Genomic DNA, 72,089 nt, shown 5'->3' on the forward strand with positions numbered 1-72,089 from the left:
CAAATACACTTGGATTCTTCATCATTTCGACCATGGCCAATTAATTGTTGTTGCTGAAGTTTTTGTTCCCACAGCAAACATGTCCTTCATTTTCGAGCAAGTTACCATATTCATTTCTCTTACAAACTTCTTGACAAATTTCTACTGAAATATTCAAATAACATATTTGTACTACGTTTGTGCTACTACCTTTATTCTACACCGAGAGGAACTTTTAAATTTTCTATGCCAAAACCCAAAATAATTTTTATCATGTTATTTTACTACTTGTTTCGTTATCCTAGTGCCAAGTTGTGGTGATTGAAATAACATTTGTTGTAATTTTCAAATGTGTAAATTTTATGATGAAAGTAAGATAGTTGTCCTATTTGAAAGCTAACTAAAGTGACTCTTTAAGTACAAAAATTAATTATGCAATTTGAGAACGTTAGTGTTGAAGATAAATCATAATACTTCATCAATTTCACTTGTGGTAATAAATATGTCATGAAATACGTGTGGCTATGATAGCATGTTATTAAAGGTAAAATAAAAAGTTTAAAGTTAAATTATTTCTTATATAGGAATACGTCATTCTTTATGGAATAGAATAAAAATAAGTATCACATAAAGTAGAACAGAAGGAATACTAACAATGACGGTAGAAATATGTAGTATATAGTACTTACAAAGATAATAGCTTTGATGTTGTCGTTAGTGATTGGAAATTGAAGATCTCCTTCCTTCATAAGTCTTAGCAGTACATCAATTATACCTTCACCTCCTGATTCACAGTTGGTCTTTGCAACCTTCTTGTGCTCAGTGATGATATTATCAAGAATCTCATCTAGTTCATTGTGTGCATCCATCACTTTAGCCTTCATTCCAGTAAGTACATGAAGAAACTTCAATGAAGGGAATATATCAGCCACATCAAACCCTTCCATTAAGTTTGACACTTTTTTGACTAATCGTGCAAATTCATCTTGCTCCTTGTATTCTTGTCCAAAGGCTGATCTACATGTCATAGAGCTTGTGAATAGAGCAAACCTTTTTGTTACATTAACCGGCTTACCAGGAGATGATCGAAAAAATTCAATCATACGATGAACTTCATCTTGTCTAATTGAGTTGAATGACTTGACGTTTTTGGCACTGAGCAATTCCAAGAGACAAATTTTACGCATTTGTCTCCAGTAATTTCCATAGGGAGAAAAGGCAATGTCCGTCCCATTATAAAAAACAATCTTGGCAGCTACAAGTAAAGGCCTAGATGCAAAAGCGAGGTCATGAGTTTTTAGTACTTCATTTGCCATCTCAGGAGAAGTAATAACAACTAGAGAAACTTCGCCTAGTTGAAGGTGCATAATTGGTCCTTATTTTTTGGCTAAATCTCTAAGGACATGATGTGGCAGTCCACCTAGCAAATGAAGCATGCTTCCAATAATAGGTAATTTCCATGGACCTGGAGGCAATCTTTTGGTTTGGCTATTGGAATTCTTCAATTTCTTAAATAAAAAGAGGAATGACACAAAAAGGAAAAGGGAAAAGAAGTTGAAGAACTGCATTTTGGGAGGGAAAGGGGGGATTATTTGGCTTGATAGGTTCTGCAAACTGTTGTTGCAAATATATGCTCTTTTATAGGCATTTCGTTTAGGCAAGAAATGGGATTTCTCTAAAAAAAAAATATGAGATATGCATTTTTCAGCAACTTTTTTTTGTCAATGAAAAGTACGTCACTTGTCTCATTGAACACATTACAAACATGTGGAGCCAAATATGAAATTTATTTTTGGGAAAAAGGTAAACTTTGTTCTTAGTAATTTTTGTGAGTGAAGCTCTTAGTAAGCAATGAAGCATTACAAACAACATTGTCAATAGTTACAAAGGGTTTTCTTTTAGCAACTATTGACTTTTCTGCATATACAAAAATATCGCGCGGATAATTTTCTTTTCAAACGAATAAAAGGCAAAAATACGTAAATAAGCATATATAATTCCAAAGGTGAAGTGGTCCATCAGTATTTATTCAAGGTTCAAGCTCCATCGTGCCTTTGAAATTTGCTTTAATAGAAGAAAGAAATATACATTCAAATGCGGCTGCTGGAAAAATAAGGCTAATGATATGAAATTAGTACACTCAGAAAGTGAAAACATGGATATTGTGCCTTAACTCTCTATCTATACAAGATGTGAGTTAGGCATACCTAACTTGTTTCTCCTTATCAGCCTCCAAATTAAGTTTACAAGTCTTTCTATTGTTTTGCTTCAAGTGCCAAAGACTTTTCTCTATGCACTTATCTCTAGCTACATTTATTCCTAGTTTGTAAACGACTAGGTATACACAGTAAATGTTCCAAAAAAAAAAAAAAGATTAGAAGAATACACAGTAAATGTGCTTATTCTCACTTTTTACCGGTCTTTGGTTATATTTATGTCAACCAAAAGGTTATATTGCATTTGTGTAATGACCAAAAGGTCATCTTATAGTTTAGAACTTGATTCTAGGTTCCGAGGTCTTTAAAACCTCATTTTATTCCTCCTCGATTTGCGTGCACAGATCGGGCGAGTTTCCGAAAAACTTTTATGTTGAAAGTTGATGAAAATAATAATTTTTGCCTTTAAAAATTAATTTAGTTGACTTCGGTCAACATTTTGAGTAAACAGATCCGGACTCATGTTTTGACAGTCCCGGTGGGTTTGTATCGAAATATGGGACCTGAGCATATACCCAAAATCGAATTTTGAGGTCCCTAGTTCGAGATATGAATTTTTGATGAAAATTGAAAATCTAGAAAATAAATGGTTTTAAAAATTTGGTTAATGTTTGATCTCATTGATATCAGGTCTGTATTTTAGTTCTGGAACCCGGTACAGATTCATTATGATATTTAAGACTTGTCTGTGAAATTTAATGAGAAACGGAGTTGGTTTGACGTGATTCGGACGTCCGGTTGTGAAAATAGGAATTTTTAAGTGTTCTTAAGAATTTCATTTGATTTGGTGCTAAATTCATAGTTCTAGGTGTTATTTTGGTGATTTGATCACGCGAGCAAGTCCGTATGATATTATTAGACTTGTGTGCATGTTTGGTTTGGAGCCCCAATAGCTCGGGTGAGTTTCGGATCGGCAACGAGATGTTTTAGACTTAGAAATATGGTGTGTTTTACTGCAGCTGGTGTCCTGTTATTTTGTGCTTCACAATCGCGAAGTCATTCTCGGAATCGCGAAGGGGAATCTGGACTGGGGAGTATTTTACACTACGTGAATGCAAGACCCTGGTCGTGAACGCGGAGCATTGGAGGGAGTTGCTCTACGCGAACGCGACCCTTCGAACGCGAACGCGTAGCTCTATCTAGGCTGGGCAGGGGACCTGGGAAACTCTACGCGAATGCGAGCCTTGTCACGCGAACGCGAAGGTGAGGCGGGCTAAACCTTCGCGAACGCATAGTGCCTCCCACGATCGCGTAAGTCCTTTGGAGGCTGCCATTCGCGAATGCGACAATGTCCTCGCGAACGGGATGAACACTGTTGCCCAGCTATTAAAATGTCCCATTACGGGACTTAGGCCATTCTTTCAAATTTTCAAAAGCCAAACGACTTAGGGACAATTCTCTCAAACTAATTTCTTCTCCAAAGTGTTGGTAAGTGATTCCAAATCATTTTCTTTTAATTACCCATTGCATTCCATGAATTTACAACCTAAAATCTAGGATTTCCATGGTAGGAATTGTTGGGTAGAATTAGGAATTTTTGAGAAATTGGGATTTTGAACTCAATTTGGGATCGGATTTCAAAACTAATTACATATTCGGGCTCGGGGTGAATAGATAAATAGATTTTGGTTCGAACCTCGAATTTTGAGCAAGCGAGCCCGGGGTCGATTTTTGACTTTTTGGGGAAAGGCTTGGGAAATCTAAATTCATGCATTGTAGTTGATTCCTTTAGCAATTATCGATGTTATTGAGTTAATTGTGGCTAGATACGAGTGGTTTGGAGGTGGATACTAGAAAAAAAGCGGTAATTGAGTATTAAGTGGCCCGCGGAGCGAGATAAGTATCGTGGTTAACCTTGGTTTGAGGAATTAGGTCTTATTTGCCTATTTGCTATGTGTTTGAATGTTGAGTACAATGCATAGGTGAAGTGATGAGTACCTATATGTTGTTGTTGGGTCATAACATACTAGTGAGTCTTATTCATAAATTTGTAGTTTTCGTGATTATATTATCCATGTTTAGACTAGTTTATTGTTATGTTGATCATTCTTATCATATGTACGGATTTTGGTGTTGATTGGGTATTGAGTCAAAGTTGAGGTTGATATTGTGGAAGCAAATGTTGAAGTAAGACTTGTTGTTGTCACTTCTATCTCCCTATTATTATTGGTCCTTGTTTTAGTGAGGGAGAGTGTTAATGCACGAAGGGTGATGAATTTGATGAATTTGAAAACGTCAACCGCGGGCTTGCTTGATCAAAATTCGAGATTCTGACCAAAAATTCGATTATCCATTTACCTCTGAGCCCGGTTATGTAATTTATTTTGAAATCCACCCTCAGTTTGAGGTCTAAATCCCAATTTTATAAAATTTCCAATTTCTACCCAAATCCCTAATTTCTACCATGGAAATACAAGATTTGATGTTAAAAACACATGAAAAGTAGTAGGTAATTGAAGGAAAATAGATTATATTTTCTTACCAAGCCATCGTAAAAGCGAAGTCTGGGATGTCTGCAATTGAGGATTTTTTTTCGTAAATGCGAAGACTGCCCTGCCCAATCCCCCTTCGCAATTGCAAGCTCAAGCTCAACTTCGCAAAAGTGAAGTTCAAATTTGCGAACAGGTCATCGCAAAGCAATACCTGCAGCTCAGCACCAGAACTGAAGCACACCAGTAGTGTTCAACTATCCCAAACTCATCCGAAACGCGTTCGAAACTCACCCGAGCCCCTCGGGCTCCAAACCAAATATGTACACAAGTGTAATGTCATCATATAAACTAGCTTGCGTGATCAAAATATGAAAATAACATCTAAAACCACGAATCGAACATCAAAACACATGAAATTCAAAAGAAAACTCAAGAACCTCTATAATCACAACTACGTGTCCGAATCCTATCTAGCTAACTCCAAATTGCACCAAATTTTGCCGACAAGTTTCCAATAGAAAAATGAACTTATTCTAAGTACCAAAATCAAAATCCAAACCCGATAACCGTAAAGTCGACCTACTCTCAAACCTAGGAAATTTCCAACTTTCAATTTGTTAACTTTCGGCTAAACAAGTCAAATAAACATCTGATACAAAAATATAATAGTATCTAGCTTTAAACTCTGAGCCTAAAAGTCTATGAAGCCTCTAAAAAATTAGGGCAGTTTGTTTGGGACATAACTCACGTGCAAATTTTTAACTAGAAATAATAAAACAAAATAAAAGGGATGGAATCAAAGCAATAAACTCCATGATCTGAAATGGAGCTCACCAAAGTCTGCTACAGTGGGAGGTGGTCCTAACTCGTAGCCTGCTCGTCTGTAAAACCTATGCCTATATTGACATAAGTCAATGTAGGTTTCAAAGAAAACATTAAAATATCGGTAAACTACAACAATACTCATGTAAAATAATCCTCCCACTAAAGCTAGAATGTGACTCTAAAAGAAATATGCATGCATGATCATATACAGTTCTAACAAAAATTTCTTATGAATTAGTTGAAGCAAACAATTCGTATATCTTGTTTGAATTAAACCCTAAGGATACCTTATTTTCTGGAAGTGCTCAAGCCGTTGTGTCTATTGTTGAAGGTATGAGAGTTTCACATTTTACGAGGAGTTTTCTTCATTTCACAATCTTTTGGTTGAAAGAAGAGATAGGGTGCTTGAATATATTCAGGCATCTTTGACAGGCTGACAGCCTAACTGATATTGATTTTTTTTAGACCTAGAAATAAAGATGGTGTTGTAATAGAGAAGAAAGACATGGAAAGGAATATGACAACAGATAAAGATGAAGAAGCAGAAAAAACTATACTAGATGAGAAAAGAGGAGGAAAAAGGAGGAAGACGTTATTACTCTTTAAAGTTTAGACATGCTTTATTTTACTTGTAAATAATGTACTTCATCTTTAAGAACTAAGGGTAATATTTGAAATTGTTGTGCAAGATACATTTATATAATTTGGTGGGATTTGAATTGATTCAATTGTTGAAAGTTGGTTTCAATATATATCAATTCTATTTCAAATTGTGATGGTAGTCTTTGTGTAAGCTAGGAAGTATACCTAGCTAAATTTGGCAAGGAAAACTTATGAATCCAAATGAAAAAAAAAGGCAGAATACTTCCTATTGAAATATTCCTAGCTAATTACTTTTAGCAGGAATATTACAAGCTAATGTTCAATGAAGTCAACATTGTTAAAGTAGATTTTGATAGGATTTCAGCCAGTAATAATTGACCTAGCTAATATTCGATAGGGATACGTCGCCTAGCAGAATATCCTTCTATTTGGCTATGGATGACACAGTTTTCTCCTCAAATTTTGCTAATAGCGCATTAACTACTGAAATTAGCTAGGGTCATTTTATTAATAAAGTGATGTTAGCATTCTTGCAAGTAACCTAAGATTATTCACGTTTGTCCTGTAGATGTTTAATAAAAAAAAAAAATGCTACCAGATGCAAGGTCTAAATTATGATGTATTCAGAAAAAAGTGCATGAGGGGGCTATACCGTACCTCAAAATCAATACAACAGGATGATACCATCACCAATATAAATGGAAGGTAGGACTTAATAGACAAAAATGCTAAGGTCCTTCCAAAAAACACAAATATACATATAACTGATGAAGAAATTAGATTTCACTCCAAACTCAGCAGCCAGAGCTTATGTCATGTTGTTGCTATTACTGTTTAACCAAAAAATCTAAGTCCTTGGTCAAAGCTAAAAGAGAAATTCGGGTTACTGATAATCAGGAGACAAAAATAAAATACTTTTGAGAACAATGGTAGAAGGTAAATAGATAAGTATTTCAATGAATTCTCAATAGTATTCCGTGTCCTTACAAATGATGATCCTTCTTCCTTTTATAGATCATTCTAGGTAAAGGAATAAAGCCTCGGTTTTAATGATATAATCATGAGCAATAAATGACATTAAATAGGCCGTTATACAATCATTCCTATTAAATACCAACTTTATAACGTATCAGACATTTAATAATGAATTTGGGCTCCTTTCTGTCATTTGATCCTTGCTTTCAATGCCTTCTAATCCGTTGGCTGCAAATAATTTAAATTGGTACGAGACTCATATCTATACGTCGTCTCGTGCTTATTTAAATTCTTCTTCCCGTGGCTGTTTTCACCGTGCCTCTTAGTCAATTGCTGTTCTTTGACCATTCAACTAATTCACGTATCATGCCACATCATTTTTAATATAAATTCAGTTTTTTTTCCAATACAATTACTCTGTATGGGCACTGAGGAGGCCATGATTATGTCGCCGTTGTTGTCCCTCACAATGCCCCCTATACCAGCACTATCAGTTCCTTTGATAAAGCTACTGTCAGTGTTGACTTTGATTTTGCCCGTAGGAGGTGTTTGCCACATGACTTGATTCCAGCTTTATTGGGGAGTAGGAGCTAGTGTTGTTATTGTATTTTTTCTTGTTGCCATGCCCACAAGAGGACTATTATTTCCAGATTTCCCAGCAAATGATAGTGGATCCTTTGTCTTGTAGATTAATGTTGTTCAAACTAACTTGAAGCTTTTCGTTCTTTTCTAGTTCTCTGACTAACTCGACTTTCACTAAATTTTTACTTCAGCTTCAAGGTTAATTTGATTACTAGTAACAATGTTCCTCAAAAAATGACTTCTCTCATATTAAAGATAGCCGGTGGATATATAGTGTTACAGAACGAACCCAGACACTTTACACAATGAACATAAATTGTTTTTTAGTAGTATACATAACCTATATATAGATAGCAGATTTGTATGAATCTCTTTTATTTCTTTCCTTAGTTAGCACCTGATGTACATGTATATATATGTATCACTACATGAAATAATATACAAATTTGATTCTTCCCTACCTTGTTGATTACATGGTATCGAAGCCACATCTATGGATTCACCGAAGTTGAATTTGTCTCGCCGAAGTTGACCAAAACTTCCCGGTAGACACGTGAGGTGCGTGTGTGGTCCATTCTCTGTCCAGCTTTGTTCTCCGAGATCAGCTTGATTATTTTCGATCGATTTTTGGTTATCCTCTGATAACAGAACCTTATTTTTGTAAAGAACAAACTCGGACAAGGTTATATTACATCAATTTTGATCAGGTTTGAGTTCTTCTACTATTTGGTTTGTTTTTGCGATACTGAAGTAGTCGTAGAACAATATTTTTGCATCTGATTGCTTGTTTTGTGAATTGGTATTTGTTGGGTCTTCCTTGTAAGATGCTTTGTTACAATTTGAGACTTGATATTATCTGTTGGGAATTCCCTTATCAGAAACTTTGTTGGTCTATGATTTTATTTGATTTGGGGACAGATTTGTTTGGTTCTCTGATTTGGTTGAATGGATTATTGAAGTGAAGTTCTGTTAAATAGATTATTGACTTCGTGTTTACCAGAGAGGTGTTTTGGTATCTTTTTGCTTTGGGGACCTTTGTTAATTTAATCGGTTTGTTATTCAAAGGAAAACATGATGGTAAAGAATAATAATGCAATAACTCCTAGTCCAGCAATCTTGGTTTCGGATGAGTTTCTTAAGTTCCTTCAAAATCATAAATCAGTTAAGGAATCTTCTTTAGCTACTGCCTTTGCTAGGTCAGATAAAACATGTCTTATCACCTCTTCCAATAAATGGGTGATCGATTCAGGTGCCACAAATCACATGACAGGTAATCCAAATATTTTTTTCTAGCTTTCGCTCATATAAAGCACCCTCTCCAATTACTGTAGCTGATGGATCGACATGTAGCAGTGTTGGATCTGGGATTGTTAAACCAACTTTCTCTATTACCCTGTCATTTGTATTAAGTCTACCAAACTTGGTCTTTAACTTGATTTAATTTATGTTAGTAAAATTACTAAAGACCTTAATTGTTGTATTGCATTCTTTCCCGATCATTGTTTGTTTCTAGATATTACAACAAAACAGGTTATTAGTAAAGGATATTTATCCGGTGATCTCTACATCCTTGATGAATGGGAGCCACGATCTATTGCATGCTCTAGTGTCGTGTCTCCATTTGAAGCACATTGTCGATTGGGACACCCCTCTATGCCTTTGTTGAAGAAGCTTTGTCCTCAGTTTCAGAATATTTCTTCATTGGATTGTGAGTCATGTCGATTTGCAAAACATCATCGCATCTCGTTAAGTCCAAGGGTTAATAAACGATTTGAGTCAGCTTTTGAGTTAGTTCATTCTGATGTTTGATGACCATGTCCCGTTGTTTCCAAAACTAGGCATAAGTATTTTTTCAATTTTGTAGATGATTTTTCTCGAATGACTTGGATTTACTTTATGAAGAGCCACTCTGAAGTGTTTACTCATTTTTCTGCCTTCTGTGCTGAAGACAAATCTCAATTGAATGCTTCAATGCGTATTCTAAGGAGTGATAATGCTAAAGAATACATGTCATAGTTATTTCGGTCATACATGAGACAACATGGTATACTACATCAGTCTTCATGTGTTGATACACCCTCTCAAAATGGAGTTCCTGAAAGGAAGAATAGGCATCTACTTGAGACAGCTCGGGCTCTTTTGTTCCAAATGAAGGTTCCTAAATAGTTCTGGGCTGATGTGGTCTCTACGGCTTGTTTTCTGATTAATCGCATGCCGTCTACTGTGCTTGGTGGTAATGTGCCTTACAATGTCCTTTTTCCAAGCAAGCCATTATTTCCAGTGGAACCTAAGGTATTTGGAAGCACATGTTATGTTCGAGATGTTCGACCAACTATTATCAAGTTGGATCCCAAGGCATTGAATTGTATTTTCCTTGGCTATTCTCTCCTTCAGAAGGGGTATCGGTGTTATTCTACTGAACTTGGCAAGTATTTGGTGTCAACTGATGTGGTATTTTCAGATACTACACCATTCTTCTATGCACCTCCCATTTCTACAAGTTAGGGGGAGGAAGATGAGTGACTAGTATATCAGGTTACTCGTACTTTGATAGAACAACGAGATGATGTTCCTCCATCTCCTAGTTCTATTGAGCACCAATCCATTATTCTACCTTCATCACATGCTCCAACTGTGTTAGCAAGACTACAAATTGCTCAAGTTTACTCGCGGAGGCAACAGACGAATGATACATGTTCTGCACTAGTTCCTTCATCATCAGATTTGCCTCCATCTGATCCTCCAGAAGACCTTAACCTTCCAATTGCTCTTTGCAAAGGTATACGTACTTCCAAATCCACTTATTCTATTACTAATTTTGTTTCCTACGACCACTTGTCTCCTGCATCTATATCTTTGGTTGTGTCTCTAGACTCTATTTCTATACCCAAAATGGTGAAGGAGGCTTTGAATCATCCTGGATGGTCTGAAGCAATGCTTGAGGAAATACATGCCTTAAAGAAAAACCACACTTGGGATTTAGTGGATTTACCCGGTGGAAAGAAAGCAGTGGATGCAAGTGGGTGTTCACGGTTAAAGTTAATCCTGATGGCTCTCTGGCGAGACTTAAGGCCAGACTTGTGGCTAAGGGATATGCTCAGACTTATGGGGTGGATTATTCAGACACCTTCTCTCCGGTTGCCAAACTTACTTCTGTCCGCTTGTTCATTTCTCTAGCTGCTTCTGAGAATTGGCCTTTGCATCAATTGGATATTAAGAATGCTTTTCTTCATGGTGATCTCTATGAAGAGGTATATATGGAGCAACCACCTGGTTTTGTTGCTCAAGGGGAGTATGGAAAAGTCTGTCATTTGAAGAAATCCCTATATGGCTTGAAGCATAGTCCCTGGGCTTGGTTTGGTAAATTTAGTGAAGTAGTTCTAGAATTTGGGCTGAAAAAGAGCAAATGTGATCATTCTGCCTTTTACAAGCAATCAACAGCTGGATATATTCTCCTTGTTGTATATGTGGATGACATTGTTATCACAGGGAGTGATTATGTAAGAATCTCTTTTCTCAAGTTTTTCTTACATACTAAGTTTTATACAAAAGACTTGGGACAACTGAAATACTTCTTGGGAGTAGAAATAACTAGAAGCAAGAAGGGAATTTTTCTATCTCAGAGAAAGTATATTCTTGACTTAGTAGCAGAAACTAGTAGCTGGCTGCCAAGCCTTACAGTACTCCAATGGTTCCTAATTTGCATCTTATGAAAGATGATTACGATCTATTTAATGATCCAGATAGATACATGAGGTTAGTTGAGAGATTAAACTATATCAGTGTTACTCGTCCAGATATTGCTTTTGCAGTGAGTATGGTTAGCCAGTTCATGTCCGCGCCCATAGTTAAACATTGGGAGGCTTTGGAGCAGATCCTATGTTACTTAAAAGGATCTCCTGCACTCTGCATATTATACAGCAATCACGGTTATTCTCGCATTGATTGTTTTGCAAATGCAGATTGGGCTAGATCCAAGATTGATAGAAGATCTACTACTGGCTGTTGTGTATTTGTTGGTGAAAACTTGGTATCATGAAGAAGTAAGAAACAAAATGTTTTATCTAGGTCCAGTGCAGAATCCGAGTATAGAGCTATGTCACAATCAACATGTGAGATAATGTGGATACATCACCTTTTAAATGAAATTGGGTTGAAGCATCCTACTCCATCAAAACTCTGGTGTGATAATCAAGTTGCACTCCATATTGCCTCAAATCTAGTGTATCATGAAAAAACCAAACATATTGAAGTTGACTGTCATTTTATTCATGAGAAGATTCAAGAGAACTTGATTTCTACTGGCTACGTGAAGACAGGAGAGCAGCTAGTTGATTTGTTCATTAAAGCATTGAATGACACTCGAGTTGATTACCTCTGTAACAAGCTGGGCATCATCAATATATATGCTCCAGCTTGAGGGGGAATGTTACAGAATGAACCTAGACACTTTATACAATGAACATAGACTGTTTCTTAGTAGTATACATAACCCATATATAGATAGCAGATTTGTAATCTCTTTTATTTCTTTCCTTAGTTAGCACCTGATGTACATGTATATCTATGTATCCCTATATGGAATAATATACCAATTTGATTCTTCCATACCTTGTTAATTATATATAGTATAAAAACAATTTATATATAATATATCCATGACCGTGTATAATCTATGTATAGCGGTTATGAAAAGTAAATAATGAATCGAGTTAGCTATTTGTGTAAAAATCTCATTAATTAACTCATATTTTAAACTCAGTTGGGTTTATGTCGATAAGTAACTGACAAGAACATTTCGTTTGTTATTCATCAAAACTCACATAGCTCAAGATCAACAATTCACAAAACAGAATATGATGATGCCATCATATTACTCTTCTTTATACTAGAGGGATGTAAGTATGTATATTGTGTCCTCATGGACTCGCACCTCACTCATTGGCGGATTCAGGATTTTGGGTTCGTGGGTGCTTAAATTTTTTTGACGTAAAATTACTACTAATATATCGTATAAGTATACAACTATTTAAATATGGAGATAAAAAAATTAATGAGAAAACTATAGTACCAATATGAACGACGCCGTAAAAATGTGATACAACAACAACAACGCAGCCTTTCGGAAACAACCTCTCTATTCCTTCGGGGAAGGGGTAAGGTATGCGTCTGTTTCCAATACACCCTCGGCATCCTTCCCTCCAAGAACTTCCCACCTTGCTCTTGGGTAGACTCGAACTCACAACCTCTTGGTTGGAAGTGGAGGTTGCTTCCCATCAGAGTAACACAATTTACGGTTCTGGAGGAATCCTTGGTTTTTAAAAGCACATATTCTTTTCTTTCTTTGCTATGGTGAATTAGATAAAGTAACAAAAGAAATGTAAAAAAAAATAAAGGTTAAACAAAGTTAGAACCAAAAGAATAAAAGTAGTAGTATTTGCTAAACAAAAGTCGCCAGTGAAAACCGAAAGAGCAAAATAGATGACCAAATAATTAATGGAGCAAAAGAAAGTTAGTGCTTGATATTAGAGCCCGTAGACTTTTAGAGCCCTTCATCACCCATCATAAACCAAAGCACCCACCAAGCCTTTTGTTATCTGGGTGCTTGCTATTGTGTTATATTCCTATTTTTAAATTCTCTATATAATTATACGTGTTCGGGGTCGAGGTTAATGGGTGCTCGAGCACCCAATTTTTATATGTAGATCCGCCCCTGACCTCACTACATTCCAAAATATAAAAACAACAGAAAATCTTATTAGACAGCTTGTGTCGAAAACTATAATGACATATTTCTATATGCAAGACGACGCAAATACTAGAACCAAAGCAGCAAAGGAAGAAAGTACAGTGGTTGACAACGAAATTCAATTGCAAGATTCTTCTTTTAAGAAAAGGTTTGACGCCATGAGATCACTCTTGACAATGTTGATAAGGAGTAGCGATTAAGTGTAGGTCATTCTTTCTAGCACAAGCTGCTCCAGCCGCCTCAGTCAAGTCTAGTTCACTTGGATGGATTTCAGTTGGGAGTTTCCAGTCAAAATGATACAACAATTGAGCTAGTAGAAAATAAACATTTGCTAAACCAAATGATATTCCAGGGCAAATTCTCCTTCCGCTACCGAACGGAAGATATTCAAAATTATTACCAGTATAATCCATAGAGTTATTTTCAAATCTCTCAGGTTTAAAGCTTTCTACATCATCCCAATATTTTGGATCTCTTCCCATTGCCCAAACATTAACCACGACTTTTGTTTTCAATGGAATAGTGTAGCCATTTTAGTCTGTTTCTTCTCTACATTCTCTTGGAAGCAAAAGAGGTAGCGGAGGGTGGAGTCTGAAAGTTTCTTTAATGACCATCTTTAGGTATTTGAACTCCTCGACATCAATTTCACCAAAAGTTTCTTTCCCTGTCAAGATTTTTCTTACCTCTGCTTGAGTTTTGGAAAATACACTTGGATTCTTCATCATTTCGACCATGGCCCAATTAATTGTTGTTGCTGAAGTTTCTGTTCCCGCAGCAAACATGTCCTTCATTTTCAAGCAAGTTACCATATTCATTTCTCTTACAAACTTCTTGACAAATTTCCACTGAAATATTCAAATAACATATCTGTACTACGTTTGTGCTACTACCTTTATTCTACACCGAAAGGAACTTTTAAATTTTCTATGCCAAAACCCAAAATAATTTTTATCATGTTATTTTGCTACTTGTTTCGTTATCTTAGTGCCAGGTTGTGGTGATTGAAATAACATTTGTTGTAATTTTCAAATGTGTAAATTTTATGATGAAAGTAAGATAGTTGTCCTATTTGAAAGCTAACTAAAGTGACTCTTTAAGTACAAAAATTAATTATGCAATTTGAGAACGTTAGTGTTGAAGATAAATCATAATACTTCATCAATTTCACTTGTGGGAATAAATATGTCATGAAATACCTGTGGCTATGATAGCATGTTATTAAAGGTAAAATAAGAAGTTTAAGGTTAAATTATTTCTTATATAGGAATACGTCATTCTTTATGTAAAAGAATAAAAATAAGTATCACATAAAGTAGAACAGAAGGAATACTAACAATGAAGGTAGAAATATGTAGTATATAGTACTTACAAAGATAATAGCTTTGATGTTGTCGTTAGTGATTGGAAATTGAAGACCTCCTTCCTTCATAAGTCTTAGCAGTACATCAATTATACCTTCACTTCCTGATTCACAATTGGTCTTTGTAACCTTCTTGTGCTCAGTGATGATATTATCAAGAATCTCATCTAGTTCATTGTGTGCATCCATCACTTTAGCCTTCATTCCAGTAAGCACATGAAGAAACTTCAATGAAGGGAATATATCAGCCACATCAAACCCTTCCATTAAGTTTGACACTTTTTTGACTAATCGTGCAAATTCATCTTGCTCCCTGTATTCTTGTCCAAAGGCTGATCTATTTTGTGAGAAACTTCGCCTAGTTGAAGGTGCATAATTGGTCCATATTTTTTGGTTAAATCTCTAAGGACATGATGTGGCAATCCACCTAGCAAATGAAGCATGCTTCCAATAATAGGTAATTTCCATGGACCTGGAGGCAATCTTTTGGTTTGGCTATTGGAATTCTTCAATTTCTTAAATAAAAAGAGGAATGACACAAAAAGGAAAAGGGAAAAGAAGTTGAAGAACTGCATTTTGGGAGGGAAAGGGGGGATTATTTGGCTTGATAGGTTCTGCAAACTGTTGTTGCAAATATATGCTCTTTTATAGGCATTTCGTTTAGGCAAGAAATAGGATTTCTCTAAAAAAAAAATATGAGATATGCATTTTTCAGCAACTTTTTTTTGTCAATGAAAAGTACGTCACTTGTCTCATTGAACACATTACAAACATGTGGAGCCAAATATGAAATTTATTTTTGGGAAAAAGGTAAACTTTGTTCTTAGTAATTTTTGTGAGTGAAGCTCTTAGTAAGCAATGAAGCATTACAAACAACACTGTCAATAGTTACAAAGGGTTTTTTTTAGCAACTATTGACTTTTCTGCATATACAAAAATATCGCGCGGATAATTTTCTTTTCAAACGAATAAAAGGCAAAAATACGTAAATAAGCATATATAATTCCAAAGTTGAAGTGGTCCATCAGTATTTATTCAAGGTTCAAGCTCCATCGTGCCTTTGAAATTTGCTTTAATAGAAGAAAGAAATATACATTCAAATGCGGCTGCTGGAAAAATAAGGCTAATGATATGAAATTAGTACACTCAGAAAGTGAAAACATGGATATTGTGCCTTTAACTCTCTATCTATACAAGATGTGAGTTAGGCATACCTAACTTGTTTCTCCTTATCAGCCTCCAAATTAAATTTACAAGTCTTTCTATTGTTTTGCTTCAAGTGCCAAAGACTTTTCTCTATGCGCTACATTTATTCCTAGTTTGTAAACGACTAGGTATACACAGTAAATGTTACAAAAAAAAAAGGGATTAGAAGAATACACAGTAAATGTGCTTATTCTCCCTTTTTACCGGTCTTTGGTTATATTTATGTTAACCAAAAGGTTATATCGCATTTGTGTAATGACCCAAAAGGTCATCTTATAGTTTAGAACTTGATTCTGGGTTCCGAGGTCTTTAAAACCTCATTTTATTCCTCTTTGATTTGCGTGCGCAGTCCGGACGAGTTTCCGGAAAGCTTTTATGTTGAGAGTTGATGAAAATAATAATTTTTGCCTTTAATTTTTGTATAGTAACGGTTTATTTTCTATATTTTTGTATAGTGGCAGTCTATTTAGTATATTTTTTGTATAGTGACAGTCTATTATATATAAATCATATAATGACCATCCTAATTGTATAATTTTGTATAGTGACAGACTATTTTGTATAGTGACAGTCTATTATATATAAATTGTATAGTGACAGTGTATTTAATATACTTTTTGTATAGTGACGGTCTATTTTGTATAGTGACTGTCTATTTAGTATATTTTTGTATAATGACAGTCTATTTTGTATATATTTTATATAGTGATAGTCTATTGTATATAAATTATACAGTGGCAGTCTATTTTGTATATTTTTATACGGTGATAGTATATTTTGTATACTGACAGTCCATTATATATAAATTGTATAGTGACAATCTATTAATTATATTTTTTGTATAGTGACATTTTATTTTGTATATATTTTTTATAGTGAAGACTATGCATGATATAAATAATAAAAATTTTAAAAAGAAAAACACTCCAAAAATAATACTAAAATTTTAATTATTTATCTCACTTACAGTATGGGCACATAATGAACTCATATAGGAAAAGACAAAAAGTAACATTTATCACAAAAGTTTTAATTTTATATTCTACACAAGTATGTATAAAATATTAATATCTAAATAGCATAGAAGCCTAAAAAGAATAAAATAATGAATGATTCCCTTTGAATAAATTAAAAGCTATCTTAGAAGCCATCTCCCATTGTGTTTCTGTGATAGTTGGGTTTGTCAATTTCAGTGGCTAACCGCTAAAATTAGTTTTGAGCTATAAAATGTATATTGTAATTTATAGTCACCGATTGTCATTAGTTTTTTCTGAATGGTTAGAAATGATAATAGTGAATTTTGAGGATTCATTAAGTGAGATCGCTCTCTTCTTCAATGATAACCTACAAGTCCCACTCACAGTAGACGACCTCCATAGGATTTATCAACCATGGAGATATTCTATTATTATTAAACTAATGGAAAAACATATCCTACACCAATACCTAAAGAGAAAACTATATCAGTTGTGGAAGCCAACAAAAAACTTCACCCTTATGGATCTAGGGGATAATTACTTCATAGTAAAGTTCAACAAGGAGGAAAATATGTCCAGAACACTCAGTAATGGACCTTGGTTTATTAATGGTTACCACCTATTAGTACAAAAATGGGAGCCACAATTTGTAGTCAGTGAGGCAAAACAACTGAAATCAGCAGTTTGGGTTCGTCTTCCCCAACTCCCTAGTGAATTTTATGACTCTACCATTTTACAAAAAATTGGAAATACAATTGGCAGATTACTTAGGATTGATGGTTGCACTTCCTCTACTCTAAGAGGTAGATATGCTAGACTATGTATTGAAGTATCAATGGAAAAGCCGGTCAAGCCTTTTATTTATATTGGAAGCTATAAACAACATATACATTATGAGGGTGGAAACTTTTTGTGCACCAATTGTGGTAAATTAGGCCACAGCCAATCAAAATGTTCAATATTTTTATTACCTCCCTATCCCAGTGAGCAACAAGGAAGTCCAGCAGATATCTCAAAACAAGACACTCAAAGTGATTGGGTGACTGTCACCTTTAACAAAAAAAAAAGACTACTGGAGTTAAGCCAACCCCAATGCTAAGGTAATCAATCCAGGTACACGCCCAAAACTCAATGACACTGACACGGGTATGTCTTCTAATTCCCAAAAGTTTAATTTTCCTAAATTCAAACATATGGGAAACAATCTCTCCAAATGCACCTGCTACTGACTCAAAATTTAGACAATCCACGGACAAAAACTCTAATACTAATATCCTCTCCTCAAATGTTGGCCAAAAATCCAATAATGTTTTTGAGATTCTACAAAGTAAGGATGAAAAGCCCATGGTTTTCGAAAATGGTTTAGCAAGAAATCTGGCTATAATCCCTAATACCCAATGCATGCAAAGTAGAAAAGATAAACTCCTACATGTGTCCAAGACAAATGATATCTTGGAACCAACACCCCAATCATTAGATGAATCTTCCACTAAAAACAAAATAGGTAATTACTTAGCTACCTCTAAACTAAAGGAAATAACTAATCCTAAAATGGATATTACCACTACCCAATCCATTAACCCTACCTCGTCAACATTACACATGGACATGCATGCAAAGGAGGGTAGCAAAATGGCGGATTATTCAGAGGACCTAGCAACAACAAAATCCACCAAAATTTTATATATTCCCACACGCAAAGCCAATTATCTCCTATGCAGATAAAGAATTCCATAGAAATCAAGAAACCTAGGATAACTACCAATCCTATTACCAACACTAACCAAATAAATAACACACAAGAAAAGAATGCCGAGACTTCCACTCACAACCAGGAGAAGGTTTCGGCTAGTTCACATCCCAAACCAACACATAATTCCTTCGATGGCCAACCTTCCACCTATGCCACCACAATTACAAAATCAACCACTATTTTTCACACCCCTTTCAACCTCAAAATTACCAACCAACCTCTTGGCTGGAAGCATGCATTCTAGGCCATGTAATAACCTTAAACATCCAAATCAATAATCAAGAGATGGTAATAATAATCTAGAATACCCGCTACCTAGCCCGACTAATATTGGAATGAATGCATATAGTAATGAACAACTACACCAATCAAGCATGGATCAACAATATCCTACACCCTCTGGATCCACACATGAATCACACACTAATCTTGGACATGTAGGAACAATGGAATCTACTAATAAAACCCAACCAATTCATCAATCTTCCAATGAATCTACCATTCTTTCCATCAGAGGAAAGCATGACAATAAACCCGATCTTCATACCTCGGAGTCACCATGTAGTCCAGGAATCGAACAATCTACCAAACATGGCCCCAGTAAATCTAGAATACAACATCCAAGTCAATATGCTAGGACAAGATCCCCCTCAACATCCAGTAGAGGAAGAAGAAGAACCCCTTCCATAAGGTACTCAACCAAGTGTGGAATTTTCAAGCCTAAACGAGGTAAAAATACTACTCTTCCCAAAATTATGGAGCAAGAAATACATACTCAGCTGCCCCAACACCATGTACAAGTGCTCAATGCATGTTCGACCACCACAAGATCCCACAGTAGGAAAATAGGCAATAATCCTAGTCCCATCAAGAAGGAGGAGCCACAACTCAGTGGAGAGGGAGTCCACTGTCAACCAACAACAAGTATCTCAAATGAATAGAGCCACCACTATAATATTTTGAAACGTTAGAGGTGCCAATAATGATGATTCCGTAGTAATTTTAGGAAATTAATTGACACTCATAAACCCTGCATGGTAGCCCTTCTTGATACTAGGATGTTGTTGCATGCCCCCCTTCTAAATGAATTCAATTTCTCTGAGCTCATAGAGGTTCATGCGGATGGCCAATCAGGAGACATGGCCATCCTCTATAATCACAATATGGTGACAGTGGAACACTTCACAAAAAAATGGTCAAGAAATCCATGCTCTTTTAGAGGTACGCCCTTTTAATTTTAAATGGCCTTTTTCAGCTATATATGATAGTACAAAAGTCCATCTTAGAGATATTGTGTGGGATAAACTTAAAATTCTTTCACAAAATTATAAGGGACCTTGGATGTTGTGAGGACTTAAATGACATTATCCCTAGTAATGAAAAACTAGGTGGAAGACCATTGAAAATTTCTAGAGCTTCAAAACTGTGCGAAAATATGGACTGTTGTAATCTCATCGACCATGGTTTCAAGGGTAGCAAATTCACGTGGTCTAAACATAGGAAAATGAAAGGGTTAACTATAGAAAGATTATATCGTGTTTTAGCAAACGATGATTAGTTAAAATTATTTCTAAATGTTACTATCACTCATCTCCCAAAAACCCAGTCGGACCATAAACCAATTCTAGTAAGATTAAATAACATCAATCATCACTGTGAAATTTTTTTTCGTCTTGAAAATATTTGGTGCACTCATCCAAATTTTGGTAACATTGTTGCGAATCAATGGAGTAATAAAGACTTAATAGATGCTACCAAAACCTATACTGACTATATTAAAATTTGGGGTAAAGAACACTTTGGCAATATAATTAGGGATAAAAAAAATACTCATAGCCAGATTAAACGGTATCCAAAAATTCCCTCATTATAACCATAGTTTCTTTCATCAAGAGTTGGAAGAGAACCTTCTCAGAGACTACAATAACATACTTAAACTTGAAGAACACTATTGGAAATTAAGGTCGAGAATTAATTGGCTAAATGAGAGAGATACTAACACTAGTTTTTTCCAAATTAGTACCTCTAATAGGAAGAGTCCAAAACCACATTATCTTCTTTAGGAACAGTGAAAGTGCATGGCTAGATAATCACCAAGATATCCTTAATCATACCCTTGAACACTTTACCTCTCTATTTACTACTAGTCATACATATGCAAATTGGACCCACATGTTACATAGTTCAACTAGTTTCCATAATGTTGACCTTACACCATTAGATAATGCCTTACTTGATAGTGAAATTAATACAACTATTTTTCCCCTCAAGCCTTTTTAATCTTCGGGGCATGATAGATTACACCCTTTTTTTAATCAAAAATACTAGAAAATTTTAGGAAACTTTGTTAGGGTTTTCTATTACAAAATTTTTAGTGAACATGCCATCCCTCCAGAGATCAATACTACCTATCTCTGCCTAATTCCAAAATTCCCCAATGCTTACAACCTCAATAATTTTTGGCTAATTAGTCTATGCAATACTATTTACAAGATTATCACAAAAATCATTGCAAACAGAACAAAGCCAATGCTTACTACTCTCATAAGCCCTACTCAATCTAGCTTCATTAAAAATAGAAGGGCCAGTGACAATGCTATTATTATTCAACAACTTATTCATCAATTCAAAAAAACAAAACGAAATAATGGCAAAATGCTGGTCAAAATTGACCTTGAAAAGGCATTCGATAAGTTAGAATGGTTCTTCATATACATGACCTTTTATATATCAAAATCCCCCCAAAAATGTCAAAACTAATTATGTCCTGTTTATCAACAACATCCACATTTGTTCTAGTCAATGGAGCAAAAACCAAGTTTTTCTACCCATGTAGGGGCAGGTAGGGTGACCCAATGTCCCCCATATATATTTATACTACGCATGAAAATGTTATCAAATTACATAAACCATCTAGTGAACATTAGGACATGGAATTGTCATGACCCTAACCGCGAACCCGGTCATGATGGCGCCTCTCGTGAAGACAAGGCCAGCCAGTCCAACACAGTACACTTTTTTAAGCAGTTAATTACCATAAAACAGTTTAAATCATGATTTAATAGCAATAATTTGCAAAATTATAGATAACAATAGAAGAAACCATCACGACATAGCCCAAACTGGGGTGTCACAAGTCATGAGCAACTAAGGATCCTGATACGAGTCTACTAAATACACTATCTGGTACAACTGTTTGAAGAATATAAAAGTAATAAGATAAGGGAGACACGGGGTTGCGGATGCCAACAGCTACCTCGTAGTCTCCGAAACACCGCCTAGATTGGAGGGATCAGCACTCAGGAGCGGGACTTGCTGCGCCTGAATCTGCACACAGGGGTGCATTGAGTAAAGTGAATACTCCAACTCAGTGAGTAATAAATATAAATAATGGCTGAAAGCAAGAAAACACGTGCAAATACAAAGCAATCTATACCAAAGCAGTAAAATCACTTAAAATAGTAAATTAGTGATATATCAAGTAAACTTCCTTTTTCAACCAGTAAAACAAGTAATTTGGCAGGTAATTAACAAATAGAAATCCGCCCCTCGGGCAGTAACTCAGAACACTACCAGCCCCTCGGGCTCCCTCTTAGAACAATATCAGCCCCTCGAGCTCACTCTCAGAATAGTATCAGCCCCTCGGGCTCACTCTCAGCTCATAATGGGTACACGCGCTCACTGGGGTGTGCAGACTCCGGAGGGGCCCCTTACGGCCCAAGCGCAATATCAAGCCATCTCGTGGTATCAACTCTCGACTCTCGGCCTCACATCACTCAAGCCACCTCGTGGCGTATAAATGTATCTCAGGCCCTCGGCCTCATATCACTCAGTGTATCCTCACATCTGGCCCTCGGCCGCAATCAGTCCAAAAATTATCATCACAAGCCCCTCGGGCATAAAACAGTAGTTCTCAACCTAAAACATCATTTAGAAATATCATTTAAGTCTCAAAACTGAGTAAAAGTGGCTGAGTTGTAAAACAGTTGGAAACCACAGGACTAAGTTCAAGAAATAAATCAAAACAGTGAGGAAATAGTGATAAAAATCCCCGGAGGGTTCAAATTGTTAGCACGAAGCCCAAATATGGTAATCAGCCCAAACTATTATGATAACAAACAAGTTTCAGTCGAATACGCGGTAAAAACATCACTCGAGAATGGCCAAATCACAATCCCCAATAGCAAACGACCCCACGCTCATCGTCAAGCGCGTGTCTCACCTCAATATAGCACTAATGTGCAATCCGGGGTTTCAAACCCTCAGGACATCGCTTACAATCATTACTCACCTCGAATTGGCTAATTCTCTAGCTCGCGATGCCTTTCCCCTCGAATTGGCCTCCACGCACGTCGAATCTATCCAAAATCAGAGCGAATACGTCACATTATGCTAATGGAACAAAGCTCAAGCGAAAACAATTGAATTACCACAAAATTCCAGAAATTGGTTAAACCCGACCCACAGGACCACATCTCGAAATTTGAAAAAATTCACAAAACTAGAATCCTTATACTTTCACGAGTCCACCCATACGAAAATTATCCAATTCCGATACCATTTGGTCCGTCAAATCATCATTTTACATTTTTTAAAGATTTTACAATTTTCTTCCCAAATTCCACTCTAAATCATGAATTAAATAATAACTTTAAATCTGAGTTAGAATTACTTACCCTGATGAATTCCTTGAAAAACCTTTGAAAAATCGCCAAAATTCGAGCTCTCTAGGTCAAAATATCAAATAAAACCTAAAACCTCATATTTATAGAGTACCCCATAGATTTTCACCTTCGTCGGCCGCACAAAATTGACCGCGGTCCGCACAAAGCCAGTGCGGTCTGCACAAAAACGACTGCGGCCGCACATGCTTTCTTCTGCAGTTATAGACTTTAGTATTTGGCTAGTTTTCGTGATTATATTATCCATGTTTAGACTAGTTTATTGTTATGTTGATCATTCTTATCAGATGTACGGATTTTGGTGTTGATTGGGTATTGAGTCAAAGTTGAGGTTGATATTGTGGAAGCAAATGTTGAAGTAAGACTTGTTGTTGTCACTTCTATCTCCCTATTATTATTGGTCCTTGTTTTAGTGAGGGAGAGTGTTAATGCACGAAGGGTGATGCCATGTTGTTCTTATTTGATTTAGTTGTTGAGGTTGAGAGTAAAAGCACGAAGGGTGATGTCGTGCCATTATTATTTGATTTATTTGGTGAAGTTGAGAGTAAAAGCACGAAGGATGATGTCGTGCCATTCTTATTTGATTAATATGGTCACTACAAGAATTGAGCTTATTAGTGGCGACAAAGGTCGCAACAGAATGTCACAATGTTGCCACAAAAGTTCTTTAGTGGAGACTCTATTGTCGTTGAGTATACTAAGTTGTTGATACTTATCCATGACGACCATAAATAGTCGCCACTAAAGATCTTTTTTTAGCGACGACTTTGTCGCCACAAATGGTATAGTAAGAACTCTTCAAAAATTGGCTTTGAGAAATAATCGCCACTGAACGTTAGAATTGGTGGCGACTAAGGTCGCCACTATAGGCATTTAGTGGCAACTTTAGCTGCCACAGAAAATTATTAATTTAGTGGCAATATTAGTCGTCACAGAAAATCTCACCTTTTGTGTCAACTTATGTTGCCACTGATGCTATTCGTTTTTGATGGCAGCTAAGAACCAACCTAATCTTACCAATTATCGATCAAACATTTCAAAATAAGCTTTAGAAACTACTCACGAAGGAAAAGGGTTCAATCTTTGATGAATTTGAAAACGTCAACCGCGGGCTTGCTTGATCAAAATTCGAGATTCTGACCAAAATTCGATTATCCATTTACCTCCGAGCCCGGTTATGTAATTTATTTTGAAATCCACCCTCAGTTTGAGGTCTAAATCCCAATTTTATAAAATTTCCAATTTCTACCCAAATCCCTAATTTCTACCATGGAAATACAAGATTTGATGTTAAAAACACATGAGAAGTAGTAGGTAATTGAAGGGAAATAGATTATATTTTCTTCCAAGCCATCGTAAAAGCGAAGTCTGGGATGTCTGCAATTGAGGATTTTTTTTCGTAAATGCGAAGACTGCCCTGCCCAATCCCCCTTCGTAATTACAAGCTCAACTTCGCAAAAGTGAAGTTCAAAATTGCGAACAGGTCATCGCAAAGCAATACCTGCAGCTCAGCACCAGAACTGAAGCACACCAGTAGTGTTCAACTATCCCAAACTCATCCGAAACGCCTTCGAAACTCACCCGAGCTCCTCGGGCTCCAAACCAAATATGTACACAAGTATAATGTCATCATATAAACTAGCTTGCATGATCAAAATATGAAAATAACATCTAGAACCACGAATCGAACATCAAAACACATGAAATTCAAAAGAAAACTCAAGAACCTCTATAATCACAACTACGTGTCCGAATCCTATCTAGCTAACTCCAAATTGCACCAAATTTTGCCGACAAGTTTCCAATAGAAAAATGAACTTATTCTAAGTACCAAAATCAAAATCCAAACCCGATAACCGTAAAGTCGACCTACTCTCAAACCTAGGAAATTTCCAACTTTCAATTTGTTAACTTTCGGCTAAACAAGTCAAATAAACATCTGATACAAAAATATAATAGTATCTAGCTTTAAACTCTGAGTCTAAAAGTCTATGAAGCCTCTAAAAAATTAGGGCAATTTGTTTGGGACATAACTCACGTGCAAATTTTTAACTAGAAATAATAACACAAAATAAAAGGGATGGAATCAAAGCAATAAACTCCATGATCTGAAATGGAGCTCACCAAAGTCTGCTACAGTGGGAGGTGGTCCTAACTCGTAGCCTGCTCGTCTGTAAAACCTATGCCTATATTGACATAAGTCAATGTAGGTTCCAAAGAAAACATTAAAATATCGGTATACTACAACAATACTCATGTAAAATAATCCTCCCACTAAAGCTAGAATGTGACTCTAAAAGAAATATGCATGCATGATCATATACAGTTCTAACAAAAGTTTCTTATGAATTAGTTGAAGCAAACAATTCGTATACCTTGTTTGAATTGAACCCCAAGGATACCTTATTTTCTGGAAGTGCTCAAGCCGTTGTGTCTATTGTTGAAGGTATGAGAGTTTCACATTTTACGAGGAGTTTTCTTCATTTCACAATCTTTTGGTTGAAAGAAGAGATAGGGTGCTTGAATATATTCAGGAATCTTTGACAGGCTGACAGCCTAACTGATATTGATTTTTTTTAGACCTAGAAATAAAGATGGTGTTGTAATAGAGAAGAAAGACATGGAAAGGAACATGACAACAGATAAAGATGAAGAAGCAGAAAAAACTATACTAGATGAGAAAAGAGGAAGAAAAAGGAGGAAGACGTTATTACTCTTTAAAGTTTAGACATGCTTTATTTTACTTGTAAATAATGTACTTCATCTTTAAGAACTAAGGGTAATATTTGAAATTGTTGTGCAAGATACATTTATATAATTTGGTGGGATTTGAATTGATTCAATTGTTGAATGTTGGTTTCAATATATATCAATTCTATTTCAAATTGTGATGGTAGTCTTTGTGTAAGCTAGGAAGTATACCTAGCTAAATTTAGCAAGGAAAACTTATGAATCCAAATGAAAAAAAAAGGCAGAATACTTCCTATTGAAATATTCCTAGCTAATTACTTTTAGCAGGAATATTACAAGCTAATGTTCAATGAAGTCAACATTGTTAAAGTAGATTTTAATAGGATTTCAGCCAGTAATAATTGACCTAGCTAATATTCGATAGGGATACGTCGCCTAGCAGAATATCCTTCTATTTGGCTATGGATGACACAGTTTTCTCCTCAAATTTTGCTAATAGCGCATTAACTACTGAAATGAGCTAGGGTCATTTTATTAATAAAGTGATGTTAGCATTCTTGCAAGTAACCTAAGATTATTCACGTTTGTCCTGTAGATGTTTAAAAAAAAAAAAATAATGCTACCAGATGCAAGGTCTAAATTATGATGTATTCAGAAAAAAGTGCATGAGGGGGCTATACCGTACCTCAAAATCAATACAACAGGATGATACCATCACCAATATAAATGGAAGGTAGGACTTAATAGACAAAAATGCTAAGGTCCTTCCAAAAAACACAAATATACATCTAACTGATGAAGAAATTAGATTTGTCATACTTTGTCCTTATGGCGAACAACTTCCATTTATCTGGTAAGAAAACACTTTTAATAGTTCTAGGGAGATGTTGGAAACTCTGAATTTCAACGCCCGATTAGAAGTAGAAGCAAGTTTAGTCACGCAATCAGCCACCTGATTACCTTCTCTGAAACAGTGATGCACCCCCAGTGCTTGCCTCATTTATGATGTTGATGATGTTGTGTGCAATCTGTTTGATCTTCATATTGTTGGTCGTTCTGTTGGTCAGCATATTTGCACAAATCAGGGAGTTGAATTCAAGAACAAAATTAGTGTACTCATGCTGGCGGTACTATATATTTCACTCCAAACTCAGCAGCCAGAGCTTATGTCATGTTGTTGCTATTACTGTTTAACCAAAAAATCTAAGTCCTTGGTCAAAGCTAAAAGAGAAATTCGGGTTACTGATAATCAGGAGACAAAAATAAAATACTTTTGAGAACAATGGTAGAAGGTAAATAGATAAGTATTTCAATGAATTCTCAATAGTATTTCGTGTCCTTACAAATGATGATCATTCTTCCTTTTATAGATCATTCTAGGTAAAGGAATAAAGCCTCAGCTTTAATGATATAATCATGAGCAATAAATGACATTAAATAGGCCGTTATACAATCATTCCTATTAAATACCAACTTTATAACGTATCAGACATTTAATAATGAATTTGGGCTCCTTTCTGTCATCTGATCCTTGCTTTCAATGCCTTCTAATCCGTTGGCTGCAAATAATTTAAATTGGTACGAGACTCGTATCTATACGTCGTCTCGTGCTTATTTAAATTCTTCTTCCCGTGGCTGTTTTCACCGTGCCTCTTAGTCAATTGCTGTTCTTTGACCATTCAACTAATCCACGTGTCATGCCACATCATTTTTAATATAAATTCAGTTTTTTTTCCAATACAGATAGTCCCCCCACTTTCCATTTTTTTATCAATTAAATAATTGGAAAGTGGATCTTCATGTAAAAAGAACTTTTGCCACAATTAATGCTCATGACAGTACTAACGTCTCAGCAGTCTTTTCCATTTAATGCTCTGTCTATGTGTCATTTTATAATTGATTCCGCTATTCATTCCTTTCTTCGAGACTTCTTCATTCTCACTATTTACGAAGTGATAGCTGCCTTTATTATAGGCTTTTCATCATTATACTTAAAAAGTTGACGATTCCCATTTTACACATAACTTTGTCTTCCTTTGTCTTCTTCACTAATCTTCAGCTCATACTTTCTTCTTGACAATGTCTTATTCAAACCCTAACCGTAAAAAAGTTCCAATTCTAGATCAGTTCCCCAACGCCCCTATTAGACACAGAAGAGGCGGAGGAAGTAGGCCTCGAACAGGGTTAGAATCTACGCGAGGCGGTTCCTCTGGTTCTTCTTCAAGGAGTTTTGTTCCAAAAGCCCCTTCTTCTAAAAGTAGGGAAATTCTTGATACTTCTCAAGAACCCTCAGTTGATGATATAGTTCCCGGTGATTTGTCTTTTGAAAGTGACAAAACATCTCTTCAAAAACAAATTAATAATTTAGAAAGAGCCGATACTTACCCAACATTAGTAACCGAGCTTACAATCCCCACTATAAGAAAAGATTGTAATTGGAAGGATAGTCTTCGAATGTCAATTCCTTCCCCAAATCAAAGAATTTCCTCTTTTAGAAATGGGTATTCTTCTGTTTATACTTACCCCTTCACTTTGGGTTTTAATCCTCCGATTGACCCAGTTTTTCTCGATTTTTATCGTTTATTTACCATTTGTTTGGCCCAAATTGGTCCATTGGTGTGGAGAACAGTGGCTTGTTTGAGATATTTATCATCCACGACCAATGTCAATTTCACCTTTTCTCATCTCATTCATCTATACCATCCCAACTTAATACGCCATGGGGTTTTCACCTTAACTGCAAGGAGCAAAAACGTTTTGGTAAACCCTGAGGATGACAGAGATCGTGGATGGTATATCCGTTACGTTGTTGTCCGTACAGTGGATTTGATTGGTGAAACAAATATTCCCTTTCCTGAGAAGTGGAATTTTGAACGTAAGTTTCCTCTTGTTTACCGTACCTACTTTTGAGAATTTCAAAAGAATGTTGTTTTTTAACCTCGTCCCTTCTTGGTTTTTTGTAGCAACCATGGAAGATGTGGAACCTATTCCCAACTTTCGTGGTTGGGTAGACTCACTTTTGAAGATTGCTACTAGGGAGCAAAGAACTTGGAAATCAATTTCTTCCTTACATGGCTGGAAAGTCAAAACACACGGTATCCCCTCTTTTACAAAATTTTGTTTTACATGTTAAGCACTTTTTCCTCAACTTTAATCATGTATATCCATTCTTTAATCAGGATTTGGCATTAGAGGAATGACAGCTGAAGTAGCTATGGCCATTCGCATGTCTGCGAATGCTGCTCTGGATTTAGATAAGGCTCGAGCCTTGCTGCCTAAAAGAAAAGCTACAAAGGAAAGTTCTGAAGAAGAAGAGGAGGGTACCTCCCTAATTACCAGGCCAAGGGCCAGGAGACGAATAATAATTGATAATGAAATTGAAAACACTCCTGCTCGTACCTCCACCACCGAGCCTGTTTTGATTCAATCTGATGAGGATGCCAAACCAAGAGATAATAATGAATCAATTCAGCACCTTTTTGACAGTGGTTTCGAGAGTGGCGAGCTCGGACCTGTTTTTGATGAAGCTCCCCTTTCCTCACTTGTTCCTATTTCCTCCATTCCTCTGCCTACTGTAAGTGTTTCTTTACCAGCTTTAACACCTTCCATTTGTTTGCCAATTTCTACTGCTCCTATATCTGTTCCCTTGGCTGCTTCAACCGCACCTGCTTCTGCTCCGGTGTTGGTTTCTACATCTTTTCCCTCCATTCCTTCTATTCCCTCCGCTGCTCCTCTTCCCTCTGTTCATCATACAGAGACAGGTTCTAGCAGCGGAAATATGTCAATGAGAAGTGTTACTTTGGAAGTTCCTGCCAATCATAGCCTCCTGAGGAAGACTGGCAGAGCCGATTTTTGGCTCGAACCTCTCATTGGAGATATCGAGAAGAAGAAGATGGAGAGCCATAGCTGCTTAACTTTGATGAACGACGTAGTTCATTCTACTTTGAAGGTATTTCTACCAACAATTTTTTTTTTTTTTAAAATTATCTTCAATTTCTCATTTCCATGACTTACCTCTATAGGCTAACCTTATTAGCACGGAACTAATGAGAAAAGTTTCCTTACTGGAAAGAAAAGCTCGTGAGTCTGAAAAGTCTATCCACGAGGCTGAGGAAATAGCTAGGGGAGCCCAACTTGAAGCAACCAACTGGAAGGAACAGTTCGAAAATGCTCAAGGAACTATAGAAGAGTTGTAAGAAGATAAAAACCTCCTAGAGCAGCAAAACTGTTGTTTAACTTCTGAACTGGCAACAGTCAAAGCCTCTTCAAGCCAATTGAAAAGAGACAAAGAGCTTTTGGAATGCTCTTTGTCAGAACAATTATCCAGAGCTAGTGAAGAAGTTAGAGAGCTGAAGGCACTTTTGGCTAAAAAGGAAGAATATGCAGGAGAGTTAGTGCAAAGCTTGACTCAAGCTCAGGCTGACTTACAGACTTCTTCTGACGAGATTCAAGCCTTGAAGAGTTCTCATGCTTCTCTTGAAGCTTCCCTTGATTCCCATTTAGCTGAAAATCAAATTTTAAAAAACGATCTTGCTATGTGGGAAAAGGAATATGGACTTCTAGAGGAAAATTTTAACATAGAAGTGAGTTGGGCTTTTCTGAATTCTCGTCGTGATGCTTTGACGGAAGCTGCTCAAGAGGGTTTTGACTTGCAGTCTGAACTGGCTAAAGTCATAGATACCATCGAGAAAAGCCAACAGTCTACTGATACTCCTTCTCCTGCCCTTGAAGTTCCTGAAAATATTGCTATTCCAGCTTCAGAGGGTGAAACTTCTACAACCCAGTCTGTGGAAGTTGAAGCTTCCGTGACAACCCCCTCAATTGAATGATAGTTTTATCCCTTAGTTTTTTTTTAAGGATTTATTGGTAAAAGTCCCCAGTTATCATAATGGGGCACTTGTATAAACTTTTATTGACTAAGTTTCTACTGAGTCTTTTTAATTATATCAAGAAGTTTTATTAGTACTTCAATGTGTTCTACTCTTGCCTTTTATTTTCAGGACTTATAGAATAGTTTAGCATTTTTATCCTTTGAAAATGCTTTATGATTCTTCCCATGACTTATTGACATGAGGCTTATAAAAGAGGGCCCTTTTATTTTATCGACACTTAATGAAGAAGACGTCTCAACTTCATAATGGTGTTAAAATACGATGAAAGTAATAGGAAAACACACGTTTTGTATGAAACAACTTTGGCAAGTTTTCATTCATAAACTTTTAACAAGTGTTTGACTGTTACATGTATTACAATACATCTACAACTTTTCTCGTAACTGTTTTTCTTGTAACAGATTTGTAAATAACATAAACTAAACAAGGTTTTTTTTATAACCTGTTTCAGTACATAGTCATGACCCTATCTTTACATGTTAAGAAGGGTTTGAGAGGTGACTTTGTTTATGAGTTTGAGAGATGACTCTGTTGTTCTCATGAATACTGAAGACTTCGTAACCTGTTCTCAACACTTGATTCTTTGAGGCCAATTTTTATTCGATACTCGTATCTGTTTCTTTGCACCTATCTATGTATAATATGTAGTCCCCCAAGTGTTTGAGCGGTGAAGTATGAAGCCTCGAGCACTTGTTTATTTCTTTTACTTTGGCCCTTTTCCTGAAATAGAAAGATATACGGGACTCGACGGTGTGATTATAGATGAAGACTGCCTAACTCGTGTGCATTTCCATCAGATTAATTGTAACCCTGGGCTAGGAATTTAAGCATACTCCATTTTGCCTTGCAGGTTGTGACTCATCATTTGGCACGAGTTAGGATATTTAGCCTAGCATCTAAAATCGTTAGTAAAATATTAATAAATCAAGAGAAGAATTTTTACATGATGATACCTGACCGTAGGTACTTTCTTAAAAGTAATATCTTTTTAAGTGGACAGCATTCCAATGTGAGGGTAAAACTTTACCATCCATTGTTTCCAACTGGTATGCTCCTTTTCCCGCAATGCCACGGACTTTGTATGGTCCTTCCCATGTTGGACTTAGCTTTCCTGAGTTAGCAGCTTTTGCAGATTGGAACACCTTTTTAAGCACGAAGTCCCCAATTTTGAAAAATCTGAGGCGTGCTTTCCTATTGTAATATCGTTCTATTACTTGCTTTTGTGCTGCCATCCTTATCAAAGCAGCTTCTCTTCTTCCTTCAAGTAAATCTAGGCTAACCCGCATCTCTTCATTATTGGATTCCTCCGTTGCCTGATCGTACCGTGTGCTTGGCTCACCAATTTCAACTGGTATTAAGGCTTCCGTACCATAAACCATCGAAAATGGTGTTTCTCCAGTGCTTGTTTTGGTCGTTGTACGATAAGCCCATAGTACTCCGGGTAACACCTCAGGCCAATTACCCTTTGAATCTTGTAACCTCTTTTTCAAGTTATTGATAATAACTTTGTTAGTTGATTCCGCTTGTCCATTCCCCACTGGATGGTATGGCGTAGATGTTATTCTTTTGATCTGCCAACTTTGAAAAAATTCTGTAACTTGTGCTCCAATGAATTGTGGTCCATTGTCACATACGATCTCCTTTGGTACTCCAAAGCGGCATATTATATTGCGCCATATGAAGTCTTTAACTTCTTTTTCTCGTACCTGTTTAAATGCCCCTGCTTCTACCCATTTAGTGAAATAATCTGTAAGTACGAGTAGAAATTTTACCTGACCTTTTGCTTGTGGAAGTGGACCTACGATATCCATTCCCCATTTCATAAAGGGCCAAGGGGCTAAAACAGTATGCAGTAACTCAGCTGGTCTGTGCATATGATTGCCGTACCTTTGACATTTATCACATTTGGACACGAAACTGGTTGCCTCTTCTTCCATCTTAGGCCAATAATATCCTGTGCGAATTAACGTTCTTACCAGTGACCATCCTCCTGCGTGATTCCCACAATGTCCTTCATGTACTTCTCTCATAACATATTCGGTTTGAGAAGGGCCGAGACACCTTGCTAGTGGTCCGCCGAACATCTTTCGATAAAGATTACCTTGATATAAACAATATCGTGCAGCTCTTTTGCGAAGCGCGTAAGCCTTTCTTTTGTCATTAGGCACGGTTCTGTGCTGTAAAAAGGCAACAATTTCATTTCTCCAATCCCATGTTAGATGATTAAAATTTACCTCATTTTTGTCAGGTTCAAGAACGGAATGAAATAGATGTATGACTGAAGCATCTGTATTGTTTGCCACGTCTGCTGCGGATGCAAGGTTTGCTAAAGCATCCGCCTCTGCGTTCTCATCTCTTGGGACTTGCACTACTTTCCAAGTTTGGAATTGCTTTACTAACTCCCGTACCTTTGCGAGGTATTCTTGCATTCGTGACTCTCTGGCTGTGTAAGTCCCCAGCATCTGATTAACCACGAGTTGAGAATCACTCTTGATTATAATCTGTGTTATGCCGAGTTCTCGTGCCAATTCTAAACCTGCAATTACAGCTTCATATTCTGCTTCATTGTTAGTTATAGAATGACATTTTATAGCCTGTCTAATGGTCTCACCCGCAGGTGGTACGAGGACTATTCCTAAGCCTGCCCCTTTTACATTAGATGAACCGTCAGTGTATAAAACCCAAGTCCCCGGGTTCGCACCATTAAAAACTAATAATTCTTTTTCTGCTTCTAAATGCATCCCCTGGCTAAAATCAGCCACGAAATCAGCTAGTACTTGAGACTTTATAGCGGTCCTGGGTTGATAAATAACTTCATATTCACTTAGTTCTATAGCCCATTTTGCTAATCTTCCTGAAAGTTCGTGTTTATGCAAAATATTTCGAAGCGGAAAAGCAGTAACTACAACAATGGGATGACATTGAAAATAAGGTCTTAACTTTCTAGATGCCATGATCAAAGCTAATGCTAATTTTTCTAGCTGTGGGTATCGTGTCTCAGCTTCCAATAAGGACTTACTTACATAATAAATAGGAGATTGTTTACCTTGGTCCTCGCGGACTAAAACAGCACTTACTGCGACTTCAGATACGGCCAGATAAATGAGAAGTTTTTCCCCCACCTTCGGTTTTGCCAACAACGGTGGTTTTGACAAATAAGCTTTCAAATTTCTAAGGGCTTGTTGACAATCTTCATTCCATTCAAAATGATCTTGCTTTTTAAGTGCAGAGAAAAACTTAAAACACCTTTCTGAGGATTTGGAAATAAATCTCCCCAAAGCTGCAATTCTTCCCGTTAATCGTTGTACTTCCTTTTTATTAGTAAGGATATCCGGGATTTCTTCTATTGCTTTGATCTGAGAAGGATTCACTTCAATACCACGGTTAGAAACAAGAAAACCCAAAAACTTACCTGATGCAACTCCAAATGCACATTTTTCTGGGTTGAGTTTCATATTAAATTTTCGCAAAATTTCAAAAGTAATAGATAGATGAGAAATATGATCATGAGATTGCTGGGTTTTGACGAGCATATCGTCTATATATACCTCCATTGTTTTCCCTAAATGTTCTTGGAACATTTTGGTGACCAACCTTTGATAGGTTGCCCCAGCATTTTTGAGACCAAAGGGCATTACTTTATAACAATAAGTCCCCCTGTCTGTGATGAAAGAAGTTTTTTCTTCATCACCAGGATCCATTTTGATTTGATTATATCCTGAGTATGCATCTAAAAAACTTAAAAGTTCATGACCTGCGGTCGCATCAATTAGTTGATCTATATGTGGTAAGGGAAAGGAATCTTTTGGACATGCTTTATTTAAATCAGTATAATCTACACAAACACGCCACTTACCATTTTTCTTGGGTACAACCACCGTATTAGCTAACCAAGTTGGATATTTTACCTCACGGATTGATCCGATTTTTAATAATTTTTGGACTTCATCCTGAATCACCTGGTTCTTGAAAGCACCTTGTTTCCGTTTCTTTTGCTTTATTGGTGTGAAAGAAGGGTCCTCGTTGAGTTTATGAGTCATCACATTTGGAGGTATCCCTGTCATATTAGCATGGGACCAAGCAAAGCAGTCTAAGTTAGCTTTTAAAAATTCGATTATCATACCTCGCATGTTCGTGTTTAAATTAGCCCCAATATAAACCTTCCGTTCAGGCTGTTGATCAAATAACATCACTGCATCAAGCACTTCAATCGTCATTTTGATGTTTTCATTCTCCTCAGGTTCTTGAATTGTGTCAGGCCTTGAGTCCAAATCTGTTTTCTCTTATTCAGTTGAAGCTTGATCTTTTTTACTTTCAACTGTTTCCTGTAATTGCTATTTTGCTTTATTTACGACGCTCGTACTTGTTACAGCGTTGACATTTCTGGCCATCTGTTGATCCCCACGAATTTGACAAATTCCCCATGGTGATGGAAATTTGATAACCTGATGTAGGGTTGATGGGATAGCATCCATATCGTGTATCCATGGCCTTCCCATGATCATATTGTAGGCCATTTCCATATCAACTACCTGAAATTTAGTTTCCTTCACAACACTCATAGCAAAAGTTGTTAGTATTACCTCACCTTTTGTTACAACGCTTGAATTGTCGAAGCCTGACAAGGTGTGCGCCTTGGGTAGCATTTTGTCTTCAGCTTGCATTTCCCGTAGTACCCTTAGTAATGTAATATTTACAGAACTTCCTGGATCAATCAAAACTCGCTTTACATTAGTATCATATACAAGTAAAGATATTACCAGTGCATCATTATGTGGAGTTGTCACTCCTTCGTTATCTGCGTCATCGAACGAAATGCTTTCATTGTCAAGGACCTGCCGCACCCGTTTCCCGTGTGTAATCGTTACCTTAGAAACCTTGTTGGAAGCTGTGTAAGTTATGCCATGAATATCTTCTCCCCCGCTTATGACATTCACTGTCCTCTTGGGTGAAGGAGGTTGTGGTGGTTCTTGTCTGTTTTTCATATAAGCTTGTTTTCCTTTCTCACTAAATAACTCAGTGAGGTATCCTTGCTTCAATAAATGATCTACTTCACTTTGCAGGAATCTGCATTCTGAAGTTTTGTGCCCGTGATCGTTGTGAAATTCGCACCAATGATCCGGATTGCGTCTACTTGGATTTGACCGCATTTCTTTCGGCCACCGCACCTTATCTCCCATGCTTCTTAAAACAACTACGAGCTCGGAGGTAGAGACGTTAAAATTATATCCACCGAATCGTGCCTTTAAACTCCTGTCATCATCACGTGAATCTTGTCTATTCCGAACATTCCTGAACTTTGAAGAAGAGCCAAAATCCCGGTTCCTTGACTTTTGATCGTATTGCTGGTTATCTTGCTTCGACCGTGGGTCCTTTCCTGCGGGTCCCATATATGGATCGTACCTGTCTTTACCTGATCTTTTTTCGGAATCTGACCTTCGGGTACCTCCCCTTTCATCATGATGGAGCTTAGGTACGGTATCTTCTTCGATTCGCAACTTCGTGCTATACCTGTTGTAAACATCATTCCATGTGGTTGCAAGAAATTCTCTAAGACTTTCTTTGAGTCGTCTCGTGGCTTCAGAACTTTTGTCATTCAAATTACTTGCAAAAGCTATAGCAGCCCAATTGTCTAGCACACGAGGTAGAGTCATTCTTTCACGTTGGAATCTATCAACGAAGTTTCTAAGCAACTCCGAATCCCCTTGTTTGATTTTGAAAATATCTTCCATCCTTTTCTCAACTTTTTGTGCTCCCGAATGTGCTTTAATAAAAGAATCTGCAAGCTCAGCAAAAGAATTAATAGAATTTTCAGATAAAAGAGAATACCAGGTTAATGCACCCTTGGTGAGTGTTTCTCCAAATTTCTTGACCAATACTGATTCAATTTCTTGTTTGGTCAAGTCGTTGCCTTTCACGCCGGTTGTAAATGCAGTCACGTGGTCACGTGGGTCTGTAGTACCATCATATTTCGGGATGTCAGGCATTTTGAATTTTTTCGGAATTGGAAGGGGAGCAGCACTAGGCTTCCATGGCTGTTGTGAGTATTTGTCCATGTCTACTCCTTTTATTACAGGTGGAACTCCAGGGATTTGTTCTATTCGCTCATTTTGTTCCTTCAGCTGTTTCTGCAAGGTTAGTACTAAATTTTGCAAATATGAATTATTTAAATTACATGGTCCCCCTTCTTGTGGTTCACTGGGGGTTGCTTTGTTTCCAGAATTATCAAGACCAGAACGGGGGTTCTCCAATGTATTATTATTAGGAGTCGGTGTAGGTGGCGCAGCAAGCAATCGACTAACAAGTGCCTGAAGAGCTTTGCCGACTTGTGCATCGATTAGCTTTTGCAAAGCTTCAGTTGTAACTCCTTCAAAATGTTCAGATTGCTCTTGTTGATCAGCACGGGATTCAGTAACAGGAGTGCCTTCACGAGATTGACGTGGTGAATTTAAAGGAGAGGGAACCACGATATCTTGATTTTGATGTATTTGATTCTCATGGTTTCCCAATGTGTTGTTACTGTTGTTGTCGGCGTTATTGTTTGACATGGTGACGATAATAGATAAGATATAGCTTAAAAGGAAAGATTATCAGATTCCCGGTAACGGAACCAATTTGTTTAACCAAAAATCTGAGTCCTTGGTCAAAGCTAAAAGAAAAATTCGGGTTACTGATAATCAGGAGACAAAAATAAAATACTTTTGAGAACAATGGTAGAAGGTAAATAGATAAGTATTTCAATGAATTCTCAATAGTATTCCGTGTCCTTACAAATGATGATCCTTCTTCCTTTTATAGATCATTCTAGGTAAAGGAATAAAGTCTCAACTTTAATGATATAATCATGAGCAATAAATGACATTAAATAGGCCGTTATACAATCATTCCTATTAAATACCAACTTTATAACGTATCAGACATTTAATAATGAATTTGGGCTCCTTTCTGTCATCTGATCCTTGCTTTCAATGCCTTCTAATCCGTTGGCTGCAAATAATTTAAATTGGTACGAGACTCAAATCTATACGTCGTCTCGTGCTTATTTAAATTCTTCTTCCCGTGGCTGTTTTCACCGTGCCTCTTAGTCAATTGATGTTCTTTGACCATTCAACTAATCCACGTGTCATGCCACATCATTTTTAATATAAATTCAGTTTTTTTTCCAATACAATTACTCTGTATGGGCACTGAGGAGGCCATGATTATGTCGTCGTTGTTGTCCCTCACAATGCCCCCTATACCAGCACTATCAGTTCCTTTGATAAAGCTACTGTCAGTGTTGACTTTGATTTTGCCCGTAGGAGGTGTTTGCCACATGACTTGATTCCAGCTTTATTGAGGAGTAGGAGCTAGTGTTGTTATTGTATTTTTTCTTGTTGCCATGCCCACAAGAGGACTATTATTTCCAGATTTCCCAGCAAATGATAGTGGATCCTTTGTCTTGTAGATTAATGTTGTTCAAACTAACTTGAAGCTTTTCGTTCTTTTCTAGTTCTCTGACTAACTCGACTTTCACTAAATTTTTACTTCAGCTTCAAGGTTAATTTGATTACTAGTAACAATGTTCCTCAAAAAATGACTTCTCTCATATTAAAGATAGCCGGTGGATATATAGTGTTACAGAACGAACCCAGACACTTTACACAATGAACATAAATTGTTTTTTAGTAGTATACATAACCTATATATAGATAGCAGATTTGTATGAATCTCTTTTATTTCTTTCCTTAGTTAGCACCTGATGTACATGTATATATATGTATCACTACATGAAATAATATACAAATTTGATTCTTCCATACCTTGTTGATTACATGGTATCGAAGCCACATCTATGGATTCACCGAAGTTGAGTTTGTCTCACCGAAGTTGACCAAAACTTCCCGGTAGACACGTGAGGTGCGTGTGTGGTCCATTCTCTGTCCAGCTTTGTTCTCCGAGATCAACTTGATTATTTTCGATCGATTTTTGGTTATCCTCTGATAACAGAACCTTATTTTTGTAAAGAACAGACTCGGACAAGGTTATATTACATCAATTTTGGTCAGGTTTGAGTTCTTCTACTAATTGGTTTGTTTTTGCGATACTGAAGTAGTCGTAGAACAATATTTTTGCATCTGATTGCTTGTTTTGTGAATTGGTATTTGTTGGGTCTTCCTTGTAAGATGCTTTGTTACAATTTGAGACTTGATATTATCTGTTGGGAATTCCCTTATCAGAAACTTTGTTGGTCTATGATTTTATTTGATTTGGGGACAGATTTGTTTGGTTCTCTGATTTGGTTGAATGGATTATTGGAGTGAAGTTCTGTTAAATAGATTATTGACTTCGTGTTTACCAGAGAGGTGTTTTGGTATCTTTTAGCTTTGGGGACCTTTGTTAATTTAATCGGTTTGTTATTCAAAGGAAAACATGATGGTAAAGAATGATAATGCAATAACTCCTAGTCCAGCAATCTTGGTTTCGGATGAGTTTCTTAAGTTCCTTCAAAATCATAAATCAGTTAAGGAATCTTCTTTAGCTACTGCCTTTGCTAGGTCAGATAAAACATGTCTTATCACCTCTTCCAATAAATGGGTGATCGATTCAGGTGCCACAAATCACATGACAGGTAATCCAAATATTTTTTTCTAGCTTTCGCTCATATAAAGCACCCTCTCCAATTACTGTAGCTGATGGATCGACATGTAGCAGTGTTGGATCTGGGATTGTTAAACCAACTTTCTCTATTACCCTGTCATTTGTATTAAGTCTACCAAACTTGGTCTTTAACTTGATTTAATTTATGTTAGTAAAATTACTAAAGACCTTAATTGTTGTATTGCATTCTTTCCCGATCATTGTTTGTTTCTAGATATTACAACAAAACAGGTTATTAGTAAAGGATATTTATCTGGTGATCTCTACATCCTTGATGAATGGGAGCCACGATCTATTGCATGCTCTAGTGTTGTGTCTCCATTTGAAGCACATTGTCGATTGGGACACCCCTCTCTGCCTTTGTTGAAGAAGCTTTGTCCTCAGTTTCAGAATATTTCTTCATTGGATTGTGAGTCATGTCGATTTGCAAAACATCATCGCATCTCGTTAAGTCCAAGGGTTAATAAACGATTTGAGTCAGCTTTTGAGTTAGTTCATTCTGATGTTTGATGACCATGTCCCGTTGTTTCCAAAACTAGGCATAAGTATTTTTTCAACTTTGTAGATGATTTTTCTCGAATGACTTGGATTTACTTTATGAAGAGCCACTCTGAAGTGTTTACTCATTTTTCTGCCTTCTGTGCTGAAGACAAAACTCAATTGAATGCTTCAATGCGTATTCTAAGGAGTGATAATGCTAAAGAATACATGTCATAGTTATTTCGGTCATACATGAGACAACATGGTATACTACATCAGTCTTCATGTGTTGATACACCCTCTCAAAATGGAGTTCCTGAAAGGAAGAATAGGCATCTACTTGAGACAGCTCGGGCTCTTTTGTTCCAAATGAAGGTTCCTAAATAGTTCTGGGCTGATGTGGTCTCTACGGCTTGTTTTCTGATTAATCGCATGCCGTCTACTGTGCTTGGTGGTAATGTGCCTTACAATGTCCTTTTTTCCAAGCAAGTCATTATTTCCAGTGGAACCTAAGGTATTTGGAAGCACATGTTATGTTCGAGATGTTCGACCAACTATTATCAAGTTGGATCCCAAGGCATTGAAGTGTATTTTCCTTGGCTATTCTCGCCTTCAGAAGGGGTATCGGTGTTATTCTACTAAACTTGGCAAGTATTTGGTGTCAACTGATGTGGTATTTTCAGATACTACACCATTCTTCTATGCACCTCCCATTTCTACAAGTCAGGGGGAGGAAGATGAGTGGCTAGTATATCAGGTTACTCGTACTTTGATAGAACAACGAGATGATGTTCCTCCATCTCCTAGTTCTATTGAGCACCAATCCATTATTCTACCTTCATCACATGCTCCAACTGTGTTAGCAAGACTACAAATTGCTCAAGTTTACTCGCGGAGGCAACAGACGAATGATACATGTTCTGCACTAGTTCCTTCATCATCAGATTTGCCTCCATCTGATCCTCCAGAAGACCTTAACCTTCCAATTGCTCTTTGCAAAGGTATACGTACTTGCAAATCCACTTATTCTATTACTAATTTTGTTTCCTACGACCACTTGTCTCCTGCATCTATATCTTTGGTTGTGTCTCTAGACTCTATTTCTATACCCAAAATGGTGAAGGAGGCTTTGAATCATCCTGGATGGTCTGAAGCAATGCTTGAGGAAATACATGCCTTAAAGAAAAACCACACTTGGGATTTAGTGGATTTACTCGGTGGAAAGAAAGCAGTGGATGCAAGTGGGTGTTCACGGTTAAAGTTAATCCTAATGGCTCTCTGGCGAGACTTAAGGCCAGACTTGTGGCTAAGGGATATGCTCAGACTTATGGGGTGGATTATTCAGACACCTTCTCTCCGGTTGCCAAACTTACTTCTGTCCGCTTGTTCATTTCTCTAGCTGCTTCTGAGAATTGGCCTTTGCATCAATTGGATATTAAGAATGCTTTTCTTTATGGTGATCTCTATGAAGAGGTATATATGGAGCAACCACCTGGTTTTGTTGCTCAAGGGGAGTATGGAAAAGTCTGCCATTTGAAGAAATCCCTATATGGCTTGAAGAATAGTCCCTGGGCTTGGTTTGGTAAATTTAGTGAAGTAGTTCTAGAATTTGGGCTGAAAAAGAGCAAATGTGATCATTCTGCCTTCTACAAGCAATCAACAGCTGGATATATTCTCCTTGTTGTATATGTGGATGACATTGTTATCACAGGGAGTGATTATGTAAGAATCTCTTTTCTCAAGTTTTTCTTACATACTAAGTTTTATACAAAAGACTTGGGACAACTGAAATACTTCTGGGAGTAGAAATAACTAGAAGCAAGAAGGGAATTTTTCTATCTCAGAGAAAGTATATTCTTGACTTAGTAGCAGAAACTGGTAGCTGGCTGCCAAGCCTTACAGTACTCCAATGGTTCCTAATTTGCATCTTATGAAAGATGATTACGATCTATTTAATGATCCAGATAGATACATGAGGTTAGTTGAGAGATTAAACTATATCAGTGTTACTCGTCCAGATATTGCTTTTGCAGTGAGTATGGTTAGCCAGTTCATGTCCGCGCCCATAGTTAAACATTGGGAGGCTTTGGAGCAGATCCTATGTTACTTAAAAGGATCTCCTGCACTCTGCATATTATACAGCAATCACGGTTATTCTCGCATTGATTGTTTTGCAAATGCAGATTGGGCTAGATCCAAGATTGATAGAAGATCTACTACTGGCTGTTGTGTATTTGTTGGTGAAAACTTGGTATCATGAAGAAGTAAGAAACAAAATGTTGTATCTAGGTCCAGTGCAGAATCCGAGTATAGAGCTATGTCACAATCAACATGTGAGATAATGTGGATACATCACCTTTTAAATGAAATTGGGTTGAAGCATCCTACTCCATCAAAACTCTGGTGTGATAATCAAGTTGCACTCCATATTGCCTCAAATCTAGTGTAACATGAAAAAACCAAACATATTGAAGTTGACTGTCATTTTATTCATGAGAAGATTCAAGAGAACTTGATTTCTACTGGCTACGTGAAGACAGGAGAGCAGCTAGTTGATTTGTTCATTAAAGCATTGAATGACACTCGAGTTGATTACCTCTGTAACAAGCTGGGCATCATCAATATATATGCTCCAGCTTGAGGGGGAATGTTACAGAATGAACCTAGACACTTTATACAATGAACATAGACTGTTTCTTAGTAGTATACATAACCCATATATAGATAGCAGATTTGTAATCTCTTTTATTTCTTTCCTTAGTTAGCACCTGATGTACATGTATATCTATGTATCCCTATATGGAATAATATACCAATTTGATTCTTCCATACCTTGTTAATTATATATAGTATAAAAACAATTTATATATAATATATCCATGACCGTGTATAATCTATGTATAGCGGTTATGAAAAGTAAATAATGAATCGAGTTAGCTATTTGTGTAAAAATCTCATTAATTAACTCATATTTTAAACTCAGTTGGGTTTATGTCGATAAGTAACTGACAAGAACATTTCGTTTGTTATTCATCAAAACTCACATAGCTCAAGATCAACAATTCACAAAACAGAATATGATGATGCCATCATATTACTCTTCTTTATACTAGAGGGATGTAAGTATGTATATTGTGTCCTCATGGACCGCACCTCACTCATTGGCGGATCCAGGATTTTGGGTTCGTGGGTGCTTAAATTTTTTTGACGTAAAATTACTACTAATATATCGTATAAGTATACAACTATTTAAATATGGAGATAAAAAAATTAATGAGAAAACTATAGTACCAATATGAACGACGCCGTAAAAATGTGATACAACAACAACAACGCAGCCTTTCGGAAACAGCCTCTCTATTCCTTCGGGGTAGGGGTAAGGTATGCGTCTGTTTCCAATAGACCCTCGGCATCCTTCCCTCCAAGAACTTCCCACCTTGCTCTTGGGTAGACTCGAACTCACAACCTCTTGGTTGGAAGTGGAGGTTGCTTCCAATCAGAGTAACACAATTTACGGTTCTGGAGGAATCCTTGGTTTTTAAAAGCACATATTCTTTTCTTTCTTTGCTATGGTGAATTAGATAAAGTAAAAAAAAAACAAAGGTTAAACAAAGTTAGAACCAAAAGAATAAAAGTAGTAGTATTTGCGAAACAAAAGTCGCCAGTGAAAACCGAAAGAGCAAAATAGATGACCAAATAATTAATGGAGCAAAAGAAAGTTAGTGCTTGATATTAGAGCCCGTAGACTTTTAGAGCCCTTCATCACCCATCATAAACCAAAGCACCCACCAAGCCTTTTGTTATCTGGGTGCTTGCTATTGTGTTATATTCCTATTTTTAAATTCTCTATATAATTATACATGTTCGGGGTCGAGTTAATGGGTGCTCGAGCACCCAATTTTTATATGTAGATCCGCCCTTGACCTCACTACATTCCAAAATATAAAAACAACAGAAAATCTTATTAGACAGCTTGTGTCGAAAACTATAATGACATATTTCTATATGCAAGACGAAGCAAATACTAGAACCAAAGCAGCAAAGGAAGAAAGTACAGTGGTTGACAACGAAATTCAATTGCAAGATTCTTCTTTTAAGAAAAGGTTTGACGCCATGAGATCACTCTTGACAATGTTGATAAGGAGTAGCGATTAAGTGTAGGTCATTCTTTCTAGCACAAGCTGCTCCAGCCGCCTCAGTCAAGTCTAGTTCACTTGGATTGATTTCAGTTGGGAGTTTCCAGTCAAAATGATACAACAATTGAGCTAGTGGAAAATAAACATTTGCTAAACCAAATGATATTCCAGGGCAAATTCTCCTTCCGCTACCGAACGGAAGATATTCAAAATTATTACCAGTATAATCCATAGAGTTATTTTCAAATCTCTCAGGTTTAAAGCTTTCTACATCATCCCAATATTTTGGATCTCTTCCCATTGCCCAAACATTAACCACCACTTTTGTTTTCAATGGAATAGTGTAGCCATTTAAGTCTGTTTCTTCTCTACATTCTCTTGGAAGCAAAAGAGGTAGCGGAGGGTGGAGTCTGAAAGTTTCTTTAATGACCATCTTTAGGTATTTGAACTCATCGACATCAATTTCACCAAAAGTTTCTTTCCCTCTCAAGATTTTTCTTACCTCTGCTTGAGTTTTGGCAAATACACTTGGATTCTTCATCATTTCGACCATGGCCCAATTAATTGTTGTTGCTGAAGTTTCTGTTCCCGCAGCAAACATGTCCTTCATTTTCGAGCAAGTTACCATATTCATTTCTCTTACAAACTTCTTGACAAATTTCTACTGAAATATTCAAATAACATATCTGTACTACGTTTGTGCTACTACCTTTATTCTACACCGAAAGGAACTTTTAAATTTTCTATGCCAAAACCCAAAATAATTTTTATCATGTTATTTTGCTACTTGTTTCGTTATCCTAGTGCCAATTTGTGGTGATTGAAATAACATTTGTTGTAATTTTCAAATGTGTAAATTTTATGATGAAAGTAAGATAGTTGTCCTATTTGAAAGCTAACTAAAGTGACTCTTTAAGTACAAAAATTAATTATGCAATTTGAGAACGTTAGTGTTGAAGATAAATCATAATACTTCATCAATTTCACTTGTGGGAATAAATATGTCATGAAATACCTGTGGCTATGATAGCATGTTATTAAAGGTAAAATAAGAAGTTTAAGGTTAAATTATTTCTTATATAGGAATACGTCATTCTTTATGTGATAGAATAAAAATAAGTATCACATAAAGTAGAACAAAAGGAATACTAACAATGAAGGTAGAAATATGTAGTATATAGTACTTACAAAGATAATAGCTTTGATGTTGTCGTTAGTGATTGGAAATTGAAGACCTCCTTCCTTCATAAGTCTTAGCAGTACATCAATTATACCTTCACTTCCTGATTCACAATTGGTCTTTGCAACCTTCTTGTGCTCAGTGATGATATTATCAAGAATCTCATCTAGTTCATTGTGTGCATCCATCACTTTAGCCTTCATTCCAGTAAGCACATGAAGAAACTTCAATGAAGGGAATATATCAGCCACATCAAACCCTTCCATTAAGTTTGACACTTTTTTGACTAATCGTGCAAATTCATCTTGCTCCTTGTATTCTTGTCCAAAGGCTGATCTACATGTCATAGAGCTTGTGAATAGAGCAAACCTTTTTGTTACATTAACCGGCTTACCAGGAGATGATCGAAAAAATTCAATCATACGATGAACTTCATCTTGTCTAATTGAGTTGAATGACTTGACGTTTTTGGCACTGAGCAATTCCAAGAGACAAATTTTACGCATTTGTCTCCAGTAATTGCCATAGGGAGAAAAGGCAATGTCCGTCCCATTATAAAAAACAATCTTGGCAGCTACAAGTAAAGGCCTAGATGCAAAAGCGAGGTCATGAGTTTTTAGTACTTCTTTTGCCATCTCAGGAGAACTAATAACAACTAGAGAAACTTCGCCTAGTTGAAGGTGCATAATTGGTCCATATTTTTTGGCTAAATCTCTAAGGACATGATGTGGCAGTCCACCTAGCAAATGAAGCATGCTTCCAATAATAGGTAATTTCCATGGACCTGGAGGCAATCTTTTGGTTTGGCTATTGGAATTCTTCAATTTCTTAAATAAAAAGAGGAATGACACAAAAAGGAAAAGGGAAAAGAAGTTGAAGAACTGCATTTTGGGAGGGAAAGGGGGGATTATTTGGCTTGATAGGTTCTGCAAACTGTTGTTGCAAATATATGCTCTTTTATAGGCATTTCGTTTAGGCAAGAAATAGGATTTCTCTAAAAAAAAAATATGAGATATGCATTTTTCAGCAACTTTTTTTTGTCAATGAAAAGTACGTCACTTGTCTCATTGAACACATTACAAACATGTGGAGCCAAATATGAAATTTATTTTTGGGAAAAAGGTAAACTTTGTTCTTAGTAATTTTTGTGAGTGAAGCTCTTAGTAAGCAATGAAGCATTACAAACAACACTGTCAATAGTTACAAAGGGTTTTTTTTAGCAACTATTGACTTTTCTGCATATACAAAAATATCGCGCGGATAATTTTCTTTTCAAACGAATAAAAGGCAAAAATACGTAAATAAGCATATATAATTCCAAAGTTGAAGTGGTCCATCAGTATTTATTCAAGGTTCAAGCTCCATCGTGCCTTTGAAATTTGCTTTAATAGAAGAAAGAAATATACATTCAAATGCGGCTGCTGGAAAAATAAGGCTAATGATATGAAATTAGTACACTCAGAAAGTGAAAACATGGATATTGTGCCTTTAACTCTCTATCTATACAAGATGTGAGTTAGGCATACCTATTGTTTCTCCTTATCAGCCTCCAAATTAAATTTACAAGTCTTTCTATTGTTTTGCTTCAAGTGCCAAAGACTTTTCTCTATGCACTTATCTCTAGCTACATTTATTCCTAGTTTGTAAACGACTAGGTATACACAGTAAATGTTACAAAAAAAAAAAGGATTAGAAGAATACACAGTAAATGTGCTTATTCTCCCTTTTTACCGGTCTTTGGTTATATTTATGTTAACCAAAAGGTTATATCGCATTTGTGTAATGACCCAAAAGGTCATCTTATAGTTTAGAACTTGATTCTGGGTTCCGAGGTCTTTAAAACCTCATTTTATTCCTCTTTGATTTGCGTGCGCAGTCCGGACGAGTTTCCGGAAAGCTTTTATGTTGAGAGTTGATGAAAATAATAATTTTTGCCTTTAATTTTTGTATAGTAACGGTTTATTTTCTATATTTTTGTATAGTGGCAGTCTATTTAGTATATTTTTTGTATAGTGATAGTCTATTATATATAAATCATATAATGACTATCCTAATTGTATAATTTTGTATAGTGACAGTCTATTATATATAAATTGTATAGTGACAGTGTATTTAATATACTTTTTGTATAGTGACGGTCTATTTTGTATAGTGACTGTCTATTTAGTATATTTTTGTATAATGACAGTCTATTTTGTATATATTTTATATAGTGATAGTCTATTGTATATAAATTATACAGTGGCAGTCTATTTTATATATTTTTATACGGTGATAGTATATTTTGTATACTGACAGTCCATTATATATAAATTGTATAGTGACAATCTATTAATTATATTTTTTGTATAGTGACATTTTATTTTGTATATATTTTTTATAGTGAAGACTATGCATGATATAAATAATAAAAATTTTAAAAAGAAAAACACTCCAAAAATAATACTAAAATTTTAATTATTTATCTCACTTACAGTATGGGCACATAATGAACTCATATAGGAAAAGACAAAAAGTAACATTTATCGCAAAAGTTTTAATTTTATATTCTACACAAGTATGTATAAAATATTAATATCTAAATAGCATAGAAGCCTAAAAAGAATAAAATAATGAATGATTCCCTTTGAATAAATTAAAAGCTATCTTAGAAGCCATCTCCCATTGTGTTTCTGTGATAGTTGGGTTTGTCAATTTCAGTGGCTAACCGCTAAAATTAGTTTTGAGCTATAAAATGTATATTGTAATTTATAGCCACCGATTGTCTTTAGTTTTTTCTGAATGGTTAGAAATGATAATAGTGAATTTTGAGGATTCATTAAGTGAGATCGCTCTCTTCTTCAATGATAACCTACAAGTCCCACTCACAGTAGACGACCTCCATAGGATTTATCAACCATGGAGATATTCTATTATTATTAAACTAATGGAAAAACATATCCTACACCAATACCTAAAGAGAAAACTATATCAGTTGTGGAAGCCAACAAAAAACTTCACCCTTATGGATCTAGGGGATGATTACTTCATAGTAAAGTTCAACAAGGAGGAAAATATGTCCAGAACACTCAGTAATGGACCTTGGTTTATTAATGGTTACCACCTATTAGTACAAAAATGGGAGCCACAATTTGTAGTCAGTGAGGCAAAACAACTGAAATCAGCAGTTTGGGTTCATCTTCCCCAACTCCCTAGTGAATTTTATGACTCTACCATTTTACAAAAAATTGGAAATACAATTGGCAGATTACTTAGGATTGATGGTTGCACTTCCTCTACTCTAAGAGGTAGATATGCTAGACTATGTATTGAAGTATCAATGGAAAAGCCGGTCAAGCCTTTTATTTATATTGGAAGCTATAAACAACATATACATTATGAGGGTGGAAACTTTTTGTGCAACAATTGTGGTAAATTAGGCCACAGCCAATCAAAATGTTCAATATTTTTATTACCTCCCAATCCCAGTGAGCAACAAGGAAGTCCAGCAGACATCTCAAAACAAGACACTCAAAGTGATTGGGTGACTGTCACCTTTAACAAAAAAAAAACTACTGGAGTTAAGCCAACCCCAATGCTAAGGTAATCAATCCAGGTACACGCCCAAAACTCAATGACACTGACACGGGTATGTCTTCTAATTCCCAAAAGTTTAATTTTCCTAAATTCAAACATATGGGAAACAATCTCTCCAAATGCACCTGCTACTGACTCAAAATTTAGACAATCCACGGACAAAAACTCTAATACTAATATCCTCTCCTCAAATGTTGGCCAAAAATCCAATAATGTTTTTGAGATTCTACAAAGTAAGGATGAAAAGCCCATGGTTTTCGAAAATGGTTTAGCAAGAAATCTGGCTATAATCCCTAATACCCAATGCATGCAAAGTAGAAAAGATAAACTCCTACATGTGTCCAAGACAAATGATATCTTGGAACCAACACCCCAATCATTAGATGAATCTTCCACTAAAAACAAAATAGGTAATTACTTAGCTACCTCTAAACTAAAGGAAATAACTAATCCTAAAATGGATATTACCACTACCCAATCCATTAACCCTACCTCGTCAACATTACACATGGACATGCATGCAAAGGAGGGTAGCAAAATGGCGGATTATTCAGAGGACCTAGCAACAACAAAATCCACCAAAATTTTATATATTCCCACACGCCAAGCCAATTATCTCCTATGCAGATAAAGAATTCCATAGAAATCAAGAAACCTAGGATAACTACCAATCCTATTACCAACACTAACCAAATAAATAACACACAAGAAGAGAATGCCGAGACTTCCACTCACAACCAGGAGAAAGTTTCGGCTAGTTCACATCCCAAACCAACACATAATTCCTTCGATGGCCAACCTTCCACCTATGCCACCACAATTACAAAATCAACCACTATTCTTCACACCCCTTTCAACCTCAAAATTACCAACTAACCTCTTGGCTGGAAGCATGCATTCTAGGCCATGTAATAACCTTAAACATCCAAATCAATAATCAAGAGATGGTAATAATAATCTAGAATACCCGCTACCTAGCCCGACTAATATTGGAATGAATGCATATAGTAATGAACAACTACACCAATCAAGCATGGATCAACAATATCCTACACCCTCTGGATCCACACATGAATCACACACTAATCTTGGACATGTAGGAACAATGGAATCTACTAATAAAACCCAACCAATTCATCAATCTTCCAATGAATCTACCATTCTTTCCATCATAGGAAAGCATGACAATAAACCCGATCTTCATACCTTGGAGTCACCATGTAGTCCAGGAATCGAGCAATCTACCAAACATGGCCCCAGTAAATCTAGAATACAACATCCAAGTCAATATGCTAGGACAAGATCCCCCACAACATCCAGTAGAGGAAGAAGAAGAACCCCTTCCATAAGGTACTCAACCAAGTGTGGAATTTTCAAGCCTAAACGAAGTAAAAATACTACTCTTCCCAAAATTATGGAGCAAGAAATACATACTCAGCTGCCCCAACACCATGTACAAGTGCTCAATGCATGTTCGACCACCACAAGATCCCACAGTAGGAAAATAGGCAATAATCCTAGTCCCATCAAGAAGGAGGAGCCACAACTCAGTGGAGAGGGAGTCCACTGTCAACCAACAACAAGTATCTCAAATGAATAGAGCCACTACTATAATATTTTGGAACGTTAGAGGTGCCAATAATGATGATTCCGTCGTAATTTTAGGAAATTAATTGACACTCATAAACCCTGCATGGTAGCCCTTCTTGATACTAGGATGTTGTTGCATGCCCCCCTTCTAAATGAATTCAATTTCTCTGAGCTCATAGAGGTTCATGCGGATGGCCAATCAGGAGACATGGCCATCCTCTATAATCACAATATGGTGACAGTGGAACACTTCACAAAAAAAATGGTCAAGAAATCCATGCTCTTTTAGAGGTACGCCCTTTTAATTTTAAATGGCCTTTTTCAGCTATATATGATTGTACAAAAGTCCATCTTAGAGATATTGTGTGGGATAAACTTAAAATTCTTTCACAAAATTATAAGGGACCTTGGATGTTGTGAGGAATTAAATGACATTATCCCTAGTAATGAAAAACTAGGTGGAAGACCATTGAAAATTTCTAGAGCTTCAAAACTGTGCGAAAATATGGACTGTTGTAATCTCATCGACCATGGTTTCAAGGGTAGCAAATTCACGTGGTCTAAACATAGGAAAATGAAAGGGTTAACTATAGAAAGATTATATCGTGTTTTAGAAAACGATGATTAGTTAAAATTATTTCTAAATGTTACTATCACTCATCTCCCAAAAACCCAGTCGGACCATAAACCAAATCTAGTAAGATTAAATAACATCAATCATCATTGTGAAATTTTTTTTCGTCTTGAAAATATTTGGTGCACTCATCCAAATTTTGGTAACATTGTTGCGAATCAATGGAGTAATAAAGACTTAATAGATGCTACCAAAACCTATACTGACTATATTAAAATTTGGGGTAAAGAACACTTTGGCAATATAATTAGGGATAAAAAAAATACTCCTAGCCAGATTAAACGGTATCCAAAAATCCCCTCATTATAACCATAGTTTCTTTCATCAAGAGTTGGAAGAGAACCTTCTCAGAGACTACAATAACATACTTAAACTTGAAGAACACTATTGGAAATTAAGGTCGAGAATTAATTGGCTAAACGAGAGAGATACTAACACTAGTTTTTTCCAAATTAGTACCTCTAATAGGAAGAGTCCAAAACCACATTATCTTCTTTAGGAACAGTGAAAGTGCATGGCTAGATAATCACCAAGATATCCTTAATCGTACCCTTGAACACTTTACCTCTCTATTTACTACTAGTCATACATATGCAAATTGGACCCACATGTTACATAGTTCAACTAGTTTCCATAATGTTGACCTTACACCATTAGATAATGCCTTACTTGATAGTGAAATTAATACAACTATTTTTCCCCTCAAGCCTTTTTAATCTTCGGGGCATGATAGATTACACCCTTTCTTTAATCAAAAATACTAGAAAATTTTAGGAAACTTTGTTAGGGTTTTCTATTACAAAATTTTTAGTGAACATGCCATCCCTCCAGAGATCAATACTACCTATCTCTGCCTAATTCCATAATTCCCCAATGCTTACAACCTCAATAATTTTTGGCTAATTAGTCTATGCAATACTATTTACAAGATTATCACAAAAATCATTGCAAACAGAACAAAGCCAATGCTTACTACTCTCATAAGCCCTACTCAATCTAGCTTCATTAAAAATAGAAGGGCCAGTGACAATGCTATTATTATTCAACAACTTATTCATCAATTCAAAAAAACAAAACGAAATAATGGCAAAATGCTGGTCAAAATTGACCTTGAAAAGGCATTCGATAAGTTAGAATGGTTCTTCATATACATGACCTTTTATATATCAAAATCCCCCCAAAAATGTCAAAACTAATTATGTCCTGTTTATCAACAACATCCACATTTGTTCTAGTCAATGGAGCAAAAACCAAGTTTTTCTACCCATGTAGGGGCAGGTAGGGTGACCCAATGTCCCCCATATATATTTATACTACGCATGAAAATGTTATCAAATTACGTAAACCATCTAGTGAACATTAGGACATAGAATTGTCATGACCCTAACCGCGAACCCGGTCATGATGGCGCCTCTCGTGAAGACAAGGCTAGCCAGTCCAACACAATACACTTTTTTAAGCAGTTAATTACCATAAAACAGTTTAAATCATGATTTAATAGCAATAATTTGCAAAATTATAGATAACAATAGAAGAAACCATCACGACATAGCCCAAACTGGGGTGTCACAAGTCATGAGCAACTAAGGATCCTGATACGAGTCTACTAAATACACTATCTGGTACAACTATTTGAAGAATATAAAAGTAATAAGATAAGGGAGACACGGGGGTTGCGGATGCCAACAGCTACCTCGTAGTCTCCGAAACACCGCCTAGATTGGAGGGATCAGCACTCAGGAGCGGGACTTGCTGCGCCTGAATCTGCACACAGGGGTGCATTGAGTAAAGTGAATACTCCAACTCAGTGAGTAATAAATATAAATAATGGCTGAAAGCAAGAAAACACGTGCAAATACAAAGCAATCTATACCAAAGCAGTAAAATCACTTAAAATAGTAAATTAGTGATATATCAAGTAAACTTCCTTTTTCAACCAGTAAAACAAGTAATTTGGCAGGTAATTAACAAATAGAAATCTGCCCCTCGGGCAGTAACTCAGAACACTACCAGCCCCTCGGGCTCCCTCTTAGAACAATATCAGCCCCTCGAGCTCACTCTCAGAATAGTATCAGCCCCTCGGGCTCACTCTCAGATCATAATGGGTACACGCGCTCACTGGGGTGTGCAGACTCCGGAGGGGCCCCTTACGGCCCAAGCGCAATATCAAGCCATCTCGTGGTATCAACTCTCGACTCTCGGTCTCACATCACTCAAGCCACCTCGTGGCGTATAAATGTATCTCAGGCCCTCGGCCTCATATCACTCAGTGTATCCTCACATCTGGCCCTCGGCCGCACTCAGTCCAAAAAATATCATCACAAGCCCCTCGGGCATTAGTAAAACAGTAGTTCTCAACCTAAAACATCATTTAGAAATATCATTTAAGTCTCAAAACTGAGTAAAAGTGGCTGAGTTGTAAAACAGTAGGAAACCACAGGACTAAGTTCAGGAAATAAATCAAAACAGTGAGGAAATAGTGATAAAAATCCCCGGAGGGTTCAAATTGTTAGCACGAAGCCCAAATATGGTAATCAGCCCAAACCATTATGATAACAAACAAGTTTCAGTCGAATACGCGGTAAAAACATCACTCGAGAATGGCCAAATCACAATCCCCAATAGTAAACGACCCCACGCTCATCGTCAAGCGCGTGTCTCACCTCAATATAGCACTAATGTGCAATCCGGGGTTTCAAACCCTCAGGACATCGCTTACAATCATTACTCACCTCGAACTGGCTAATTCACTAGCTCGCGATGCCTTTCCCCTCGAATTGGCCTCCACGCACGTCGAATCTATCCAAAATCAGAGCGAATACGTCACATTATGCTAATGGAACAAAGCTCAAGCGAAAACAATTGAATTACCACAAAATTCCAGAAATTGGTTAAACCCAACCCACAGGACCACATCTCGAAATTTGAAAAAATTCACAAAACTAGAATCCTTATACTTTCACGAGTCCACCCATACAAAAATTATCCAATTCCGATACCATTTGGTCCGTCAAATCATCATTTTACATTTTTTAAAGATTTTACAATTTTCTTCCCAAATTCCACTCTAAATCATGAATTAAATAATAACTTTAAATCTGAGTTAGAATTACTTACCCTGATGAATTCCTTGAAAAACCTTCGAAAAATCGCCAAAATTCGAGCTCTCTAGGTCAAAATATCAAATAAAACCTAAAACCTCATATTTATAGAGTACCCCATAGATTTTCACCTTCGTCGGCCGCACAAAATTGACCGCGGTCCGCACAAAGCCAGTGCGGTCTGCACAAAAACGACTGCGGCCGCACATGCTTTCTTCTGCAGTTATAGACTTTAGTATTTGGCTAGTTTTCGTGATTATATTATCCATGTTTAGACTAGTTTATTGTTATGTTGATCATTCTTATCAGATGTACGGATTTTGGTGTTGATTGGGTATTGAGTCAAAGTTGAGGTTGATATTGTGGAAGCAAATGTTGAAGTAAGACTTGTTGTTGTCACTTCTATCTCCCTATTATTATTGCTCCTTGTTTTAGTGAGGGAGAGTGTTAATGCACGAAGGGTGATGCCATGTTGTTCTTATTTGATTTAGTTGTTGAGGTTGAGAGTAAAAGCACGAAGGGTGATGTCGTGCCATTATTATTTGATTTATTTGGTGAAGTTGAGAGTAAAAGCACGAAGGATGATGTCGTGCCATTCTTATTTGATTAATATGGTCACTACAAGAATTGAGCTTATTAGTGGCGACAAAGGTCGCAACAGAATGTCACAATGTTGCCACAAAAGTTCTTTAGTGGAGACTCTATTGTCGTTGAGTATACTAAGTTGTTGATACTTATCCATGACGACCATAAATAGTCGCCACTAAAGATCTTTTTTTAGCGACGACTTTGTCGCCACAAATGGTATAGTAAGAACTCTTCAAAAATTGGCTTTGAGAAATAATCGCCACTGAACGTTAGAATTGGTGGCGACTAAGGTCGCCACTATAGGCATTTAGTGGCAACTTTAGCTGCCACAGAAAATTATTAATTTAGTGGCAATATTAGTCGTCACAGAAAATCTCACCTTTTGTGTCAACTTATGTCGCCACTGATGCTATTCGTTTTTGATGGCAGCTAAGAACCAACCTAATCTTACCAATTATCAATCAAACATTTCAAAATAAGCTTTAGAAACTACTCACGAAGGAAAAGGGTTCAATCTTTGATGAATTTGAAAACGTCAACCGCGGGCTTGCTTGATCAAATTCGAGATTCTGACCAAAATTCGATTATCCATTTACCTCCGAGCCCGGTTATGTAATTTATTTTGAAATCCACCCTCAGTTTGAGGTCTAAATCCCAATTTTATAAAATTTCCAATTTCTACCCAAATCCCTAATTTCTACCATGGAAATACAAGATTTGATGTTAAAAACACATGAGAAGTAGTAGGTAATTGAAGGGAAATAGATTATATTTTCTTCCAAGCCATCGTAAAAGCGAAGTCTGGGATGTCTGCAATTGAGGATTTTTTTTCGTAAATGCGAAGACTGCCCTGCCCAATCCCCCTTCGTAATTGCAAGCTCAACTTCGCAAAAGTGAAGTTCAAAATTGCGAACAGGTCATCGCAAAGCAATACCTGCAGCTCAGCACCAGAACTGAAGCACACCAGTAGTGTTCAACTATCCCAAACTCATCCGAAACGCCTTCGAAACTCACCCGAGCTCCTCGGGCTCCAAACCAAATATGTACACAAGTATAATGTCATCATATAAACTAGCTTGCATGATCAAAATATGAAAATAACATCTAGAACCACGAATCGAACATCAAAACACATGAAATTCAAAAGAAAACTCAAGAACCTCTATAATCACAACTACGTGTCCGAATCCTATCTAGCTAACTCCAAATTGCACCAAATTTTGCCGACAAGTTTCCAATAGAAAAATGAACTTATTCTAAGTACCAAAATCAAAATCCAAACCCGATAACCGTAAAGTCGACCTACTCTCAAACCTAGGAAATTTCCAACTTTCAATTTGTTAACTTTCGGCTAAACAAGTCAAATAAACATCTGATACAAAAATATAATAGTATCTAGCTTTAAACTCTGAGTCTAAAAGTCTATGAAGCCTCTAAAAAATTAGGGCAATTTGTTTGGGACATAACTCACGTGCAAATTTTTAACTAGAAATAATAACACAAAATAAAAGGGATGGAATCAAAGCAATAAACTCCATGATCTGAAATGGAGCTCACCAAAGTCTGCTACAGTGGGAGGTGGTCCTAACTCGTAGCCTGCTCGTCTGTAAAACCTATGCCTATATTGACATAAGTCAATGTAGGTTCCAAAGAAAACATTAAAATATCGGTATACTACAACAATACTCATGTAAAATAATCCTCCCACTAAAGCTAGAATGTGACTCTAAAAGAAATATGCATGCATGATCATATACAGTTCTAACAAAAGTTTCTTATGAATTAGTTGAAGCAAACAATTCGTATACCTTGTTTGAATTGAACCCCAAGGATACCTTATTTTCTGGAAGTGCTCAAGCTGTTGTGTCTATTGTTGAAGGTATGAGAGTTTCACATTTTACGAGGAGTTTTCTTCATTTCACAATCTTTTGGTTGAAAGAAGAGATAGGGTGCTTGAATATATTCAGGCATCTTTGACAGGCTGACAGCCTAACTGATATTGATTTTTTTTAGACCTAGAAATAAAGATGGTGTTGTAATAGAGAAGAAAGACATGGAAAGGAACATGACAACAGATAAAGATGAAGAAGCAGAAAAAACTATACTAGATGAGAAAAGAGGAAGAAAAAGGAGGAAGACGTTATTACTCTTTAAAGTTTAGACATGCTTTATTTTACTTGTAAATAATGTACTTCATCTTTAAGAACTAAGGGTAATATTTGAAATTGTTGTGCAAGATACATTTATATAATTTGGTGGGATTTGAATTGATTCAATTGTTGAATGTTGGTTTCAATATATATCAATTCTATTTCAAATTGTGATGGTAGTCTTTGTGTAAGCTAGGAAGTATACCTAGCTAAATTTAGCAAGGAAAACTTATGAATCCAAATGAAAAAAAAAAGGCAGAATACTTCCTATTGAAATATTCCTAGCTAATTACTTTTAGCAGGAATATTACAAGCTAATGTTCAATGAAGTCAACATTGTTAAAGTAGATTTTGATAGGATTTCAGCCAGTAATAATTGACCTAGCTAATATTCGATAGGGATACGTCGCCTAGCAGAATATCCTTCTATTTGGCTATGGATGACACAGTTTTCTCCTCAAATTTTGCTAATAGCGCATTAACTACTGAAATTAGCTAGGGTCATTTTATTAATAAAGTGATGTTAGCATTCTTGCAAGTAACCTAAGATTATTCACGTTTGTCCTGTAGATGTTTAAAAAAAAAAAAATAATGCTACCAGATGCAAGGTCTAAATTATGATGTATTCAGAAAAAAGTGCATGAGGGGGCTATACCGTACCTCAAAATCAATACAACAGGATGATACCATCACCAATATAAATGGAAGGTAGGACTTAATAGACAAAAATGCTAAGGTCCTTCCAAAAAACACAAATATACATCTAACTGATGAAGAAATTAGATTTGTCATACTTTGTCCTTATGGCGAAAAACTTCCATTTATCTGGGAAGAAAACACTTTTAATAGTTCTAGGGAGATGTTGGAAACTCTGAATTTCAACGCCCGATTAGAAGTAGAAGCAAGTTTAGTCACGCAATCAGCCACCTGATTACCTTCTCTGAAACAGTGATGCACCCCCAGTGCTTGCCTCATTTATGATGTTGATGATGTTGTGTGCAATCTGTTTGATCTTCATATTGTTGGTCGTTCTGTTGGTCAGCATATTTGCACAAATCAGGGAGTTGAATTCAAGAACAAAATTAGTGTACTCATGCTGGCGGTACTATATATTTCACTCCAAACTCAGCAGCCAGAGCTTATGTCATGTTGTTGCTATTACTCTGTATGGGCACTGAGGAGGCCATGATTATGTCGCCGTTGTTGTCCCTCACAATGCCCCCTATACCAGCACTATCAGTTCCTTTGATAAAGCTACTGTCAGTGTTGACTTTGATTTTGCCCGTAGGAGGTGTTTGCCACATGACTTGATTCCAGCTTTATTGGGGAGTAGGAGCTAGTGTTGTTATTGTATTTTTTCTTGTTGCCATGCCCACAAGAGGACCATTATTTCCAGATTTCCCAGCAAATGATAGTGGATCCTTTGTCTTGTAGATTAATGTTGTTCAAACTAACTTGAAGCTTTTCGTTCTTTTCTAGTTCTCTGACTAACTCGACTTTCACTAAATTTTTACTTCAGCTTCAAGGTTAATTTGATCACTAGTAACAATGTTCCTCAAAAAATGACTTCTCTCATATTAAAGATAGCTGGTGGATATATAGTGTTACAGAACGAACCCAGACACTTTACACAATGAACATAAATTGTTTTTTAGTAGTATACATAACCTATATATAGATAGCAGATTTATATGAATCTCTTTTATTTCTTTCCTTAGTTAGCACCTGATGTACATGTATATATATGTATCACTACATGAAATAATATACCAATTTGATTCTTCCATACCTTGTTGATTACATGGTATCGAAGCCACATCTATGGATTCGCCGAAGTTGAGTTTGTCTCGCCGAAGTTGACCAAAACTTCCCGGTAGACACGTGAGGTGCGTGTGTGGTCCATTCTCTGTCCAGCTTTGTTCTCCGAGATCAGCTTGATTATTTTCGATCGATTTTTGGTTATCCTCTGATAACAGAACCTTATTTTTGTAAAGAACAGACTCGGACAAGGTTATATTACATCAATTTTGGTCAGGTTTGAGTTCTTCTACTATTTGGTTTGTTTTTGGGATACTGAAGTAGTCGTGGAACAATATTTTTGCATCTGATTGCTTGTTTTGTGAATTGGTATTTGTTGGGTCTTCCTTGTAAGATGCTTTGTTACAATTTGAGACTTGATATTATCTGTTGGGAATTCCCTTATCAGAAACTTTGTTGGTCTATGATTTTATTTGATTTGGGGACAGATTTGTTTGGTTCTTTGATTTGGTTGAAAGGATTATTGGAGTGAAGTTCTGTTAAATAGATTATTGACTTCGTGTTTACCAGAGAGGTGTTTTGGTATCTTTTAGCTTTGGGGACCTTTGTTAATTTAATCGGTTTGTTATTCAAAGGAAAACATGATGGTAAAGAATGATAATGCAATAACTCCTAGTCCAGCAATCTTGGTTTCGGATGAGTTTCTTAAGTTCCTTCAAAATCATAAATCAGTTAAAGAATCTTCTTTAGCTACTGCCTTTGCTAGGTCAGATAAAACATGTCTTATCACCTCTTCCAATAAATGGGTGATCGATTCAGGTGCCACAAATCACATGACAGGTAATCCAAATATTTTTTCTAGCTTTCGCTCATATAAAGCACCCTCTCCAATTACTGTAGCTGATGGATCGACATGTAGCAGTGTTGGATCTGGGGTTGTTAAATCAACTTTCTCTATTACCCTGTCATTTGTATTAAGTCTACCAAACTTGGTCTTTAACTTGATTTAATTTATGTTAGTAAAATTACTAAAGACCTTAATTGTTGTGTTGCATTCTTTCCCGATCATTGTTTGTTTCTAGATATTACAACAAAACAGGTTATTAGTAAAGGATATTTATCTGGTGATCTCTACATCCTTGATGAATGGGAGCCACGATCTATTGCATGCTCTAGTGTTGTGTCTCCATTTGAAGCACATTGTCGATTGGGACACCCCTCTCTGCCTTTGTTGAAGAAGCTTTGTCCTCAGTTTCAGAATATTTCTTCATTGGATTGTGAGTCATGTCGATTTGCAAAACATCATCGCATCTCGTTAAGTCCAAGGGTTAATAAACGATTTGAGTCAGCTTTTGAGTTAGTTCATTCTGATGTTTGATGACCATGTCCCGTTGTTTCCAAAACTAGGCATAAGTATTTTTTCAACTTTGTAGATGATTTTTCTCGAATGACTTGGATTTACTTTATGAAGAGCCACTCTGAAGTGTTTGCTCATTTTTCTGCCTTCTGTGCTGAAGACAAAACTCAATTGAATGCTTCAGTACGTATTCTAAGGAGTGATAATGCTAAAGAATACATGTCATAGTTATTTCGGTCATATATGAGACAATATGGTATACTACATCAGTCTTCATGTGTTGATACACCCTCTCAAAATAGAGTTGCTGAAAGGAAGAATAGGCATCTACTTGAGACAGCTCGGGCTCTTTTGTTCCAAATGAAGGTTCCTAAATAGTTCTGGGCTGATGTGGTCTCTACGGCTTGTTTTCTGATTAATCGCATGCCGTCTACTGTGCTTGGTGGTAATGTGCCTTACAATGTCCTTTTTCCAAGCAAGTCATTATTTCCAGTGGAACCTAAGGTATTTGGAAGCACATGTTATGTTCGAGATGTTCGACCAACTATTATCAAGTTGGATCCCAAGGCATTGAAGTGTATTTTCCTTGGCTATTCTCGCCTTCAGAAGGGGTATCAGTGTTATTCTACTGAACTTGGCAAGTATTTGGTGTGAACTGATGTGGTATTTTCAGATACTACAACATTCTTCTATGGACCTCCCATTTCTACAAGTCAGGGGGAGGAAGATGAGTGGCTAGTATATCAGGTTACTCGTACTTTGATTGAAAAACGAGATGATGTTCCTCCATCTCCTAATTCTATTGAGCACCAATCCATTATTCTACCTTCATCACATGCTCCAACTGTGTTAGCAAGACTACAAATTGCTCAAGTTTACTCGCGGAGGCAACAGACGAATGATACATGTTCTGCACTAGTTCCTTCATCATCAAATTTGCCTTCATCTGATCCTCCAGAAGACCTTAACCTTCCAATTGCTCTTTGCAAAGGTATACGTACTTGTAAATCCACTTATTCTATTACTAATTTTGTTTCCTACGACCACTTGTCTCCTGCATCTATATCTTTGGTTGTGTCTCTAGACTCTATTTCTATACCCAAAATGGTGAAGGAGGCTTTGAATCATCCTGGATGGTCTGAAGCAATGCTTGAGAAAATACATGCCTTAAAGAAAAACCACACTTGGGATTTAGTGGATTTACCCGGTGGAAAGAAAGCAGTGGATGCAAGTGGGTGTTCACGGTTAAAGTTAATCCTGATGGCTCTCTGGCGAGACTTAAGGCCAGACTTGTGGCTAAGGGATATGCTCAGACTTATGGAGTGGATTATTCAGACACCTTCTCTCCGGTTGCCAAACTTACTTCTGTCCGCTTGTTCATTTCTCTAGCTGCTTCTGAGAATTGGCCTTTGCATCAATTGGATATTAAGAATGCTTTTCTTCATGGTGATCTCCATGAAGAGGTATATATGGAGCAACCACCTGGTTTTGTTGCTCAAGGGGAGTATGGAAAAGTCTGCCATTTGAAGAAATCCTTATATGGCTTGAAGCATAGTCCCTGGGCTTGGTTTGGTAAATTTAGTGAAATAGTTCTAGAATTTGGGCTGAAAAAGTGCAAATGTGATCATTCTGCCTTCTACAAGCAATCAACAGCTGGATCTATTCTCCTTGTTGTATATGTGGATGAAATTGTTATCACAGGGAGTGATTATGTAAGAATCTCTTTTCTCAAGTTTTTCTTACATACTAAGTTTCATACAAAAGACTTGGGACAACTGAAATACTTCTTGGGAGTAGAAATAACTAGAAGCAAGAAGGGAATTTTTCTATCTCAGAGAAAGTATATTCTTGACTTACTAGCAGAAACCGGTAGCTGGCTGCCAAGCCTTACAGTACTCCAATGGTTCCTAATTTGCATCTTATGAAAGATGATGACGATCTATTTAATGATCCAGATAGATACATGAGGTTAGTTGAGAGATTAAACTATATCACTGTTACTCGTCCAGATATTGCTTTTGCAGTGAGTATGGTTAGCCAGTTCATGTCTGCGCCCACAGTTAAACATTGGGAGGCTTTGGAGCAGATCCTATGTTACTTAAAAGGAGCTCCTGGACTTGGCATATTATACAGCAATCACGGTTATTCTCGCATTGATTGTTTTGCAAATGCAGATTGGGCTAGATCCAAGATTGATAGAAGATCTACTACTGGCTGCTGTGTATTTGTTGGTGAAAACTTGGTATCATGAAGAAGTAAGAAACAAAATGTTGTACCTAGGTCCAGTACAGAATCCGAGTATAGAGCTATGTCACAATCAACATGTGAGATAATGTGGATACATCACCTTTTAAATGAAATTGGGTTGAAGCATCCTACTCCATCAAAACTCTGGTGTGATAATCAAGTTGCACTCCATATTGCCTCAAATCTAGTGTATCATGAAAAAACCAAACATATTGAAGTTGACTGTCATTTTATTCATGAGAAGATTCAAGAGAACTTGATTTCTACTGGCTACGTGAAGACAGGAGAGCAGCTAGCTGATTTGTTTATTAAAGCATTGAATAACACTCGAGTTGATTACCTCTGTAACAAGCTGGGCATCATCAATATATATGCTCCAATTTGAGGGGGAGTGTTACAGAATGAACCTAGACACTTTACACAATGAACATAGACTGTTTCTTAGTAATATACATAACCCATATATAAATAGCAGATTTGTAGGAATCTCTTTTATTTCTTTCCTTAGTTAGCACCTGATGTACATGTATATATATATGTATCCCTATATGGAATAATATACCAATTTGATTCTTCCATACCTTGTTAATTATATATGGTATAAAAACAATTTATATATAATATATCCAGGACCGTGTATAATCTATGTATAGCGGTTATGAAAATTAAATAATGAATCGAGTTAGCTATTTGTGTAAAAATCTCATTAATTAACTCATATTTTAAACTCAGTTGGGTTTATGTCGATAAGTAACTGACAAGAACATTTCGTTTGTTATTCATCAAAACTCACATAGCTCAAGATCAACAATTCACAAAACAGAATATGATGATGCCATCATATTACTCTTCTTTATACTAGAGGGATGTAAGTATGTATATTGTGTCCTCATGGACCGCACCTCACTCGTTGGCGGATCCAGGATTTTGGGTTCGTGGGTGTTTAACTTTTTTTGACGTAAAATTACTACTAATATATCGTATAAGTATACAACTATTTAAATATGGAGATAAAAAAATTAATGAGAAAACTCTAGTACCAATATGAACGACGCCGTAAAAATGTGATACAACAACAACAACGCAGCCTTTCGGAAACAACCTCTCTATTCCTTCAGGGTAGGGGTAAGGTATGCGTCTTTTTCCAATAGACTCTCGGCATTCTTCCCTCCAAGAACTTCCCACCTTGCTCTTGGGGAGACTCGAACTCACAACCTCTTGGTTGGAAGTGGAGGTTGCTTACCATCAGAGTAACACAATTTACGGTTCTGGAGGAATCCTTGGTTTTTAAAAGCACATATTCTTTTCTTTCTTTGCTATGGAGAATTAGATAAAGTAAAAAAAAAAACAAAGGTTAAACAAAGTTAGAACCAAAAGAATAAAAGTAGTAGTATTTGCGAAACAAAAGTCGCCAGTGAAAACCGAAAGAGCAAAATAGATGACCAAATAATTAATGGAGCAAAAGAAAGTTAGTGCTTGATATTAGAGCCCGTAGACTTTTAGAGCCCTTCATCACCCATCATAAACCAAAGCACCCACCAAGCCTTTTGTTATCTGGGTGCTTGCTATTGTGTTATATTCCTTTTTTTAAATTCTCTATATAATTATACGTGTTCGGGGTCGAGGTTAATGGGTGCCCGAGCACCCAATTTTTATATGTAGATCCGCCCCTGACCTCACTACATTCCAAAATATAAAAACAACAGAAAATCTTATTAGACAGCTTGTGTCGAAAACTATAATGACATATTTCTATATGCAAGACGACGCAAATACTAGAACCAAAGCAGCAAAGGAAGAAAGTACAGTGGTTGACAACGAAATTCAATTGCAAGATTCTTCTTTTAAGAAAAGGTTTGACGCCATGAGATCACTCTTGACAATGTTTATAAGGAGTAGCGATTAAGTGTAGGTCATTCTTTCTAGCACAAGCTGCTCCAGCCGCCTCAGTCAGTCTAGTTCACTTGGATTGATTTCAGTTGGGAGTTTCCAGTCAAAATGATACAACAATTGAGCTAGTGGAAAATAAACATTTGCTAAACCAAATGATATTCCAGGGCAAATTCTCCTTCCGCTACCGAATGGAAGATATTCAAAATTATTACCAGTATAATCCATAGAGTTATTTTCAAATCTCTCAGGTTTAAAGCTTTCTACATCATCCCAATATTTTGGATCTCTTCCCATTGCCCAAACATTAACCACGACTTTTGTTTTCAATGGAATAGTGTAGCCATTTAAGTCTGTTTCTTCTCTACACTCTCTTGGAAGCAAAAGAGGTAGCGGAGGGTGGAGTCTGAAAGTTTCTTTAATGACCATCTTTAGGTATTTGAACTCCTCGACATCAATTTCACCAAAAGTTTCTTTCCCTCTCAAGATTTTTCTTACCTCTGCTTGAGTTTTGGCAAATACACTTGGATTCTTCATCATTTCGACCATGGCCCAATTAATTGTTGTTGCTGAAGTTTCTGTTCCCGCAGCAAACATGTCCTTCATTTTCGAGCAAATTACCATATTCATTTCTCTTACAAACTTCTTGACAAATTTCTACTGAAATATTCAAATAACATATCTGTACTACGTTTGTGCTACTACCTTTATTCTACACCGAAAGGAACTTTTAAATTTTCTATGCCAAAACCCAAAATAATTTTTATCATGTTATTTTGCTACTTGTTTCGTTATCCTAGTGCCAAGTTGTGGTGATTGAAATAACATTTGTTGTAATTTTCAAATGTGTAAATTTTATGATGAAAGTAAGATAGTTGTCCTATTTGAAAGCTAACTAAAGTGACTCTTTAAGTACAAAAATTAATTATGCAATTTGAGAACGTTAATGTTGAAGATAAATCATATTACTTCATCAATTTCACTTGTGGTAATAAATATGTCATGAAATACCTGTGGCTATGATAGCATGTTATTAAAGGTAAAATAAGAAGTTTAAAGTTAAATTATTTCTTATATAGGAATACGTCATTCTTTATGTAATAGAATAAAAATAAGTATCACATAAAGTAGAACAGAAGGAATACTAACAATGAAGGTAGAAATATGTAGTATATAGTACTTACAAAGATAATAGCTTTGATGTTGTCGTTAGTGATTGGAAATTGAAGACCTCCTTCCTTCATAAGTCTTAGCAGTACATCAATTATACCTTCACTTCCTGATTCACAATTGGTCTTTGCAACCTTCTTGTGCTCAGTGATGATATTATCAAGAATCTCATCTAGTTCATTGTGTGCATCCATCACTTTAGCCTTCATTCCAGTAAGCACATGAAGAAACTTCAATGAAGGGAATATATCAGCCACATCAAACCCTTCCATTAAGTTTGACACTTTTTTGACTAATCGTGCAAATTCATCTTGCTCCTTGTATTCTTGTCCAAAGGCTGATCTACATGTCATAGAGCTTGTGAATAGAGCAAACCTTTTTGTTACATTAACCGGCTTACCAGGAGATGATCGAAAAAATTCAATCATACGATGAACTTCATCTTGTCTCATTGAACACATTACAAACATGTGGAGCCAAATATGAAATTTATTTTTGGGAAAAAGGTAAACTTTGTTCTTAGTAATTTTTGTGAGTGAAGCTCTTAGTAAGCAATGAAGCATTACACACAACAGTGTCAATAGTTACAAAGGGTTTTTTTTAGCAACTATTGACTTTTCTGCATATACAAAAATATCGCGCGGATAATTTTCTTTTCAAACGAATAAAAGGCAAAAATACGTAAATAAGCATATATAATTCCAAAGTTGAAGTGGTCCATCAGTATTTATTCAAGGTTCAAGCTCCATCGTGCCTTTGAAATTTGCTTTAATAGAAGAAAGAAATATACATTCAAATGCGGCTGCTGGAAAAATAAGGCTAATGATATGAAATTAGTACACTCAGAAAGTGAAAACATGGATATTGTGCCTTTAACTCTCTATCTATACAAGATGTGAGTTAGGCATACCTAACTTGTTTCTCCTTATCAGCCTCCAAATTAAATTTACAAGTCTTTCTATTGTTTTGCTTCAAGTGCCAAAGACTTTTCTCTATGCACTTATCTCTAGCTACATTTATTCCTAGTTTGTAAACGACTAGGTATACACAGTAAATGTTACAAAAAAAAAAAGGATTAGAAGAATACACAGTAAATGTGCTTATTCTCCCTTTTTACCGGTCTTTGGTTATATTTATGTTAACCAAAAGGTTATATCGCATTTGTGTAATGACCCAAAAGGTTATTTTATAGTTTAGAACTTGATTCTGGGTTCCGAGGTCTTTAAAACCTCATTTTATTCCTTTTTGATTTGCGTGCGCAGTTCGGACGAGTTTCCGGAAAGCTTTTATGTTGAAAGTTGATGAAAATAATAATTTCTGCCTTTAATTTTTGTATAGTAACGGTTTATTTTCTATATTTTTGTATAGTGGCAGTCTATTTAGTATATTTTTTGTATAGTGACAGTCTATTGTATATAAATCATATAATGACCGTCCTATTTGTATAATTTTGTATAGTGACAGACTATTTTGTATAGTGACAGTCTATTATATATAAATTGTATAGTGACAGTCTATTTAATATACTTTTTGTATAGTGACGGTCTATTTTGTATAGTGACAGTCTATTTAGTATATTTTTGTATAATGACAGTCTATTTTGTATATATTTTATATAGTGACAGTCTATTGTATATAAATTATACTGTGGCAGTCTATTTTGTATATTTTTATACGGTGATAGTATATTTTGTATACTGACAGTCCATTATATATAAATTGTATAGTGACAGTCTATTAATTATATTTTTTGTATAGTGACATTTTATTTTGTATGTATTTTTTATAGTGAAGACTATGCATGATATAAATAATAAAAATCTTAAAAAGAGAAACACTCCAAAAATAATACTAAAATTTTAATTATTTATCTCACTTACAGTATGGGCACATAATGAACTCATATAGGAAAAGACAAAAAGTAACATTTATCACAAAAGTTTTAATTTTATATTCTTCACAAGTATGTATAAAATATTAATATCTAAATAGCATAGAAGCCTAAAAAGAATAAAATAATGAATGATTCCCTTTGAATAAATTAAAAGCTATCTTAGAAGCCATCTCCCATTGTGTTTCTGTGATACTTGGGTTTGTCAATTTCAGTGGCTAACCGCTAAAATTAGTTTTGAGCTATAAAATGTATATTATAATTTATAGCCACCGATTGTCATTAGTTTTTTTTTTTTTTTGAATGGCTAAAAATGATAATAGTGAATTTTGAGGATTCATTAAGTGAGATCACTGAGAGAGAAGGTCTACCTTCTCACTACTCTCTTCTTCAATATTCCATAGCAACAATAGACAATTCCCCACCCTCCGCTCATCAATCTTCTCAAATCCCTCCTAAACCTCCGGATATCCTTCACAAAAATAAAGGTATTAATCCACCTACATCAACACCATGTAAGGAATCTCAACATGCTGATGAAGGAAATAATTCTTTCACGACTACACTAGCCAAAATACCTCACCACCCCAACTCATCATATAAAGAGATTCTCCTTTTGGACTCTATCAATATTCACGTTTCTCAACCGCCTCTAGACCCAATTACTACTCAAGACACCCTTATGCAACTACACAGCCTAATTCAAGATTTGCCTAGCCAAAATCTTTGCTCCCAAGCAATCCAAAATCTTAATGATAACCTACAAGTCTCACTCACAGTAGACGACCTCCATAGGATTTATCAACCATGGAGATATTCTCTTATTATTAAACTAATGGAAAAACATATCCTACACCAATACCTAAAGAGAAAACTATATCAGTTGTGGAAGCCAACAAAAAACTTCACCCTTATGGATCTAGGGGATGATTACTTCATAGTAAAGTTCAACAAGGAGGAAAATATGTACAGAACACTCAGTAATGGACCTTGGTTTATTAATGGTTACCACCTATTAGTACAAAAATGGGAGCCACAATTTGTAGTCAGTGAGGCAAAACAACTGAAATCAGCAGTTTGGGTTCTTCTTCCCCAACTCCCTAGTGAATTTTATGACTACCATTTTACAAAAAATTGGAAATACAATTGGCAGATTACTTAGGATTGATGGTTGCACCTCCTCTACTCTAAGAGGTAGATATGCTAGACTATGTATTAAAGTATCAATGGAAAAGCTGGTAAAGCCTTTTATTTATATTGGAAGCTATAAACACATATACATTATGAGGGTGGAAACTTTTTGTTCACCAATTGTGGTAAATTAGGCCACAACCAATCAAAATGTTCAATATTTTTATTACCTCCCAATCCCAGTGAGCAACAAGGAAGTCCAGCAGATATCTCAAAACAAGACACTCAAAGTGATTGGGTGACTGTCACCTTTAACAAGAAAAAAAGACTACTGGAGTTAAGCCAATCCCAATACTAAGGTAATCAATCCAGGTACACGCCCAAAACTCAATGACACTGACACAGGTATGTCTTCTAATTCCCAAAAGTTTAATTTTCCTAAATTCAAATATATGGGAAACAATCTCTCCAATGCACCTGCTACTGACTCAAAATTTAGACAATCCACGGACAAAAACTCTAATACTAATATCCTCTCCTCAAATGTTGGCCAAAAATCTAATAATGTTTTTGAGATTCTACAAAGTAAGGATGAAAAGCCCATGGTTTTCGAAAATGGTTTAGCAAGAAATCTGGCTATAATCCCTAACACCCAATGCATGCAAAGTAGAAAAGATAAATTCCTACATGTGTCCAAGACAAATGATATTTTGGAACTAACACCCCAATCATTAGATGAATCTTCCACTAAAAACAAAATAGGTAATTACTTAGCTACCTCTAAACTAAAGGAAATAACTAATCCTAAAATGGATATTACCACTACCCAATCCATTAACCCTACCTCATCAACATTACACATGGACATGCATGCAAAGGAGGGTAGCAAAATGGCGGATTATTCAGAGGACCTAGCAACAACAAAATCCACCAAAATTTTATATATTCCCACACGCCAAGCCAATTATCTCCTATGCAGATAAAGAATTCCATAGAAATCAAGAAACCTAGGATAACTACCAATCCTATTACCAACACTAACCAAATAAATAACACACAAGAAGAGAATGCCGAGACTTCCACTCACAACCAGGAGAAGGTTTCGGCTAGTTCACATCCCAAACCAACACATAATTCCTTGGCCAACCTTCCACCTATGCCACCACAATTACAAAATCAATCACTATTCTTCACACCCCCATCAACCTCAAAATTACCAACCGACCTCTTGGCTGGAAGCATGCATTCCATGCAATAACCTTAAACATCCAATTAATAATCAAGAGATGGTAATAATAATCTTGAATACCCGCTACCTAGCCCGACTAATATTGGAATGAATGCATATAGTAATGAACAACTACACCAATCAAGCATGGATCAACAATATCCTACACCCTCTGGCTCCTCACATGAATCACACACTAATCTTGGACATGTAGGAACAATGGAATCTACTAAAAAAAACCAACCAATTCATCAATCTTCCAATGAATCTACCATTCTTTCCATCGGAGGAAAGCATGACAATAAACCTGATCTTCATACCTTGGAGTCACCATGTAGTCCAGGAATCGAGCAATCTACCAAACATGGCCCCAGTAAATCTGGAATACAACATCCAAGTCAATGTGCTAGGACAAGATCCACCACAACATCCAGTAGAGGAAGAAGAAGAACCCCTTCCATAAGGTACTCAACCAAGTGTGGAATTTTCAAGCCTAAACGAGGTAAAAATACTACTCTTCCCAAAATTATGGAGCAAGAAATACATATTCAGCTGCCCCAATACCATGTACAAGTGCTCAATACATGTTCGACCACCACAAGATCCCACAGTAGGAAAACATGCAATAATCCTAGTCTCATCAAGAAAGAGGAGCCACAACTCAGTGGAGAGGGAGTCAATTGTCAACCAACAACAAGTATCTCAAATGAATAGAGCCACTACTATAATATTTTGGAACGTTAGAGGTGACAATAATGATGATTCCGTCGTAATTTTAGGAAATTAATTGACACTCATAAACCCTGCATGGTAGCCCTTCTTGAGACTAGGATGTTGTTGCATGCCCCCCTTCTAAATGAATTCAACTTCTCTGAGCTCACAGAGGTTCCTGTGGATGGCCAATCAGGAGACATGGCCATCCTCTATAATCACAATATGGTGACAGTGGAACACTTCTCAAAAAAATGGTCAAGAAATTCATGCTCTTTTAGAGGTACGCCCTTTTAATTTTAAATGGCCTTTTTCAGCTATATATGATAGTACAAAAGTCCAACTTAGAGATATTGTGTAGGATAAACTTAAAATTCTTTCATAAAATTATAAGGGACCTTGGATGTTGTGAGGACTTAAATGACATTATCCCTAGTAATGAAAAAATAGGTGGAAGACCATTGAAAATATCTAGAGCTTCAAAACTGTGCGAAAATATGGACTGTTGTAATCTCATCGACCATGGTTTCAAGGGTAGCAAATTCACGTGGTCTAAACATAGGAAAATGAAAGGGTTAACTATATAAAGATTATATCGTGTTTTAGCAAACGATGATTAGTTAAAATTATTTCTAAATGTTACTATCACTCATCTCCCAAAAACCCACTCGGACCATAAACCAATTCTAGTAAGATTAAATAACATCAATCATCACTGTGAAATTTTTTTTCGTATTGAAAATATTTGGTGCACTCATCCAAATTTTGGTAACATTGTTGCGAATCAATGGAGTAATAAAGACTTAATAGACGCTACCAAAACCTGTACTGACTATATTAAAATTTGGGGTAAAGAACACTTTGGCAATATAATTAGGGATAAAAAAAATACTCCTAGCCAGATTAAACGGTATCCAAAAATCCCCTCATTATAACCATAGTTTCTTTCATCAAGAGTTGGAAGAGAACCTTCTCAGAGACTACAATAACATACTTAAACTTGAAGAACACTATTGGAAATTAAGGTCGAGAATTAATTGGCTAAACGAGAGAGATACTAACACTAGTTTTTTCCAAATTAGTACCTCTAATAGGAAGAGTCCAAAACTACATTATCTTCTTTAGGAACAGTGAAAGTGCATGGCTAGATAATCACCAAGATATCCTTAATCATACCCTTGAACACGTTACCTCTCTATTTACTACTAGTCATACATATGCAAATTGGACCCACATGTTACATAGTTCAACTAGTTTCCATAATGTTGACCTTACACCATTAGATAATGCCTTACTTGATAGTGAAATTAATACAACTATTTTTCCCCTCAAGCCTTTTTAATCTTCGGTGCATGATAGATTACACCCTTTTTTTAATCAAAAATACTAGAAAATTTTAGGAAACTTTGTTAGGGTTTTCTATTACAAAATTTTTAGTGAACATGCCATCCCTCCAGAGATCAATACTACCTATCTCTGCCTAATTCCAAAATTCCCCAATGCTTACAACCTCAATAATTTTTGGCCAATTAGTCTATACAATACTATTTACAAGATTATCACAAAAATCATTGCAAACAGGCCAAAGCCAATGCTTACTACTCTCATAAGCCCTACTCAATCTAGCTTCATTAAAAATAGAAGGGTCAGTGACAATGCCATTATTATTCAACAACTTATTCATCAATTCAAAAAAACAAAACGAAATA

General features: G+C 36.2%; 4 protein-coding genes and 1 pseudogene across 4 annotated transcripts; all 5 read right to left on the reverse strand.

The window, feature by feature from the left end:
- LOC138877008 (premnaspirodiene oxygenase-like) overlaps positions 1-1,577 on the reverse strand; it is a 2,390-nt pseudogene extending 813 nt beyond the window's left edge.
- Positions 1,578-13,349: 11,772 nt separating this feature from the next.
- On the reverse strand, positions 13,350-15,325 carry LOC138877035 (premnaspirodiene oxygenase-like). The gene is made up of 2 exons (XM_070156438.1): positions 14,731-15,325; positions 13,350-14,146 (listed from the first exon to the last, which is right to left on the reverse strand). Exons 1-2 carry the CDS (start codon positions 14,986-14,988, stop codon positions 13,895-13,897), a joined length of 510 nt encoding a protein of 169 aa, XP_070012539.1. The 5' UTR covers positions 14,989-15,325; the 3' UTR covers positions 13,350-13,894.
- Positions 13,526-13,843, reverse strand: LOC138877231 (cytochrome P450 71D7-like). Its single transcript, XM_070156823.1, has one exon. It carries the CDS (start codon positions 13,841-13,843, stop codon positions 13,526-13,528), a length of 318 nt encoding a protein of 105 aa, XP_070012924.1.
- A 28,608-nt stretch (positions 15,326-43,933) lies between the features above and the next one.
- On the reverse strand, positions 43,934-46,274 carry LOC104226543 (premnaspirodiene oxygenase-like). The gene is made up of 2 exons (XM_009778568.2): positions 45,367-46,274; positions 43,934-44,782 (listed from the first exon to the last, which is right to left on the reverse strand). Exons 1-2 carry the CDS (start codon positions 46,243-46,245, stop codon positions 44,162-44,164), a joined length of 1,500 nt encoding a protein of 499 aa, XP_009776870.2. The 5' UTR covers positions 46,246-46,274; the 3' UTR covers positions 43,934-44,161.
- Positions 46,275-64,053: 17,779 nt separating this feature from the next.
- Positions 64,054-66,197, reverse strand: LOC104226542 (premnaspirodiene oxygenase-like). The gene is made up of 2 exons (XM_009778566.2): positions 65,434-66,197; positions 64,054-64,849 (listed from the first exon to the last, which is right to left on the reverse strand). The coding sequence occupies exons 1-2, from the start codon at positions 65,980-65,982 to the stop codon at positions 64,310-64,312; spliced, it is 1,089 nt and encodes a 362-aa protein (XP_009776868.2). The 5' UTR covers positions 65,983-66,197; the 3' UTR covers positions 64,054-64,309.
- Between the last annotated feature and the right edge of the window lie 5,892 nt (positions 66,198-72,089).

This window comes from Nicotiana sylvestris, chromosome 9, assembly GCF_000393655.2.
Source record: "Nicotiana sylvestris chromosome 9, ASM39365v2, whole genome shotgun sequence".
Lineage (NCBI taxonomy): Eukaryota > Viridiplantae > Streptophyta > Magnoliopsida > Solanales > Solanaceae > Nicotiana > Nicotiana sylvestris.

What these genes read in the sequence shown, in the direction of transcription:
- LOC138877035 (XM_070156438.1), bottom strand. Translation starts at nt 14,988, where the DNA reads ATGGAAGGGTTTGATGTGGCTGATATATTCCCTTCATTGAAGTTTCTT. An exon ending in ACATCAAAGCTATTATCTTT is followed by an intron (nt 14,147 to 14,730) that starts GTAAGTACTATA and finishes TTGAAAATGAAG; the next exon opens with GACATGTTTGCTGCGGGAAC.
- LOC104226542 (XM_009778566.2), bottom strand. Translation starts at nt 65,982, where the DNA reads ATGCTTCATTGCTTACTAAGAGCTTCACTCACAAAAATTACTAAGAAC. An exon ending in ACATCAAAGCTATTATCTTT is followed by an intron (nt 64,850 to 65,433) that starts GTAAGTACTATA and finishes TCGAAAATGAAG; the next exon opens with GACATGTTTGCTGCGGGAAC.
- LOC104226543 (XM_009778568.2), bottom strand. Translation starts at nt 46,245, where the DNA reads ATGCAGTTCTTCAACTTCTTTTCCCTTTTCCTTTTTGTGTCATTCCTC. An exon ending in ACATCAAAGCTATTATCTTT is followed by an intron (nt 44,783 to 45,366) that starts GTAAGTACTATA and finishes TCGAAAATGAAG; the next exon opens with GACATGTTTGCTGCGGGAAC.
- LOC138877231 (XM_070156823.1), bottom strand. Translation starts at nt 13,843, where the DNA reads ATGGGAAGAGATCCAAAATATTGGGATGATGTAGAAAGCTTTAAACCT.